Source organism: Castanea sativa, chromosome 1, assembly GCF_040712315.1.
Source record: "Castanea sativa cultivar Marrone di Chiusa Pesio chromosome 1, ASM4071231v1".
Lineage (NCBI taxonomy): Eukaryota > Viridiplantae > Streptophyta > Magnoliopsida > Fagales > Fagaceae > Castanea > Castanea sativa.
The window spans coordinates 21,541,920-21,613,210 of record NC_134013.1 but is presented as its reverse complement, the minus strand read 5'-3'; the positions used below and the strand labels follow the sequence as shown (position 1 = coordinate 21,613,210).

Sequence of the window (71,291 nt, the reverse complement as noted above, 5' to 3'; positions counted from 1 at the left end):
GGGGTTGTATGTATAATAAAGTCTTGAAATATAATTTATTAATAAGGCCTAGAGTACAATTATATTTATATAGTGATATAAAATATAATTAATAGTAACTTTGGATTTGTCAAGAATTTACAAAAAAAACTCAAGGCCCATTGGAACTAGAGTCTTATTTGTTCTCTTTTGGTCCTACTCCAAGCCATATACAAAAGCCTAATTGGAATGACCCATAAGGCTAGCCCAATTAGATAATCAGTTAGATATAAGGAGAGAAACATGCATAATTTAATATGCACTAGTGTGTTGAATAAAACGGTGTGTATGTGAGTGCAAGCCACTCTATTATTCTCCCTTGAAAAATGATTGAGAGACCACACTTCTTGGGCATTAAGTGGAATTAGAGTGAAGATTAAAAGTGTTCCCAAGTACTTCTAATCTTTGGTTTTGAATTTCACCGCACCAAAGTACACTCTCTTGTTCTTGAATTCTGAAATTTACATAGTGCATGTTAATAATTGCGAATGAAGTAAATCCGTTAATTTTCCGCTGCATATGTTTTGTATGCGATACAAACTATGTTTTTTCAACACTTGCAATTCTACCTACGAGATCTTAGGTAATAGCTGATTTTTCTTGAAATTTGATAAGATTAAATCCAATTAATATAATGAATCGTTAGGTTCACTCCTAATAGTTTATTCAGCTTGGCATACCCATTACTACGCCAAAATTCGGCATAATTTAATGAGGCATAACCTAAAGAATATAAGGTAGGAAACTAACAGGGGATCAAGTGGGATCATAAGCCCTCCTTCCTTAAAGACAACTAAGGGGGTGATATCCTCATCTCCCTATGTCTGCAAAAGATCAGCATTGATCAAAAGTTGAAGGTGGACATCATTGGAAACACCAAAATTAGCCAAACTCCCCTGTGTTTACTAATTCGAAGAACCTACCAATCCTAAAGCAGTCTTAAGAATAAAATAGAAAGAAGAATTATGGAATTTGACAAATAACAATAAAATCTCAAGGATACAAAAGACCTTGGTTGGGTGCAATAATGAGCCTTAATGGCCTGTTTGGGAGTTTAGAGAGGGAAGAGAGTAGAGGAGAGTAGAGGGGAGGGGAGTAGTGGGGAGGAGAGTAGAGGAGAATGATTACCCTCCACCTTGTTTGGATGTTTTTATAATTAGTAAGGGGGAAGGGAGTAATTAGCCCTTCCCCTTGTTTTTAACATTGTAATTTTATAAATATAATAAGGGTAAATTAGGTAATTTACTTTATCAATAATTTTATGTGCTCTACTCTCCCTCCAAATCTCTCCAATTTGGGGGAATTGAAAATGAGGGGGTTGGAGGTAGTTGAAACCCCTTCAAACCCCTCCCCCTCCTTCCTTAAAAAACTCCCAAACAAGGTAATTGAATTACTCCCCTTCCCTCTACTCTACTTCCCCTCCTTTTTTAAACATCCAAACAGGCCATAAAAGTAGAATACGGGAAGTAGGTCGCTGAAAGTGAGGGGGACTTTATTGGAAATATCATCTCAAACTAACAATTGGGAGATCAACTAGCTGAAAGGGAGCCACCATGGTAGCACATGTATTGAAGAAATTTGACTAGTTCGACCTCTTATCTCGCTAAATGACATCTAGACGGGATGTGAGACTAACAATTGCTACTCCTATGAATCACAAAGTATCATGATCTTAAATAAGTGGATAACATCAAAGCCTAAACCATGGAGCATGAAAGGCCTTCCTTTTCGAACAAGTGCCACTCCTCATTATGGAAGACAGAGACTTGGGGGTTAGTTGCAAAATGTAGGCCCATTTTCATCACCTCTCCAAGAGGGCCCATTTGGGCAAGCTCATAGGCCTCTCATCGTTTTGAAAAATCAAGGAGTTGTAATGTCTGACCATATTATTGGGCAAAATTGACACATCAAGTGATCATCTAAGCTTCATGTTAATGAGGCATTATTGGATCAATCGGCAAGGAAGGTTGGTTCCTACCTAAAGAAGTATTGCAAGTATTCGTGATCTTCACTCTGTTTAGTCCTTAGTCAACATCCCTAAGAAGCTAATGGTAACCTCCACATTAATTGCTACCATCTACCAACAACTTCATGTAATAAATGTTGAATGACCACTCTATATAGTAAGAGCACTTGCAGCAGTGGAGCTAAATAGTTATATAACTATTTTAGCTCCACCAAAACACCAAAAAGAAACATGCAACAGTGGAGCTAAATCTATATTTTTTTAGCTCATTGCTACAGTACACATCTATAGATAGATGTGCACTATTCATGAGAGCTAAATAAAAAATTAATTTTTTATTTTGTGTTCACATTACTTTTTTATTGTGGTGTTTTTATTGTAGTGAGATGTATTATTTTATTGTAGTAGATATATTATTTTATTGTGATATTTATATTATTATATTGTGTTGAAAGCTAAAATAGATCCACTGCTGCAACATGTGTATAGGTAAAATAGATAAAGTAATTTTTGGTGAAGCTAAATTGCTAAATTTTTAACTCCACTGCTGTAGATGCTCTAAGGGAAATAGGGTTAGCCCTTACTAACCCCTTTAGCCTGACAAAGGAAGGCAAGAAGGATTAGAGCAAAGCCTCCATTCTGTCCCTTATTTATGGGGAGTAGGGCTCCAAGGATCCCTATAAATACGTCTAGCTATCACAAATGGATTGGGGATCAGACCGAGAAAAAAAAACAAAAAGAAAAAAGAAAAAGAGAAGCAGTTTATAATAGAGAGAACAGAGAATAGAAGGAGAATAACCCATCTCATTGGGTATTGAGCATTGTCAATGTATTCAATCTATTACTTTGATTCAGTAAGATTAGAGTATCGCGAGCACTTCATTCGATTTTGACCTCGGACAATTGGGAATCTTGATATTCCTTCTCTTGTAAATACTTCTATAGGCTACATTTTGGAGAAATTATTCACTCCTAAGAGGGAGGACTCCTCTTGTAAGGGTGTATAATTTTTCCCAGTATTGGGCTCTATATGCAGTTCCTATCAATAAAGAAATTTATTTTGTTGAACTAAATTTTACCCACCACACCTCATACTCACTCTAATTCTTTTTTAGATTATAAAATATAGTTGAAACTTAAGAATAAAATTTAAAAAAAAAAAATCCATATCACTTGGTTTTCTTTCTATTACTTGAAATACAAACAATACAATTGGCTAGTAATTAAACAATTGTTCTTCTCTTGGCTTTACTTCTTTGGATAGCCTAAGCTCTACTAAACACTTAATAATTGTTTTTACATTTACTTATCACAGGAACTCCATTTGCTTTTGCTAAGCCAATACATAATGAAAATCAAGCTCATGATAGAAACATTGTTATTATCTAGCTCATCCGCCATTCCTTACTATCCCCAAACGCTGCACGGACTCAATGAAGGTTCTGCAAAACCATCATTTTCACATCTAGTGTTAATACGGTGGGTATTTATTTATCTATTAATTCAGTTGAACCTTGTCAATTTTTTTAATAAATAAATGAAAAAAAAAAAAACACAAAATTAGTGGTAGCATTGGTTCTTTAAAAGTAATACGAGCAAACTAATAATTTCAAGTTTGGATGATTTTTAAAAAAAATTATTAGTTAATTTGCTTATTTATAGTTTTAAAATATTTTTTTAATATAACTATACTTTTATGATTTATCCACCTTAGCAAATCAACAAAAAGTTAATCCAAAAGCATTCTAAAAAACTAAACTTGAATTTTTTAAACATAACTATATTTATACCTATTTTAAGTAAATGAACAAAAAAATATTTTTTATTTTCGTAATTAGATAGTTACCATAGGAATAGGAAGATGAATTTAAATCCTGAATGAAAACAATAGGAGTGGAAAAATACGTACTGCCAAGGAACGTCTCCTGCAAGCAGCCAATCCCCTTCTTTGTCTTGATAGGTGAGTGTGTAGCTTACGCCATTTTTGTCAAATTTTTGTTCTGCACCATGGTCAAATCCCAAATCAGAACGACACTAATCCAGCGCCCACTATACCTTGTTTTGAGACTTTTAAAGTGCTCTCACTTACCTCTATCAAACATGCTGATCAAGGTGTTGGTAAGTGCCTGATAAGAGTGAAAGAGCCTTAGATCAATCTTTCTTGCTATTGCTACCCCCTCCATCTTGACCTTGACATACAAAGAGTTTCGTCCACCACTTCTCTCAGCCACCCCATCATTCTTGACCCGCCCACCTTGCTGCTGCTGCTGCTGATGGAGCTGTTTCTTCATCCATGATTTAATCGGTGGCCACCCCACAGCATGATTTTCTTCCACTTCATTCCTGTTATTTGAAACAGATGTCAATTGATATTGTAGATTTGGACCTTTCTAAATCTAAATCATCTGGTAGATGAAACAAACTAATTAGGCTATAGGTTATATTTATTGGGTGCCATTAAGTAGCTAGGCTAGGTTATTTATTCATTCATTTGTAATTCAATAGTTCCGGTAATGGGAGAGGAGAATTCAAATCTTGATTCGACTAATAAATAAGAGCATGTTATGCCATTGAACTATTTAAATTGAATATATCTCTTATCTTTCAAATTTTCACCCATGAAGAATGTATTTCAAAAATTTTGCAGGCTTAGAGTTTCACGTGTGCGTGTATAATTCTAATGCAATAAACTTCAACTTACTTGTTAACAATGGAAGAAGTTTTCCTGTTTTGTCCTTTCCGATCATCTTCCTCATTGGGCTGGCCACTCCAAACCATTAGGGGGAATGTTTGTGGCACTCCTCCACCCATCTTTCCAAAGGCCTCCTCAGAACTACGTTTGTTTTTAAGGCATTTTTTGCTTTCCAAAGAACCACCATAGCTCCATAGTTGCGAGGCCACGGGTTCTTTTGATTCAATATCACCATCATTTAGGTCGAACCCTTTTACTGAATTGTGAACTGGAAGTGCGAGGGCAAGTTGGAGCTCCATTTGATATAGCAGCAGAGAAAACAATGTCAAACTCAAAGCCAAAATATATAAAGGAAAGCTATAAGATGAATGCAGATCCTGATTGTGATTGTGAAGTATTTATATGTGCGCGTGTAAGAGAAAGAGAGAGGGATGAATATGACCATTGTCTTCTCGAAGATAGGAAGTTGGTGACAGCAAGGAAGTTGGGTCGGCTAAAAGACTAGCAATGATATAGACATGGGGTGAAGGGTGCACCAATGTGCCAAGACCACCTAGCCCAGGTTCTCTCTTTTAGTTTTTAACTTTTAACCTTCTCTGCCCCCTCACTCACCAACCTATATAAGCCTTCTCTTTTTTTCCTTTATTTTTTTTTTTTTTGCTGAGAAACCTAAGCCTGCTTCTCTTTGTTATTGGTTATTGGTGATTCTAGAATATTCATTTCTTTAGAAGTAGAATGTATCATTCTTAGTAAAATGTCACCATTAGGGAGTGTTATATCTTTCACATTGTTTTGTTAAAAGTAAATTGGAATAAGGAGTAAGATAAAGAGTAAGTTTCAAGTCTACCTGAAAAGAGACTCATTCTTATATATGATAATTTAAACAAGAGCCAATTTTACACTTCTATAAAATTACTTATGTTTGATTAGTGAATTGATGATGAAATTAAAATGATGGGTATTTTCATTCTTATAAAAAGAGAAAACCCTGACTTAATCATATTTGGAGTTAGCATTGCCGGCATTGCAGCTCTTGCAACATGACTTTGTTCTTTGATTCATGTCTCAACAACATGTTAAAAGTATCAATCGGAGGTGGACAATCACTATTAACATTATCACCTGAACTTTTTAGTTCAATATAAGATGAAAAATATTCATTTTTTGTCCTTAAAAGCCAATGATTTGAAATCTCTTGGACCTATTCAAATCACAATTTACTATTATTCTTTCAATCTCTCAATGCCCAAGTCGTCTTGAGTGTGCTTAAGTCGTTTCCTAATGTAAAAGCACCCAATAAAAAGTTTAACATATAAGTGGGCCAAATTGAGATAAAGGGGAAAAAGTTTAACTAAGTGCATAACACGTTTATTAATATTTTTCCTGATTAATGATAACACGTTTCATTATTATTACTTATTAGGATACATTTAACAAAATCCCCTAGTCCAACAATGTGGCCTTCGTATCAATAGTAACATGAGCTCAACTATAGAACATGTCCAATTTGTCGGCAGAACCCCGTCAACCACATCATGATGCAAAAATTCTTATCATTGAAAGAAAGAAACTCCATGATATTGGGTACTAAGACATTCCTTTGATCTTGTTTATTTTTATAATAAATTTGATACTTCAAAGCACTCTTTGTTTTTAGATAATATTAGTAATAAGAAATCCTTTTCATGTCGGGGTTTAGTTCTAGAATAATGGGTGAGAGAGAAAGTGGGGAATATCATGTCGTAGACAAAGAAGCCAACAACAGATTATACGTTAGGTTTGTGTTTGTGTTAGCTCCATATGGAAGTGTAGGCCTAGCTATACACTGCTCCAGCTATACGGTTCGAGTTAATTAGTACAATTGTTTGGAGCAAGGAAACGATGGCTCTTGTCAATTGCACGTGATGGTCGGGACATAGCATGCTAAACCCAGAACCCACATATCACAGTTATGCACTGATCTGTAACATCATCAAGTGCAGATTGGCTCAACCCCTTGTGTAGTGTGGAACCCACCTAGCTATAACTGAGAGAGAAGAACATACTAAATCTGAAATTATTGTCCCCCTTAGCTGGCAGTGGCATCCAGTTTATTCAAATGCTTGATAATAGCTAGCTCACTCATATTCGTATTCGGTGTTGAGTGCCAAGAATTTGATGTCAAAAGTTAAGTTCATGAATCATTGAAATGAAATCTTAGAGATATATAAAAATCTTCAATCTCATTTTGTGTTTATTTTATACTTCAACAGTCATGTTATGCCACCTGTTCGATTTTTTATTTTATTTTAAAACTTTAGTAATTCTATAAGAAATGTCAAACGAATACAAGTTATAATTGGAACATAAAGTGAGATACAAGATTTGTGTTCGGAAGGTTTTCTCAGTTTTTGAGTAGCAACTGCCAAGCAAGAATTTGATGTCAGAAAACCTTTAAAATAAGGTAACTACAGCGTGGATGGAAATGTCCTCATCGAAGTCCAGTCACAACGGTGAATGTGTCACAAGAACCAAATATATATATGGTATCAACTTATGAAAAGAAGCAGCAGTTGCTGGAGTCATGTTCCAAGTAACTTCGTAGTACTTGGACAATATCTTACAGATTTCAATAAAGTTTTTCTACCCGTTCACATTAAAAAAACTTATGAAAAGAAGCTTGCCTTTGAGGATAAGAAACTCTTAAAGTACGGCGCAATTGATTGCTAGCCGATGTTTTCTGGCACCGTGATGGCGGACCATTGAAGTATGTCTCTTTAATTAGTCTTTCGGTTAAATATAAAAACAGAGGTTAAATATTCCAAATTTTACATAGATGGGAAGTTATTACCATTTTAAGTATATATGTGTTATTCCAAATTTTGTATAGACAGTAAGTATCTGGGGGCTTTCTTCTGTTCAACCTTTCTAAATTAAGGAACTTGTCGTATAATACTAATAATAATCACATCCTTTCTAAATTGAAGAACTTTATAAATTTCTTGGCAATCAATGTCACATCCTCGTCATCCAAAGATTCCTTATGAAAGGAGTCCCTAGCTTCTTCTATATATTATATATTTTCATAGGTTTGGAGTGTGAACCTACTGGTTCTTTTATCTTCATTGAGTCAAGATCCTTACTTTACTCCATGACTATGACTTTAAGGATGGAACCACTCAAGGAGATCTCACAATTCTTTGCTTAGGGATTTTCTCTCCTGAACGGAAACTAGAGTAGTTTATTATGTCATTCAGCATAAATTAAATTCATAAAAAGTTTCGTATTTCCTTCATTCTAATTTCCATCAAACTTAGAGGTCAGCATCTGAAGATCTTTTTTTTTTTTTTTTTTTTTTAAATTTTAATAGTTTATCTCCTCATGAGTAATTATCTCTAAGATGTTCCAAGCTTCCTTGACATTCTAACACGTAAGATTCAATGCTATGGTATTCCAATTACACTCATTTAATTGATCCTCAGACCATTCCTTTGTGGTTTGGTCCACCGCTTTCTCTATTGACATACTGTCTCATCTATAGACATAAGGAACACTCTCATCCAAAGATTCCAAACCTCTCAGTAGGTATAATTGTTCTATCAAATTGAGGGGGGGGGGGGGGGGGGGGTACTCTAAGGGACTGGACTTTATTTATGACAAAAGGGTCGGCTATCACACTTAGCATAATTTTCCTTAAGTGTACGTAAGCTCTTATAGCAATTGAGAATTCTGATTTTGAACCCAAATAACTAAGCAATAAATTAATTGATTAATTTTTATTGATTCCAAATAAATAGCACAAACAAACAGCTAATTAACCACAATTATAAATCACCAAATCTAAGAGTAATAACAATAATGGAAGAGCACGTAAAGATTTGGTGACAAAGTACAAAGCCTTTGCAAAACTCCTTAAAGGAAAAAAAAAAAAACTGTTGAAATACATACCCAATCCCATAGGAAATTCTCTATAGAAGAAAATGTTACAACTTACAACAATCTACACTTGTAGTCCTAGACTTCTATGCAACCTCAGAAATGACATGTTTGCTCCTATTGCAGTAGCCCCATAACTCTGACATCCACCTATATAACTTCCTTTGTGAATGAACTATTCTATATATGATTGAGATCTGGTGCGCAATTACACCGTGCAATTAACCCCTTCACTTCTACAATAATTTTTTTACTAATCTTACTTTTTCTCATTTTTTATATTCAATGGATTAGATTTAAAGTTGTTTTACAACTTTAAAAACAACTTTAAATCTCAGTCATTTATAACAATTGCATTAGGTGCAAAACCCTAGATATTACACATGATATCAATCCTTAACCTCAGAAAATGGCATGTTTGCCTCCCATCGCAATGGTCCCAGAATTCTAGAATCCTCCTATGTTTAAAATTCTGACACTCCAAAGAATTCTTGAAAGATATCACCAATGAACTAATTGGTAAGTAACTATTGAATGCAATTTGGCTATCAATTTTGCTCTTAAGGGTCAAAAAAAAAAAATACAAGTATGATCTTTTTGCTTAGGCTCAAGTAGGAAGGCACTCTAGATCTTCTTTATTACAACAACCTTCATGTATTGAAAATTGTGCCTAGAGAGTATATATAGGTAGATTAAAGTTTTGACTTGAATCATAATTCAAGTAAAATTAAGAATAATAATTCGGTCATCTTACTTGAGTGACGGTCAAACGAGTGTTTTACGAATATTTTATCTTACTTTATTCATTACTTAAGTGAATCTTGATTTCGCTTAACCACACACCTTTAGTTTTTCACACTTTTTGTCTTGCTTTATTGATTGCTCAAGCGAATCCTGTTTTCGCTCAACTGCAAACTTAAATTTTTCCAATGTCTATCTAGCTCTTTTAACAGACTTTTACCTAACTTTTATAGCATGTAGGCTGCGTTTGGTTTAACGGTAAACCAATTTTAGAAATTATTTTCCCCATTTGCGTGTGTTTGGTGAGCACAAAAAATTTGGTCAACTAAAATTATTTTACAGTTTGACCGTAAAACAGCCCTTATACAATGGAAAATCAATTCCGTTCCTATTTTACCTTCAAATCACATTTTCCACGGAAAACAGAGAGAGAGAGAGAGCACGAAGAGAGGGAGACAGAGAACGAAGAGAGGAGAAAGAGAGAGAAGTGCCGACGAGCCGACGAGCTCGCTCCGGCGAGATCGAGCCCCAAGCCCAGACTCGCCGACAAGCCCAGACTCGCTCACGCCGGTGAGATAGAGCCGCGAGATTGCTACCACACTGGCGAGCTCGCGTTGGCGAGATCGAGCCGCGAGACCACCATCCCAAGCCCAAACCCACCTCCGTCATTACCAATCTGGCTGCCGTTACCGATCATTTTTCCCTCAATCTGGCCGCCGTTACCGATCTTTTTCCCTCAATCTCTCAATCTTTCTCTCTTTGATCTCTGATTTTTTTGTTGCTGTTGTGGTGGCATGGGTAGTGGTGTTTTGGTGGCTTTTGATCTCTGATTTTTTTGGTGTTTTGGTGGCTTTTGATCTCTGATTTTGATGTTGTTGTTGTTGCGGTGGTGTGGGTGGTGGTGTTTTGGTGGTTTTTGTGTTGTGTGGTGCTGGTGTGTGCGTGGTGGTGGATTTTTTTGTGGTTGCTGTGTGGGTGTTGGTAGATTTTTTTGATATAAAATTTGTTTGAAAGTTGAGAAAATGTGAGAAATTAGTGGAAAATTTGCATTTTTTGAATGTTACCAAACACTTTAAATTATTTTTCAATATAATTTTAAAATTGCAACCAAACACTAGAAATTATTTTCCTTTCTCGAAAATATTTTCACCTGAAAATATTTTACACTCGGAAAATATTTTACACCCAACCAAACGCAGTCGTAATTACAATCTCTTTTACCAAAATCTAAATCTTAACCTTTAAATATTTAAATCCCTTACTTTAATTGCATTAGCCAAAGATAAATGTTCATTTATAAGAAGAAGAAGAAGAAAAAGTGCATACATGAGCAAGGCGCACGTGGAATTTGTGGTCAGCTGAAGCTAGGGTGGTTTATTGTCAATAGGTCTAGTGGGTAGTGCGACCATAGATACCAGGGTTGCACCCAAGCTATTCCCCTTTAGCAAGAACAAGGGAACACAAGTGCCTCCCTATAAGGACTGAAAGACCCACCAATGTTTATAAATCATATGCCGTGAACAAAGTAAAATCGTGATTCACATTTTTCAAAGTCCGAGATTAATTATTCAAGTTGAATTTTTAGACCATAGTACAAGATTCTTTTGATCTTTTCATCAATAGCCTTGTTTAATTTCCTCGCTAGCAGCCGCAAAAGGGTCCTTTCGTAGCGTGGGTGTTGGGACACCAATTGTAAACAACTAAACATAATTATCTTTTTTTTTTTTCTTGTTTTACACATAATGTTGGTAAATCAAGTGTCATCTTTGCGCGTTTGAGGCAAAGTTAAAAATAATTTTTTATCTTTATTTTCTTTCGATTTTTAACTTTCTTTGGCTAAGTCTTCAATCTTTTTTCAATGTTCCGTATTATCTACGACGCTTTATTGTTTTGTTTGTTCAACGATCATAATTGAGCTTTTTGAACTTTAGCCCATCCTTTATATCAATCTTTTGCTACAATAATTTCAATCGTTTATTTGTAACATAAAGAAATCAAAGTAATAATCATAAGTGCCTTATCACATAGGTTTTACGTGGTTAAATAAATGCTCAAACAAGTTGAACGACTTTTATGGCACTGAAGAATTGTTCAGTGTTAAATGAAAAGAATGGTAAGTGAGAAGAGAATATTAGTTGAGAAATGGTTTTAATTAGACTAGGGAAAGTGGATATAAAGTTACCAACTTTCAAAGATTCTCTCTAAATTTAGAACTAACCACGAGTTAATAATTAAGCAGGAGGACTCATGGGCTGTTCATTATGGTCTCCAAACAACTTGAAACATGGGAGAGAGAAATGTGTTAGTAATATCTATGAATTTTTTCTTCTAGTGGCTTAACTGCTTAAGTCAACTTGTGTTGTCTAGTACTCTAATAATGGATTTTAGGGTATTGATGAATAAGCAGTGGAGGATACAATGAATCGGACCAATGTACAGACTTTTAGCCAACATGGAGAGGAGCCAATAGATGAACTTTCACAATGTCCTGCATTTTTGAATCATATTTTTTATTGGGACTTAAGGGGGCATGTGCTTAAGTAGATCCTATAATTTAACCGCCCATGTTTTTTAACATTTATACTGTTATTTTTTTGTTTTTAAATTGAAACAATAGCTTAGACTGTTAGTCAAAATAACTATGTTTGCACCTTAGTTTTAAAAAAGAAAAAGATGATACTAAAATAGGAATAAAAATCTATTCTCTCGTGTTAAACAAGGTTTTACAAATAAGGTTATATTGCCGTAGCCATGATTCATTGCTAAGGCATAAACTTATTACTTATTGTTGAGATACAAATTTTCGGGCATTAATCTCATTAGCTCACTCACTAAAATACCCATACAAGTCCATAAATTACTTTGAGCCCACACAAATATTTCTTAAATACTTCTCACATATTACCCAAATATTTTCCCATATTATTACCCAACTTGGGCTTCCACAAATATTTTTCATATAAGCCCCATAAATTTTTTTGGGCCATCTCATAAATATTTCCTATATTACCCAACTTGGGCCTACATAAATACTTATCATGCCATTACCAAAATTAGGCCACAAAATTATACCATCTTTATAAAAAGCCCAAATTCATTTACCTTGTGGGCAAAATCCAAAAAGCCGAACAAACTCTCTTTACTAAGCCCGTTGCTACACAACACCTCTAAAACCTGTTGCTACATGGCACTTATAAAGCCCGTTACTACACGGCAATATTTTTACAAAATCTCAAACTATTTACAAAAGCCCAATATTATTTTGGCAACTATTTACAAAAGCAAAGCCCAAAAACAAGCTCACTTAAGTAACTAAGGTGGTTAGACTAATCATTAGTCAACTTTCAGCACAACTAAGCTGACAGCTAGGGCCCACTACCATCATTTTCAACTTATCAAATCAGATCAGAAGGGGACACATGTTGGCAAGTTGATTTTCATAATTATTGAGGTGACATAAAGCTGTGCTGACAAGACATAAAGCTGTGAAGCTGAAGCCAGCTATGCTCTCTCTCTTCTCCAACACAATTGGTCAAGTAACAAAGGGTAGCCATGAACAGACCATGAAAGCTTCTAGAATCACTTATAAACAGTTCATTACCATGCCAAAAATGTATATTTTCTAGTTCATGAACCAAGCACATGAACCCTAATGGAGAAACTTAAGGAACTATGGTTTGGAAGGCACCAAAGAGATCTTCAGCAGAGTTTCCAGCAGAGGGTTACAAGATTGACACTTGGCTTGGGGTGACATAATTTGCCTTAGGAAGCTCTGATACTAGTAACAGACAACCAAGATCATTAGCCTAATACATGCTCTAATCTCATTGGTCGAGGACAATCATCATATAATGCTAAATTAAAACCTCCAACTGTTATTACCCAAACAATAAGAACACTTTAAAGCTGAACTTACCATTCTTGGCCAAATTCTATGAACAATTTTCTAAGGATTTTCTGAAGATTGAAACTGATTTTGACAGAGATTATTTGCTAAACCCCCCTCCTTAAAGTCAACTATAAATAGAGCTCTTCACCAACACCTCAACACACATCAATAGAGAAGAGTAACTCTCTCATAAGCTTCTCTATTTTCCTCTCTCTAATTTTCTTAAGCTCTTAGTGAGGTACTGAGCTTCTGATTTCTTATTCTACGTTTGTTTTGGCTGAAAATGATTTCAGGAAATTATTTTACACCAGACTGTGTGTTTGGTACATACAAAAAATTGGGTTAAATGGAAATTATTTTACCCGTTGATTGTAAAATAACTCTTCTCAACCATAAAACCATTTCCGTTCCTATTTTACCTTCAATTGATTTCCACTTCTCACACACTCTCTCGAAGGTTCTCACAGACATCACTCTCCAAGCTCAATTGTGACCGAGCTCCACCCTCTCTCGCACGCCAAACGCAATTCCACCCTCTCCCTCACGCCAGTCCGAGCTCCACCCACAGTCCGACGAGCGCCGCTGATCCACCCACGGTAAGTTTCCTCCACTGTTTGAGTTCATTTCAGTCCCACAACCTCATCTCACCTCACGTTCGATCCACACACCTCTAACCCACCCTCTACAAAAGCCGATCCACATCCCTTCAAACCCATCTAGCCAAAATCCACCCTCAAACCCATAAACAACCCAAATGCTACTCTCACTATCTCGAATCCGATCTATATATATATATATATATATATATATATATATATATATATATATATATATATATATATAATTATTTATTTAAATACATATTTATTTATTTACTTTTTTTAATTATCCATTCTTTATTTAATTATTGATTTAAGAAATTAACTTTTGTTGGTGTTACAATTATACAGAAATAGAATGCAATGTGATTTGTTGGTGTAATTATTGATTGTGATGGTATTATGTTGTGTACGTTGTTGATGTTACAATTATACAAAAATATATGTGCATAAATTTTGGGACTCGTTATCAATGTGATTTGGATGTTTTGGCAAATATATATGACACCTTGTGAATACTGTGGACACACTACCACAGTGGTTGTTTTTTTCCCTTAATCTTGAACTGGGTTTGTTATAACATTTATGTGAATTTGGATGGTTTAACAAACTTTGAGTTTGACTGTATATACTGATTGTGTTAGAGATCACGGGTCTTGTGTTGGCTAACAGGGTGTGCTCTGTTGTTTTCTGTTTGTGGCTGTTTTTATATACTGTGTAATCAATAGCATGCTTGTTTACGTACCTCTTAGACCATAATGTTTGTGATTGTTTAGATGAAGAAAAAAACCAAAGCAGCCGTTCTTGCCTCAGTTGCATCTATCCTCCTTGTGGGGGTTGCATTGGTAAGGAAATTGCGGCGTAGACAAATACCTAGGGCGCCTTATGTTAATCATGCAACCGAAAGAGAGCATTACATAAATAGTATTCTGCATGGAAGTGAGAGACTTTGTGTGAGTCAAATTAGGATGAAGCCTATAGCTTTCCACCACTTATGTTACATCCTCACCGAGGGGGAGCACATACGCCCTACTTTTCACATGTTCGTTACGAAGTAAGCGCTAATTTTCTTACACATTATTGGTCATAATGTGAGGTCTCGTGTAATTGGTAGTCGGTTCCATAGATCGACTGAGACTATTCATAGATACTTCAAGGTCGTCCTTAGGAGGGTCCTGAAATTATATACAGCTCTAATAAGACTGCCTAGTGAAGATACACCCACAAAGATAAGAGATAGTAGAAGGTTCTACCCATATTTTGAGGTAAATATTGCGACTTGTATATTTGTGTAAATTGTGAAGATTTGTGTAATTTTAAACCATTGTGTCTGTCAAAAATTAGGATTGCGTTGGAGCAATAGATGGTACGCATGTTCGTACATCTGTGCCATCTGAAATACATGGAAGGTTTCGTGGTCGCAAAGATGGAACCACGCAAAATGTGTTAGCTGCCATTAGTTTTGACTTAAAGTTCACTTATGTATTGGCTGGATGGGAAGGAAGTGCACATGATTCACATGTGTTAAATGATGCATTTACTAGGCGAGGGGCATTTTCAATTCTCGAAGGTATTATAGGATTACTTCACATTTTGGGTTTATTAGTTTAATAAATTTTGTGCGTTTTCCTAAGCATAGTAGTGATTTGGTTTTATTTTTGAATATATGTAGGTAAATATTATCTTGGTGATGTTAGGTATGGTAATAAAAATGGAATTTTGTTACCTTATCAGAGTGTGCGATATCACTTGAAAGAGTTTAGTAATCGTCCTCCTGAGAATGAATGGGAATTGTTCAACCTCCGACACTCTTCATTGAGAACTATTATTGAGCGAGGGTTTGGAGTGTTGAAGAAACGTTTTCGAGTATGGGATGCAGAACCATTTTGGTCTTTTGAAACCTAAGTGAAAGTAGTGTTAGCATGTTGTGTGATTCATAATCACATTATGAGGGTTGATCCTGCTGACTATATTATGGAAGTTGCAATGAACCAAGTAGAATCTAGTGGCTCCCAACAAGAAACACAGTCATGTCGGGACTCCATTGAAGACATTAGAGTGTGGAATGCTAAGAGAGATGAGATATGCCAAACTATGTGGTCTGATTATTTAGATTTCTATGATATTAATATGTATTGTATTTTTGTTTTTTGTATGAACAATGTATTTACTATAGATTTCTAGTGGTGTAAGGATAATTATTTTCAACATTACATTGTTATTTCCAACATTACATTGTTATTTCCAGTAGTTGTTTCGTTCTGCTGTGCACATCTATAAGCGTGGTTATATGTGTGTTTGATTTGTTGTTCATATGCACAGTTATTACTAAATGCTACTCCCATTATTAAATGCTAGTCTCACTATACAATTTTCAAAAGAGAAAGAGAAGGTGGGTAGTAAGCAGTTCAGGTGGTTGCCCCCAATGCACACGATCATGCTAACTCTACTTACCGAAAAGACCGCGAAGGGCAACAAGCCCTCGAACACTTTCAAGGCCGGCTCCTTTGCTACTATAGTCAAGGCGATATCTACTCAGTTTGGGGTCGAGTGCCACCCCTCATATGTGGAGAATTGGATGCGTACTCTTAGGACCATGTGGAGTACCATTCAAACTCTTCGAAAGAATAGTGGGTTTGGCTGGGACGATAACTTGAAAATGATCACATGCGATGCGAAAACTTATCAAGAGGAAGTTATGGTGTGACTTCCAACTATACTTTCTTAATATAAATGATAATATATTTTTTTGGCTTTTATAATCTATGAACTAAGAACAAGACAAGGCTGCTCAAGTACCCTCTTTATATGAAATTTATAGTGTCATTCTTTTTAGGATTCCATTGCTTTTACGAATTTTCAAATATAACTTTCATGTGAGGATCTATTATAAAATCTAGTGTTAGCATTTGTGCATTGTATTTTTTGTTGTTCTTTGTTGAGGACAAATTTTTCACACCACATGGCTTCATTTCACTGGCTATCCGTACCACATCAACATTATCATTGATTTTGAGAAAAACCTTTTTTAAAGCCCAAAAGAGCCCATATTTACACAAAAATGCGTCAAAGCCCATGGTTCAAGCTCATAGCACATCATCTCATTTTTGGCTCATGATCCAAGCTCATGAGTCTCATTGGGGAAATTTTGGGAGTCGTGGTTTGGATAGCCAAGAAGTATGTTCAGTAAAACTCCAGTGGTTCAAAGTTGATAAAGGAAAGCATGTTACTTGGTATGTCTTCCCCAATTCCCTGAACTTTGACGGGTCAGTGTGCAAATAGGTAACATTTGGTAATCCTCTCATATCACATAACACTCAAAATGATAAAACTCCTCATGCTTTTTACATAAAAAATTAATGTTCATCATATAATATAAGTTTAAAAATATAATTATAGTATTTCATATAAATTATATTATTATCATCTAAATCAATTCCAAACACATGACTAAATATATATTAATATCTCATATCTAGCATTAAATGCTCTCCTTACTCTCCAAGATTTGGTTAAAATACAAAAAGATCATAATTACATCTCTAAAACTTCATCAAATATCAACCAACTAGCCTATTACTTACCAAAATTATATATGGACTAAACATATAATTTTTCCAAAAGAAAAAACTTAGCCAAAAATACTAACAACAGCTTCGGTAGAAGCTAAAACAGTTCCGGCAGAAGCTAAAACAGCTCTAGCACATTCTGCAGTAGCTTCAACTGTAATACTAGAAATAAAAGGATCTCATAAAAAATAATCTTAACCATCTTTAGCCAAACCATGAATTTAATGCCAAAGATGTCATTCAAATGACATCATCCAACTGTGACAGCAACATTAAAGTCTCAAACTTTCTTCTTTCGGCTAAAAAACAAAAAACCACTTACTTTGTCAAAACATTTTCCTTATTTGCTAAATTTCCCTTCAACTAGTTCTAATATATTTACATGCTTGGCTCTATATAAAGATGACCAAGCCACACACCATGGGACACGATCCATCCCTCTCTCACCCCTTATTTTGAAACTTCATTTGGCTGCCACATACACATTTTCACACTTCACAATCTCTCTTACAAAATTCCTCTTCATAAAACAACACAACACACATATTACAACACCATTATCCATTACCCATCTTTCCCACACTCCATTATCTTAAAATATCATCATTTTACTGCTCATAAACACATCTCTATCTCTTTCTCTACTTCCCTTGTAATACCTCACTTCTTAGAAAACAATATAACCAATGTCATAACACAAAAAACAACTACAGCTACAGCTTTTACTACATTTAACCTTCATATTATCTATCTCATACTTCTATATATTTTACAAGTACATTCCTCACAAACTACCCATACATACTTCCCACATATATGTTTCTAATCTATCTTACAAATATCATATCTCACAAAACATATATAAATATATTTATTTCTTACTATCTCCATACATCTTAAAAGATACCCAACACTTTTCAAAGAAATATATTACAAAGGCATTTCTCATGAAAGACATATGGACATCAATACTAAGGCTTTTTTCTCAAAAGGCACAAAGACTTCATATTAGAGTCATTCTCATTGAAGACATACATTTCTAACACTTAAAGCTATTCTTATGAAAGACACAAACTTATAAAATTAAAAGCCCTTTCATATGGAAGGCAATATCGCTCATACTTAACTGAAAACTAAAAAGTATTACACAGGGAAAGTCATTTAAGTTCATGATGAAAGGGGATAAACTTAACCAACCTATGCACATAGCTGGAAATATTTTCTCTCCCTCTAGTTGTACCTATTTTTTCCCTTCAATCATGAAGTCACCATGGAAGGACTCATAATATCATATTGTACTGCCAAACTCATTTTATTATGCTGCTGAAATGTTCTAAGTCTATTGTTGTTCTACGGCTGGAGCCACAAACTATGAAGATAAGTCATTATATTTTACCTTCAAACTTATGTTATTAAGTATATTTTATTCATTATCATTATACCACTCAACTAATGTCATTATACTCCACTCAACTAATGTCATTATACTGCTGGAATGTTATTAGCTCATTAACGCTATAAGGCTAGAGCCACAAACTATGAAGCTCACTAGCATTATATGGCTAGAGCCACAAATCATATAAAGAACAAAGTGATGTTGTACAGCTGAAGTTAGAAACATAAAAGATAAGTCAATGTTTTCCCCATCTTTGAAATTACATTATTAAGTATATGTTAACTCATTATCATTTTACCATTATCTCACAATTTAATAAACATGATCTTACTAATACTTCATTAATGAACATACATATTAATAAATTGATCTACCACCATTGCACATATATTATTTGGACATATACCACCGATTGACATGTATTATTTGGACATAAAACATTGTTGGACATACCTTATTTGGACATGGACCATTGTTGGATATATCTTATTATATTAGACATGAATTATATCAAAGTTAGAGATGAATTATTGGACTCATTCCATTACTGGACATATGACAATTAATTACATTCTAATGAACATCACTTAACACACATAATAATAACGTTCAACCCACCATTTAATCAAAGCTATTATGGTAAGCATATTATTTATATATTTCAATCATTATCATGATTCTAATACTCTAGGCTTTATCTATTTTGTAGGCTTAAAAATACACCGGAAGCCATTGGTCTATGCAGACCAATGTCGAGTTCCGAGTTGAACTCCCTAAAACAAATCTAAGCTTAACAAAGTCACACCCCCAGCGAAAGGCACGTGGCTATGCGCAAAAACCGCCCCTACATTCTTATCTCATAAATTATGGGTTATGTCTCCTATTTCCTAACAACTTTTTTTGTTTATCATTGACATAAATCATCTAATGGCAACTATATTGAATTGAATATTGAATTTATGAGCGAAGTGATTATTGCATTGTTATTATACGTTCCTTTCCTCCTTATAGGCACATCGTAAGCATGCTGAATATTTGAACAAGAGGATAGAGATGTACAATGAGTTGTCCATTGTAGTGGGTAAGGATATGGTCACGGGTAGCTTTGCTAAGTCATACGTTGATATTGACACAAAGCAAGACAATAGGGAGAGCACTGAGATAGTGGCTGACAATGGGGAGGAAGGTGTGGTGGATAAGGGGAATAATGTGGTAGAATCATCTACCAGTGGGTCTGCAATTTCGAAGTCCCACAAAAGAGGCCGTTCACCTCCCTCCGATGATAGTGTTCTAACTGAGCTATTTGATCAGCTTGAGGAAATTGATGTGGCCTTGAAAGAAATCAACTGGGGGCCCTATTGATTAACACCAGTCATTACTCTGAGGTGATGGCTATGGCGGCGGAGGGGTATAGTGAAGATATGCTCGCAACTGCCTTTGACCATCTGTGTGAAAATAAGAAGGCAGTTAGGGGATTTCTGGCCAAGAATGCTAAGTTGAGGAAGCTTTAAATGAATAGTTATCTGTTCACTCGACTCTGACTTGTCTGTTTGGGATTGACTGTGATGGTAGCTTTAGGGATTGTCATCTGTTGTAATACTAGTATTCACCTATCATTGTATTATATATGTGACACAATTGTATTATCGATAAACAGACTATGTATGTATTTCTAACCTTGGACATATGTTGATGGTACATATATTTTGCGAACTGTTATGCTCTAAGGGATAACAGTTACGTACCTTGACTGTAGGATGTGTAATCTTTTGTATTATTGGGACGATACAATTGCCCAAGTTATGTATGTTCACTGTAAGCATGTAGGGCACATGTGTACTGTTCAGATACCACGTGTAGGTATCATTTTTGTACACCATGGACGTGTAATGCCAATGGTGAAAGTACATTATGTGCCTTTTGATATAAAATTATGGGTATATTCGGATGCTCTTTGTTGATGTTGAAGTGGGTGATTATTTTTGTGCTGTTACAGGTTTGTCTAGGCAATGCAAGTGTTTCTTTGTAAGGCATTTCATATTTTTCGTAAAATGTTTGAACAAACCAAACATGGGAAAATGAATACCGTAAAATGAATTCCGAGGCAGCCAAACATTGGAGTTCTTTTTCTGCCCTATTTTCCATGGTGCAACCAAATAGCCTGAATACATTTTCCTTACGGGAAAATATTTTCCCTTGAAATTATTTTCCGCTTGGAATTGACTTTCCGTTGAACCAAACGTAGCCTTAGTTTCAAAATTAGAAACCAAGCTCTTTAGCCCCTAGCTCACAAATACCCCTCTCACCTGTACTCATAAGCTCTCATCCATTTCCCAACAGAAAGTCCCAACAGCTTTAATAAATACTCTCTCTCTCTCTCTCTCTCTCTCTCTCTCTCTCTCTTACTACTCATACTACCAAAATGGCCTTTACTATTCATTACATATACTATATCCATGAGCATACCTAGGAATAATAATGATTTTGCTGTGCTCGTTGGAATCTCTCTTTCTCTCTCTCCCCTCATCTCACACTAAGTTTTCTCCATTACTTGTTATAATGGACCCCATAGTGTTTGTTTACTCCCTTACTATTTAAGGCTATAATGTAATTGTTACTATAGAGTTTTTCCCTCATGTTCTTGTATTAGAGGACTTCATCTCACTATAACCTATGGATGATGATTTTGGAAATTTAGACACTCTCCTTAATATATGAAATAGTTAACGGTTAGAGGTTTATTTTGTCCTGTCTTATTTTACTGTTGGAATATTTTACCATTGGAATACTTTATTGCTGGAATATTTTACTGCTGGATTATTTCATTATTGCATTAGGCTTTTCTATTGTGCTGACGTGTCTACTGAAGGAAAAGTTTTGGGTCATCCCATAATTCTTGCTTAACCTAACCTAGGCCAAAGGCATAAAATAAGGCGAATTCCTCAAAAGCTTCACTGATAGCCTTTGAGTCGTGCTTCAAGCCCATTGTCGAGTTTCGATTTAGGCCTCTCACCCAACACAAATCTCATTTGTCGGAGGGAAAACTTTTCTGCCCCCGACACTTATTAGTAAGGGTAAAAAGCCATCAGATTATCAAAAAAAAAAAAAACCCATCAAAGTTTATCGGAAAAGATCTTGTGTCATTTAATCATGTGAGAATAATCTTTTAGGATTGTAGATTGTTGGGGTTGCTTTTGATACTTTGTCAATAGTGGGGGTTGCTTTTGATACTTTGTCAATAGTGGGGGTGTGTGCATGGATGAGCCTAAACCTTTGGAACCAAATTCGAAATGAGAACAGAATACGCTACTCACATCAACACTTGTGGGTGGTGATGGCTAAACAACTACAAATAACAATCAACACTAAACTTGCTTGACAACTAAGTTATTTTTATGGAAAAAATTTAGCTATAAAATTGGTTGTAGTCTAAGGCTATAGTCTTACTCAATATCTTTTTATAGGAGATGACTTCATGCTTGCAAATTTTCTAATAAATTAAAGATCAATAGTTATGTCATCAATAAATTGTTTAAATTGCAAGTTTTTATAGTTTAAAATTATGCATAAAATGTAAGCTTATAGATTGTATAGTAAATAATATCCAATTGATACAAAATTTGATAAGTGTATTAAGAGCGTAAAGAACATGAAATTCAATGTTTAAAATTTCAAAATATGTAGTAATATTTATTTTATTGAGTAAGGTTGTAACCTTAGTATAACTAATTTTATAACTAAATTTTTTCCTATTTTTTTTTACTCAGAAGACCCAAGTGAATTCATTAAGAGTGTTTTTTTTTTAGATAGTTACAATATGCTGCTAACCTCACAGTTCGAATATTTTCCCCCCCTAAACCCCCAAACACTTTATGCACAAGAATGTGTGAATTAAGTTACAAGAATCTTAGCAAGAGAGCCTCCACATATGTTGCCAAAATACAGAGCAAACCATATCTTAAATCTACTATTTATAAAAAGATTATCCGGAAACAAATATGGCTAGTTGAAGGAAGGTAGGAACTTAATTAAATCTTTCCCTGGATCCGGCCCTTATACTCTAGGCTTAAGGCCCCCAACTTTTAACGGTTCTACCTCCTTTATAAAAAGGGCCCATCCCATTATAAAAATGCCCAAACTTGTGGAGTGATGTTAAAAATGTTTTAAATTTTACTAAAAAAAAAGTATGATAATCACTGGTTTAAAAAATAAAAACGAATTGTGCACTATTTTTCTCACCTTTAAAAAGACCTTCAAAATATTAAACCAATAAAAACTCAACCTAATCGAAAACGATAAACTGATTGGTAGAAGAATATTTTGAGGCTTTAATTTTTGTAAATCAATATCTTACACAGTATATTATCAACATTAGCCATTTAATCTCTCATATAAATGTACAACATACCATCTATATCTCTTTCTTAACACCAAAATCAAAATTTATAATGATATATTAAGATAAAGTGAACCTCCTTTCCAAAAGAATAATAAGTTTGCATTTCTTTTGGTTAAATTTTATGAACCACTATTACAATTAAGTCATGTGACCAAATATTCACATAATAATTTATTTAAGTTGCCATGTAGTAGGGGTGAAGGAACTCCAAACTTTGTCCATTTAAAATCTATTATACTCAGATCTAGCAAAATTGAACTTAGACCAATTAACTTGCCTGATCTCAAAGGGGAAAAAAAAATGGTTTTGAATCCGAGATTTATGGACTTGTATGAAAAAATTTGATGGAAAGAGAATTACAATTGATTTTCTAAGTTCTTATTAATGGCACACAACTCTTTGTCATTTCTACAACTATGGTTACTTCTAAATCGACTAATTATATGGATTTAAATATAATATTTATTTATTTATAGAATAGTCGTAGTTATAAAATTTAAATTATTTATTGACTCATTTTCATTGTATACTAATGTTGTATTAAAAATTTTCATTGTAAGATTAACATAATGATGAAATTATTCACCAACTTCCTTTTATATATATAAAGAAGAATATTCACCAACTTGAAATGCAATTCTCAAATATGAATATTTCTACCAATGGATCCTTATTTATATATTTATTTATTTTTGTGAATTTCTACAACTGAATCCTACTACCAAAAGTAGATTAACCTTAGTTTTTTGTTAAATATTTACTTATTTTTCTTGCTTATTCTAAAAATTTTATTTATTTAGTTATCTACTTAGGCAATTTAAAATTATTATTCTTTTATATGCAATAGGTTTGCATAAGATAAAAAGATTGAAAACTTGATATGGGTCACAATATCTTTTTTTTTTTTTGGTGGTGATGATAAAGATTTGTCAACTTTGGATTATGTAAACTTAAGAATCCGTTTGGTTGGAGGGGTGGATAAGTGGGATAATAGAAAATGGGGAATGGATAGAAAAGTGGGATGATAAAAGAGATTTAGGCTATGTTTGGTTGGATGGAATTTTGGTAGGATGGAAAAAAGAAAGAGTGGAAAATATGAGAGAAAATTAGTAGGAGGATGGAAAAGTAGAGAGATAGAACACATTTGTTAGGTTGAGAAGAAGAATGAGATGATAGTAAAGGTAGATTGTATAAATTTACTCTCATGCCCTTATTAGATAAAAAAAAAAGTAAAAATTATAATATTATTGAAAATTTGTGTATGTATGTGAACTTCATTATAAAAAATAATTTAAAAAGTACAAATTTTTTTTAAAAAAACAAATGAGAAAAAGAGAAAAAATACAAATGAGGAAAGAAAAAATTGGATGAGCTCGAAAAAGAAAAAAAGAAAAAAAGAGAGCGAGAGAGAAAAGAAAAAGACAAATGAATTAAAAGTAATAGAAAAGGACAAAATAGAAAAAATGTGTGGTTATGAATATTTTGGTCTTTTTCAAGTGTGTTTCATTTCTCTCTGGTTTTCTCCTCAAATTGGGGAATAGCATTTTGGTGGACGCAGGGAAAAACATCTAAACCCTACCAGTTCTTCACTTTATTTTCTTCTCCAACCAAACTCCAATTTCTCATTTTTCTCTCCTTTTTTTTTTTCTTTTTGTTTTCCAACTCATTTTCTGCTTGGCACCAATGTGATCTAGTTTTTCTTTTGCTCAAATCCTTTTATTATCTTACAAAACCAATGGTCACCTTATCACCCGCTAGAAACCATTCATTTCCTTTTTCAAACCCAACCACAACTCCAAATCTCCATAATCCACCAAAACCCAACCACAACTCTAGAAACAAACCAAAACCAAAACCAAAACCCACCAAAACAACCATTGTAAGCTAATACCCAACTCAGATCTTCACGTCGCAAATTGTAATCCACAAAAAAACAAAAACAAAACCCAGCCCATATCTCCACTAGAAAACCCATCAATTCAAATAAATTTCATCAAATCCCATCATCAAATATATATATATAGAGAGAGAGAGAGAGTTTTTGATGAGACAATTCACTATTAGTGGGACTCACAAAGTTAGTTTTTTTTTTTTAACAAAAATGTCACTACATCCATTTCCATTAAAAAAGAATACAAGAAAAAGACTTTTTTTTTTTAGTATTTAAACCCACTTTTTTAGATATTGAAAATGAAAACTGAGAACAAGGAGCCGTTTGGTAATGTTGTTCTAGTAACATTGTTTGTATTTTTTTTTTGATAAAAAACTGAAATTTCATTAACATTAACAAGAAGAACTACATCAGCTGAGAGAGCATGTTCTAAGAAACAAGGGCTCCCTCAATCCAAGTAACAAATTGCTCAACACCCTGAGCATGTTTTGCTAACAAATGAGCTACTTGATTACCTTTCCTACCAACATGTGAAATAGAAAAACTACGAAAAGTACTTAAAAGAGAACCAATTCCACACACAACTGATGCTATCGAAGATGGAGGAGGAGAAATGCCAGCAATTGCATTTGAAACCATGACAGAATCTCCCTTAAGAGCAATCTCATGAAAGCCCATATCTCTAGCAAACAAAATGCCCAATTCATAAGCTTTTGCTTCAGCCTACAAGGAACCCAGCTGCTGATTTTGACTTCATTGACAGAGCTCCCATAAGCAATCCTTCACAATTACGAATTACAACTCCAACCCCTGACGTCCTTTGTTGCGCAAAGATAACCCCATCAACATTTACTTTAAAAGCTGAACCCGCTGGAGGTGACCAAACCTGTCTGCAATGTGATGCCGAAGCTAGTGCAGAAGGTGCTGCACTTGGGGAACTTGCTGAATCTGCAGGATTAGGTACTGCACTTGGAGAACTTGCTGAATCTGCAAAAGTTGTTGCTTTAAATGAAGCAATGTATCTTCCACACCAGTTGACCAACTCCAATCCTATCATAAACTTCCTGCCATGTCTTTTCTCATTCCGCCTAGTCCACAAAGCCCAAGCAATGGTTATAGCCAATGAGAGCACATCATTATCACTTCTTTGAACAAACACCAAAAACCAAAACAATTCCATAAAGTCATTAAAATATAGATCTTCCTGCCTGCAGAAAATTGATGTAAGGGCCCAAGTATTAAAAGCACAGAAACAGCTCCAAAAAACATGTCCTGATGATTCACAACCCATCCTACATTCTTCACATAAGTCATCTCCAACAATCCTTCTCCTTTTAAGGTTAGACAATGTTGGTAGAATGTTTTTACACACTCTCCACACAAAATGTTTCACCTTATTTGGAATCTGTAAACCCCACAACGCCTTCCAAAGTGACTTCATATTGCTATTGTCTGAACTTGAGCCCGAATCAGCTTGCTCTCTAATCTCCATTGCAATTTTGTAGGCACTCCTCACTGAGAATTTCCCATTTAGGGTTGCGCTCCATATCAAAACATCACCAGGCAGAGTTGAACTTAGTGGCAAACTAAGAATAATCTTAGCTTCATGTGGTAAGAAGATCTGATGAATTAAATCAGCCCTCCACTCCCCATTCTCACTGTTAATCAAATCAGAAACAAGAGCTTCACAACCTAACAATTTTGGTGGTGATATTACTTTAAAAGTTGATGGGATTGGCAGCCATTTATCAGACCAAGTCTGAATCTTCTGTCCATTTCCAATCCCACCATCTTGCTCCACTCCCAACAATATGTTGTACAGCCATAATACTCCTCCACAAATAAGATGGACGCCCTTCCAACAGTAGCTTCCACAAACTCACAATTAGAAAAATATTTAGCTTTAAGAACTTTATATGCAAGGGAATTAGTTTCTGTCTGAAGCTTCCAACCTTGTTTAGCTAGTAGAGCTAAATTAAACTCCTTATGTAGTTTAAAACCCATACCGCCCTGATTTTTTGGAACACACAGATTCTCCCACCACATCCAACTCATCTTTCTTTCATCACCCTTCTGCCCCCATCAAAAATTTCTTACCATACTTGTCAGCTCCTCACAGATAGAATCAGGAAGTTTAAAACAACTCATAATGTATGTAGGCACTACTTGGGCAACAACCTTTATCAAAATTTCCTTGCCAGCTCTAGATAATAGCTTTTTCTTCCACCTTGTCAATTTTCTAGCTAACTTCTCTTTAAGTTCCAGGTATTGCGTTTAGAGCAACCCACCAAAGATGGAAGTCCAAGATACTTTTCATGTTGGCGAATGACTTGGGCATCAAATCTCCTTTTGAATTCTTCCTTGATATCAGTAGGAGTATTTTTGCTAAAAAATTGAGAAGTTTTTGCTCGATTTAAAAGTTGACCCGAGGCTTCCTCATAAATCCCAATTATTCTCTGCAAAGATTCACTCTCTTCCATAGAAGCCCTACAAAATATTAAACTATCATCTGCAAAAAATAAATGAGAAATACTTGGACCTCGTTTGCAAGCAGCCACCCCATGTAACACCCCATTCTCCACTGATTTTTAATTAATGCAGAAAGCCCTTTAGCACAAACCAAAAATAAATATGGAGATAAAGGATCACCTTGACGTAAGCCTCTAGTTTGAATTATAGAACCACTTGGTACACCATTGATCTTCAAAGAATAAGTGACCTTGGTTATGCATTGCTTCATCAAACTCCTCCACCTAAAATTGAAACCCATTCTTTCTATTATCTTCTCCAACCAAATTCATTCAACTCGGTCATGTGCTTTACTCATATCCAACTTGAGAGAAACCTCACCCACTTTGCCTTTCTTCTTTTGCCTAATGTGATGCATAATTTCAAAAGCAACTAAAACATTGTCAGTTATTAATCTTCCATGGACAAAAGCACTTTGTGTATCACTAATAAGAGAAGGCAATATTTTCTGAAGACTATTAGCAAGAGTTTTTGAAGCTAATTTATACACCACATTACAAAGACTAATAGGACGATATTCAGTGACCTTGGTGGGATTTTTTGTTTTTGGAATAAGAACAATATGAGTCTCATTAAATTTTGGTGGAACTTTCCCATGATTAAGAAAATCCAAAACCGTTTTAATCACACAACCACCAACTAATTGCCAAAAATGTTGATAAAACAAAAGGGACATACCATCGGGACTTGAAACTTTAGTTGGGTACATCTACTTTATGGCTTGGGAGACTTCAATTCCTGGGAAATCTAATGTAAGCATACTGTTCGTCTTCCCTGAAACATTTGGCTGAACAACATCTAAGATCTCAGTAAAATCTGTAGGATGAGTTGATGTAAACAGATCCGTGTAGTACTTCATGAAAACTTCCTCAATTTTTGATTCATCTTCCTGCCAAATCTGATTGTCATCAAGAATGCCATTAATATGATTCCTTTGAAATCTGCTTGAAGCTCTTGCATGAAAGAATGTTGAATTCCTATCCCCCAATTGTAACCAAGTTAGATGAGATCTCAGACTCCACATAGCTTCTTCCCTATCCAACCACTCATTTAATTCAGTCCTTATTCTACACGTCTCCTAGACAAGCTCTAAATTGGATTGTTGCTTCTCAAGCCATTGGAGACGTTGTTGCAGGCTATTAATTTTTGTTTGCACATGGCCAAACTCATTTTTATTCCAGCTCACCAATCTGTCTCGGCATAAATCCATACATTTTAAGAATGGAAATTCCCCTCCAGAAAACAACCCTTCCTCCCAAGCTTCTGACACTACTTTCCCACAGCTTTCATCTTTCAACCACATAGCTTCAAAGCGGAATAATTTACGCCTTCTTCTTCATTGCATCAGTCTCATATCCAAGTGAATAGGTAATTGTGAATGATCTGAGGTTGAACTAGATAAATGGAAAACTTTAGCACTTGGAAATAAATTAGACCAAGTTGTAGAGGCTAAAGCCAGGTCAATTCTTTCTCTAATTTGAGTGCCATCTCTTTTGATGTACCTCCAAGTAAATTTTGAACCCACATATCCCAAATCTCTCAAACCACATACATCAATAGCATCCCGAAAAATCTCCATCTATTTAGCCTGCCTAATCCTTCCTCCTTCTTTCTCACTCATCCCCATAATTTCATAAAAATCCCCCACAACCAACCATGGTAGATTATCCCTTCGGTGCAAGTATTTGAGAAGTTTCCAAGATTCTTCTAGATTACCATAGAATCCTGTGATGCACCACCAGCCAATATTCTGACCACCATCCACATGGGCATCTATATACCACTTAGAATAGTGTTGAATATGAACTAAGGACTCAATCTTCCACAACAGTGTAGTACCGCCACTTCTACCTTCACTCGAAATAATCAAACCATGCTTGAACCCAATTCTATTCTGGACATTCTTCATAGTATCTAAATTAGCTTTAGTCTCCATTAAGAAGATCAAAGCGGGAGCTTCCTTTTGAATAACCTTCTGTAAGGTTTTGATTGTCCGAGGGTTCCAAAGCCCGGCAGTTCCAACTTAGAATACTCATTGTTCCTGGCGGGGTTGCCTAGCAATCTCCGTCGCTTCAAATCGGCTGACCTGATCCAGAGTATGTGAACCTTCATCTAGTTTCTGTTTCTTCTCAAGGTCCATATTGATAGCCTCCACACTGTCAGAGAGTCTACGTTTACCCTCCACCCCCACAACCAAGTCTCCTTTTGAATTAGCATTCTTTTCTCTTGTCATTCTTTTCCAAGTAGCTTTTTTGGGTACAGAGTCCGTACTACTTTTATAATTGTGAGGATTAGGCAGAATGAACTCACCACTTGTATTGCCACTAGGCTTGATAGGTTCTACAGGACTTCCTCCCATCTTAGGAGACTTCCCAACCTTTCGGAGTTTGTAGCCAGATTTTTTAGGACCACTGGAAATACTACCCATGCAGAAAATATCTCCATCAGGTAGGGAAGGGTTAAGGGCACAACTATCCTTAGTTTTAGCGCTCAGAGCAACAGATTTACTTGAATTCAAATTTGAATCCAAATAGTCCACTGATAAAGCACTATCAATAGCAAGCAGTTTTTCATCAACATTGGTAACCGACCCCTTATTTTTAGCATCCAGACTAACCGTTGTATTTTGGAGCAATAACTCACCCAAAGTTTCCAACCGTCCACTCGATTATCCAACTTCCACCGGAGACAGTTCCATCATCTTCCCAGAATCAGCAAAGGCAGAACGTCCTACACCAACACTCTCAGATATAGGTTTAACACTATAACTCGACTCTCCTGGTGAAACATTTGAGAAGAACTTGGATTACCCTGATGACGACTCGGAGCATTACTCCCGAAGCCTTTGGCATCCACCACAGTTTTCCGCAAAGGATTAAATTGTGTTGAACGAAGCCATTGGCCAAATTGTTGGTCATCAACTTTTAAAGAACCCTTACTTCGTAGCCAAAAAGAACAATCTTTATCATCATGAGAAAACATTCCATACCAGTAGCAAAAGTTTGGCAACCGCTCATACTTGAATGGAACAAATCCCTCAGTATTGTCATCAAAACAAATTGTTCTTCCACGACACAAAGGCTATGAAGTATCAATGGCAACCCGAATTCTAATAAAATTTCCACCAATCATCTCTGAAACATTATCAAACTTAATAACCTCGCACAGAGTATCATCGATTTCCATAGCAACATCTGAAGCTAACCAACTAAATGGCAGATTGTGAACTTGTACCCAAAATTGCGTCTTTGAAAAAGTCCACTTCTGCCATGGGAGTAATACCATCATATCTTTTCAATACAACTAAGTGTCGATCAAAAGACCAGGGTTCTCCTATAAGGACTTTGATTAAAAGACCACCGTTGTTTGTATTTTTTGAAAATACACGTGGGTGAAAAAGTGTGTGGCAATCCCTGTAATATTGTTTAAAAATTGAAACACATGTGCCAAACAGGCCCCAAATTTTTAAAACAAACCTAGGTCTTAACAAAAAAAAAAAATGAATACAAAAAATACCTCCTTTTTTCTCAAACCAAATATCCTCTAAGAATTTTCGTATCATTCAACTTTTATTATATGAGAAATGATATGTCCATAATATTTTTACAACAAATTTTAAGTGACAAGTTGTTACTAGTTGTTATTGTTGAGGCAAAAAAGTAATCGTAGTGGCAAAAAAGTAATCATAGTGTTCTTCCACGACACAAAGGCTATGAAGTATCAATGGCAACCCGAATTCTAATAAAATTTCCACCAATCATCTCTGAAACATTATCAAACTTAATAACCTCGCCCAGAGTATCATCGATTTCCATAGCAACATCTGAAGCTAACCAACTAAATGGCAGATTGTGAACTTGTACCCAAAATTGCGTCTTTGAAAAAGTCCACTTCTGCCATGGGAGTAATACCATCATATCTTTTCAGTACAACTAAGTGTCAATCAAAAGACCAAGGTTCTCCTGTAAGGACTTTGATTAAAAAACTTTTTTAGAAATACGTACGGTGAAAAAGTGTGTGGTAGTTCCTGTAATATTGTTTAAAAATTGAAAACATGTGTTGAAATACATCTGCCAAACGAGCCTCAAATTTTTAAAACAAACCTAGGTCTTAACAAAAAATAAAAATGAATACAAAAAATACCTCCTTTTTTCTCAAACCTAATATCCTCTAAGAATTTTCGTATCATTCAACTTTTATTATATGATAAATGATATGTCCATAATATTTTTACAACAAATCTTAAGTGATAAGTTGTTACTGGTTGTTATTGTTGAGGCAAAAAAGTAATCGTAGTGGCAAAAAAGTAATCGTAGTGTTAAGTTTAAATTTAAACTAATAACAACCAATCACCTATGATTTGTTATGAAATTGCTGAAAAAAATATCGTAGACGTAGCACCTCTCTTATTATACTGTATTTGAAAAAATACTAGTCCACACTAACCTGATTGGGTCGCCCAGCCGGATTGACCCGATCTGTATTTATACAATACGTGTGGGATTACCGTTTCTGACCTGAACCCAATTGCATCCGACCCGCTTGCCTGCCAGGACTGATTCATAGGACCACTAAACGCACCGCATTGGGAAACCATTGACCTTGACGAATGTTCCGAGCCAGAGCTTTGAAATAAGGTGGAAATTTCGCAGGCAAAGACGAACACCTCCATTTCGCGAAGAACATTGAGAATTTGAGAGAGAGAGAGAGAGAGATGTCGTTGAAGGGGTCGAGCTCATCGAATCTGATGTTGCCGATATCCGATCCTCCAGGAGACGAAGACAGAGACAAACTTCTCAGAGGCGAGGAGAAGCTTTTCAAAGGTTCTGCCATGACCAAACGAGGAGCCTATGCGGCAATCTCCTACATGTCTTGCGCAGGTAAAAATTATCAGTACGATCTTGATAATTATTACAACATTTGTATGTCTTTTCAATTTTGTCAATTTATTGCATTACGGTTCATCAAAATTTGATTAAGATTTTGTTTGTTTACGATATTTCTATGTTGGCTTATAACAGCATTTAATGTTGTCTCGAATTTGGATGTGCGAAATTCTGTGAGAAATTGGACTTCCACATGTCATGTTGAGTATCCATGATTGGGCACTTGGGTTTAGTTTATGCTATATTTTCATATGCTTGAATTCACCTGCCTTTGTCAAGTATCATTAGGAATACAACAACAACAATGTCACAACGAGTATTTGTAGTGGATCCATTCATATTAGAGTGTCTAAATTTTATGCTAGCCGTCAACTTACGACAACCCACCTCCTTTTCCCGGGCTTGGGACCAGTTGTGAACAAAATATATGACAATAAGCACAAACATAGGCAGAATCATTTGGAATGGGAGAAAATAAAATTTTCTAAAATAGTGTTCGAGATTCTCGTTTCCATTTGGTACTCACATTGTGGGTATTACTTGGTTGTTCTCTAACTGCTATTAATCTATGAGTAGTACTGGCAGCCCATATCTTCTCGTTCAATCAACATCCGTGGGTCAATGGCATAATCAACATCACATTAGTTTTTGTGTTCTTGATGCCGATTTTTCACACTCAAGTCACAAATAACGATCCTTTTCATTCTTCCCTTTCTTGTGTTGGAAGCTACATGTGCTTGTGTTGCTCAATTGACATACTGCCATTGCGAGATAAGCTGATGCAAGCTAAGTAGGGTGGTTTTTAGGCTTTTTTGATGAATAAGAATGTGAGTTTCTTAGAGGAACTTATAGGTGGATAGCACCTCTGCAAAGAACACTCAGTTCTCTAAAATGGCACTCAAGGTTAAGTATTTTCATTAACTAACAAAACTGGTTACAAAGTATCTACAATGTGGTACTTATACTGGCTGTTTTGTATTGGCAGCCTTCTAGATGGTTAACAAGTTTCTAAATCCTATTGGCCAATGCTTAAGCAGTCATCTAACTAAATAATTAGTTACAAGAGGTTTAGGATGTAGCTACTTGAAATTCCCTGCATCATAAGCCCAGCTTATTTGTCCTCAGCTGGGATTCTGCTGCATATTTCCTTGAATATATTTGCCCACAAGCATCACACACTCTTTGTGTTTCGTTGTTGTGCACATGAAACTCCTTTGAAAGTTTTGTTTTGAGTTTTTAAAAAAACAACTCACTGCACTTGGTGCTTCAAAACCTTTCTTAAAATTTTCTGAAGTATTTAGCACCAGAAATTAACATAGAACGATTCCTGAGAGTATGTCTCATGGAAAATTTATCAATATTCATAATTATAATTGTCTAGAATTTTGTTTCCACTGGCAGCCTGCTACATTTCTAACTAGCTTTGTCCTACCAGTTTAGCCTCAAAATCTGGATTGCACATGATCCATGAGTCTATACGTTATGCTTAGTCAGTCGTCCTTAACACCACGTAATATCATAATCTTTAATACTATACTAATCCAAATACTAAAATGATTGACAACTTACTAAGGAAATGTCAATATATTACAGTGCACCTGTATTGAGAATTTACAGAGAGAATTCTTATGAAGTGGTTTAGGTCAGAAGCCCAAGTTCCACTTGGTGAACTAGATTCAGATGTGTGCACCTATTGAGGATGGGGGTTTAGGTGTCCAAAATTTGAGAAGATTTAATCAAGCTCTATAAGGGAAGTGACTGTGGAGATATGGTACTGAGATAGAGCTACTTTGGAGGAGGGTGATAGGGTCAAGTGTGGGAGTTCATAAGGAGGTTGGTGTACTAAAGTGGTGCTGGGTCCCTTCAGTGTTAGTGTTTCGAATTCTATAAGACAGGAGTGGGTGACTTTTTCTTGGTATCTTCAGTATGAGGTGGGAGATAGAACTAGAGTGAAGTTTTGGCATGATTTGTGGTGTGATGATTGTTCACTAAAGGCCTAGGCCTAACCGGAATTATTTGGAATCAGTTGTGATAGGGACTCCTCTTTTGTGGATCTTACGTAATTCTGTAATGGTGTTCTTCACTAGGATCTACATTTCTCATGTTCAGTGTAGAATGGGGAGTTGGAGCCTTCATCGATTTTTTGTGGATCTCATTTATTCTACTTCTTTGAGGGGGAGCGAGGAAGACAAAGTTTGATGGAAGCTAGCAAGGATAAACTTATCACCAAAAAAGAAAAATAAGGAAGAAGCTAGCGAAGGGTTGGGGCTTTGAAGTTAAAGGGTACTACTACGAGTTTGTATTTTCCTTGGACAACTATTTGGAGATCAGAGGTATTACCTAGAGTCACTCTCTTTTCGTGGACTGCTGCTTTAGGGAGGATTTTGATTATTGATAATTTACAGAAGAGACCAATTATTGTGTTAGATTGATATTATGTGTAAATGTAGTGGGGGGCCTGTGGACAATTTATAGCTGTTGAGTTGTGAAATATGGTATTTGGATTGTTTGGTGTTCAATGGGTTATGCCGCAGTGAGTTCTGGATATGCTAGCTTCTTCGTAGGGTCAGTTTGACCATCATCAGAACATCACCATTTGAAAAGTAGTGCCACATTGTTTAATGTAGTATATTTGGCAGGAACAAAATGTTAGAAGTTTTGAGGGCTGTGAGCAGACTACTCATGATTTTAAGTTGTTTTTCTTTAAATCTTTGTTTGTTTGTATTCTAGCTTTGGGCTCATTTTCTTTTACTTCTGTTTTAGATCTGATTGATCATTGTAACTTAAGAGCTTGATTGTGTTCAATGTGTTGTACCCACAGTATACCCTGTGTACTTGGGTTATTTTTTTCATTATTAAAGTTAAGTTACTTATCTCAAGAAATTTTTTTTTTTGATAGGTAAGAAAAAATTTTATTAACAGCGAAAAAGCATGTAAAAAATAGAAGATTCATGATAGTGAACAAGTAGAAAAGAGGGATAAGAACAGCAAATAGGCATTAAGTTATACTAAGAGACAAAAGAAAATCCGTGATAGTAGGATAATCCGAGAGGCCCCAACACCGAGACCAATCAAAGAAGGTCCGTCTGCATAAATCTAGCAACTAATCTAATGATTTCGCCATATCCTCAAAAGAACGCCGATTCCGTTCAGCCCAAATATTCCACATAAAACAACCCGGAACCAGATTCCAAATATCAGAATTATGTTTCCCAAGCCATTGGTACCAACAAAAAAATAAGCCTATAATGGAACCAGTCATGACCCAATCAATCCCAAACAGCTGAAGCATATGCATCCATAGAGAATGAGCAACCGGACAAGAAATTAGCAGGTGATCCACAAATTCCTTATTACAGCAATACATACAACAACGATTTACCCAAATTCAGCCTCAGAGCATAAGATTATCCAAATAAGGATCTGACCATAAGTTGCTGTCCGCATAAAGAACGCTACCCTTTTAAGAACCTTTACTTTCCAAATGCCTTTCCAAGGGAAAGAAGTAAGAGTTGCATTTCAAATATTATGATAAAAAGACCGAACATCAAACTTCCTACTTCCATTAAGACACCAAGAAAGTTTGTCACTACCCCCACCCCTAGGAATTCGAGATTGGATGAAGTGAAGAAGGGAATAGGAAGCCGCCAACTCCCAATCATTAAATTCCCTATAAAATCTTAGACTCCATACTCTATCATTATCACCAACTAGAGGACTTAACGCTTCAGAAATATAAGCTACCTTATTGGTTGAAAACACAAATAGTTGAGGATAAAGAGATTTGAGAGAATTATCCCCAGTCCACTTATCATGCCAAAAAAGAATACGAGAACCATCCCCCACCACAAAAGACACATGCCTAGAAATACTTTCCCATCCGTCACTAATACTTCTCCATAAACCACAACCATGAGCCCTTCTACAAATTCTAGTGCTCCACCCCCTTTCTCCTCCCCATATTTCGTGGCTATAACCTTCCCCCATAGACGATTAGTTTCATGTCCATATCTCCAAAGCCATTTTCCCAATAGAGCTTGATTAAACGACACCAAATTTCGAATTCCCAACCCACCCAGTTCACGAGATAAGCAAACTTTTTCCCAAGCCACCAAAAGGGTATTTGGAAGGCCAAGGTCTGTTGTGGGGCTTTTGGCTTGCTGGCAAGGTCGTTTTGGTCGCCATCGTAATGGAGATATTTGGAAGGCCGTTCCTCATTGCTTGTTGTGGTGTATTTGGAAGGAGAGAAATAGTAGATGTTTTGAAGACATCGAGAGTTCCATGCCTGTCCTTAAGTCTCTTTTTTTCCGAACCTTACTAGATTGGTTCTCCGTGTGGAGAAGCCTTCCTTTTCTTTCTATTTTGGATTTTCTTGATTTTTGTAATGTTCGTCTTTGATTTGTTTTCCCTTGTATACTTCCTGTGTACTTGGGTGACTCTCTTTTTTCAATAAATTTTTTTATTACTTATCAAAAAAAAAAAGGGTATTTGAAACACTCAGCTGAAGAACCCCACAAAAAATTTCTCTGAATACGTTCCAATCTCATTGCCACAGCTTTAGGAACAGTAAAAAGGGAAAGATAATAATTTGGGAGGCTTGACAATGTAGTTTTCAACATGGTGAGTCTACCGCCCTTTGACAAATAAAGCCGCTTCCAGCTTGCCAACTTCTTCTCCATCTTCTCTAGAATCGGATTCCAAATAGAGGCTGTCTTATACGAGGTACCCAAAGGCATTCCCAAATAAAACATGGGCAAACTGCCCAACCTCCAATGAAGAATGTTAGCCAAATTGTGAATGTTGCTCACCTCCCCAATAGGGACAATTTCACTTTTCCCTACATTCACCTTCAAGCTAATAAAAGATTGAAAACAAGTCAAAACCAGCCTAATGGATAGCAACTGCTCCCTAGAAGCATCATAGAAAAGAATGGTGTCATCCGCAAATAAAAGATGAAAAATACGAATACCAGTAGAGCTAATAGGTCCCACATGAAAACCATGAATAAGACCACCATCCTCAGTTTTCTTCAAAATCCAACTTAAAACCTCCATGATCAAAAGAAAAAGAAGGGGAGACAACGGATCTCCTTGTCTAAGGCCTCTAGAACTACCAAAAAAACCAGCAGGAGAACCATTAACCAAGACTGAGAAACGAACAGTAGTTACACAAGCCTTTACCCAACTTCTCTATCGACCCCCAAAGCCCATCCTCTCTAGCAAATAGAACAAAGTATCCCAACTTACATGATCATAGGCTTTCTCAATGTCTAACTTACACACCACCCCTGGAATTTGACATTTCAGTCTACTATCTAGGCATTCATTAGCTATAAGCACTGAGTCTAAAATCTGTCTACCACGAACAAAAGAATTTTGAGACTCCGAAATGAGTTTGGCATCAAAGGAGCATAGATTGGATGCATTCATCCACTCAAATAAAGATTTGAGTAGAATAAGCTTAAGCTCGTGCGCTGATGCTTGATTCTTGTTCATTTACTGTTTAGATTTGTATACTGCGTACACATCCTGAGTATGTGATCTATTTTTTTATTTCAATAAAAGTGTTACTCTTATAAAAATAAAAATAAAAATTATAGTGCACTCATATATGTTGGATTCCCACTCATGTAAGAAGAGTCTTGAGTCCGTTTCAATTATATTTGATGAGAGAGAGAGAGAGAGAGAGCTTTTAGTTTGGAGTAAGAAGAGCCTGGAGTCCCTGTTCAGTTATACTTGATGAAGGAAATTTGGATGTATGGAAAAGCCATTTGGTGTAATCCTCTAGTAATAGATTTTGCTTATTTTAATAATATGATATCATGAATATATCCGGCATTGAAAAGTTTCTGAGACCCATCTAATGTTACACTTGACTTTTAATTATCTTCCCATATGCTCTGCAGTCCTCTTGATATTGTTCAACAAAGCTGCTCTTTCATCCTATAGCTTCCCATCTGCAAATGTCATCACACTCTTTCAGGTATATTCATTTTCTTGCAATCATTAGTCTTTCTTTATATATTGCATGGGTATGAGTAATGAAAAGGAACATTGTTTCTGAAGTTTCCTAAGTCTTACAAGCCGTTTTTTCTTTTGGAATAAATTTTTAATTTTATTTCTTTATGGACTTCATACTTAATAAACTCTGTCATGTACTCTGAGTGTTTAGGCTGCTAGTTTGTTTAGACATCCCACTAGTTTGCTTATCTTGACTCATTAAGCCACTATTTGAAATCTTGCCATAAAGAATGATGCAGACCTCAAAATTTTTCATGGTTCGTCATCTTCTCTGCCAACTTTGATTCCCTCCGTTCCCTCCAAAATTTTATGCAAATCTTTTATGCTCACCTGACTAATTAATGCACTGATTTGCACTGCCAATGCTACAAGTCTGGGCTATAATAAAAACTTTGAAGCTCTTGAGTATTGATACATTTTTACTCCATTTTTTCTGTTTCTGGTTGTTATCAGTATGCTTTTTTTCCTCTCCCCCCCACCCCCCAAAAAAAATGTTAATCTGTTTTATGCTTCTGTGCTTTCATATTTACTGGCTTGGCCTTGCAGTTGAATGCCAAAGGAAGAATTGTTTATTCATGATATGTTGATGTTGTTTTCACTGCAGATGATATGTTCATGTTGTTTTCTCTATGTAATGAGACGCTTGAAGATGATTTCTTTTACGGTAGGTGACTCTTTGACTGTATCTGATAGTGCCACAACACTAGTACCTTTGAAGACATTGAGGCACACTCTTCCTCTTGCAGGAGCCTATTTGCTTTACATGGTAAGTATTTTGCAATGTTGAAGACATTCCTCTTGGGTACATTAGAAGTACAGCATTTGTCAATTGTTATTAATGTCTATTATTCCTCAATTTCTACTTGAAAGCTAGCCACTATGGAGTCTGTCCGTGGAGTAAATGTTCCCATGTACACCACCCTCAGGCGGACTACTGTGGTATTTACAATGGTTGTGGAGTATATTCTAGCTGGGCAGAAGTACACATCTTCTATTGTTGGAAGGTAAATAGCTGTTTTGTACAGCTGTTTTCAATTATTGTTGGTAATTAAAAGATGAGTTGTAGCTGCTGTTTTTAGTACAAATCATGTGTTAATGTCTTTGTGAAGGCTACGCCACAATTATTTAACTGCATAACCCACTTTACTTGATTATCAAGGGTAGCCCAGCATAATCTGTAAATATTCTGTTGGAATTATTGCTATTAAAATATTTAATTAAAGATCAGATAAAATGCTAAATTTGAAGATGATTAAAGAAAGACATATGATCAGGAGATGAGGTGACTGGTTCCACATTCGATTTATTAACATCCTCTTATTAAATGATGGTTAAAAGTTAGTGGGGCATAAAATAAACAAAAAATATATAGCAAAACCAATAAAATTGTGAAATGTTAGATAAAAAAGAAAGTATTTGGGCAAGCAAATATTAATGGGACTACATTTATCAGAGAGAGAGAAAGATGTTAGTTGCATTCCCATATCATGAGTGGTACCTGCACATTTCATGATGCCAGAATTGGATCAGTCTTGTGCAGAGTGCAGACAAATTCTGTATGACCCCCCCCCCCCCAAACCTCTCTTCCACTTTCCCTTTCTATCTGCTGTTATTTGTATTCCAACTTTTCAGGCCTCTGGCTAGACAGGTGTCAAATTTTGTGACCATGGCAGCATGGTGTTATACAAAATCTTTGGTCACCTTGTGTTAGTAGACATTTACTAGAATTCCCAAGTTCCTAATTCCCTCATTTAACTGAAAAAATTTAAGGGTGTTATCAGTGTTGCATTGATCGTTCTTGGTGCTTTTATTGCGGGAGCTCGGGACTTATCATTTGATGCCTATGGCTATGCTGTTGTTTTCTTGTCCAACATCACTACAGCAATATATCTGGCAACCATAGCCCGTATTGGTAGTACTATAACCTTTCTCTCTCTCTCTCTCTCTCTCTCTCTCTTGGAAATCTTCAAATGGCATTTCTCTTCACAAGTGTAGCATCTTTCTTGAGTATTCACTATTATTTTCATTTTTTGCAGGGAAATCCAGTGGCCTGAATAGCTTTGGCCTTATGTGGTGCAATGGTAAGCTAATAGTTCCTAACCTGAATTTGCCATTTGTTTCAATTCTATCAGTGACACAAAATTATATTGCTTTTCAATAACAGGAATCTTATGTGGACCGATTCTGCTGTTTTGGACATTTATTCGGGGTGACTTAGAGATGACAATTAATTTCCCATATCTGTTTTCTCCTGGGTTTTCGGTAATTTTTTTCTCATCAGCAGAAGGTCTTCAATGTTATATATATAAGCTTCATGCTAGGAAAACTATCTTAAGTCTCAATGTTTAATGTCATAAGTGTTTTAAGATTTTACTGTGGTTATTGTATATTCAATGTTTACACCAACATTAATCACTATGATACTTATTTGTGCTGTTACCTTTTTGGTAGATTTTGACAATTTTGATGCATTATGTTTTCTTTTTCTTTGGGCAGGCTGTATTGTTTTGTTCATGTGTACTGGCGTTCTTCTTGAACTACAGTATATTTTTGAACACGACTCTCAATTCAGCACTTACCCAAACAATTTGTGGTAATCTGAAGGTTTGTTTTACCAGCTTCCCTCTGCTTCTTGCAAATAAACTGTTTTGCAGCTTAATGTATTATAAGTTCTTTATGGTACTGTTACCTTCAGTGGTGTATTAGTAATTTTTAAACTGTTTGTACTTCCCAAGGCTGTCTTGGGAGGGTCCAATGTATCAAATGTGTCAAAAGAGATGTATCTGATGATCCGGCTTATCCATGGCAATTTCACTTATGTACAGCTTTTTTAATGTTTTGCTGTTAATATATATTACTTGACATACTTGTGGACGTTATTTCTATTTATGTACAGCTTGTATTGTTTGCTTTTCTGAAATTTGCTGGTTTTTGGGTTCTCATAGGATCTTTTTACCATTGGGTTTGGCTGGATTCTATTTGGTGGGCTTCCATTTGATATTGTGAGTGTCAATTATTCTCCTAATTAAAATGCTCTCATTCATATGCACATTATGATAAATATTTCATTGTTTCTCATTATTGCTTTTCTGATAGAATCTGATGTTCCGATGCGTTCTGTTTGCAGTTCAATGTTATTGGGCAACTTCTCGGTTTTATTGGCTCTGGTTTGTATGCCTACTATAAGCTCATTGGGAAGTAAATTCTTAACTGTTTCATGACTATTTTTCTTCATTGGAGAAAATGAGTTGTTGCTTTTTTGTGTTCCTCCAATTCTGGTTTAATGATCAAGGGGTTCTTGGAAAGTGAGATATACTGGTATCAAGTCAGATTTTGCTGATGGGTGGGTGTTGGAAAAGAAAAGGGCAATTTAGCGTATAGTGGCAACCCCTTTTGCTAATTTGATGTGTCTGAGTTTACACATTGTATATGATGATTCTCAATTAATCCCGCTTCCTGGGTCTGTTATTTTGATACCCGTAACATCAAATTGGCAGAAAATTTTGAAGATTTAGGTGGTTAATATATGAGTCTGACTATAAATTGTACTAAATTCAATTAATTAGATGATACTTACAGTATAATCAAATTTAATATTGTCTACCATCCAAGCTGGATTCGTTGTAGTTAAAGCATTAATGTTCTTAACTTCTTATAACTTCCTATAACAGCATGCGTGGAATACAATACTTGGTCTAAGAACAATGAGAATATCAATTCTCTTATTGCCAAACTCAGAGATCAGCTTTCTATTTTGTTACAGGTTGGAGTTAATGTTTTCTTATCTCTGTTCGAGTCTTTGTCTAGCTGCCAAAATGCAGTATGGTAATAAAAGAACAACACCAGTCCATATGGCTCACACTCAAAATTGTGGTTGAACTAATTCAGCTTCTATACTCGACTAATCAACAACTATGACAAAAAAAAAAAATTGATAATAACAATGCCAAATTTGGCAACGGTTATCAACCTGGTGTTCTATTATTGAAGAAGAAAATTGTTCTGGCATGTTTTTTTGCTTAATAATGTACTGGCTCAAAGCTTACATGCAAATTCCTTCCATTAACGATTAACCCCTTGATGAAGGAATGGCGCATGGAGAATCAAGCTAAATTGATTTGATTGAACCCAATCGGTTTGTTGGAAGTTGGAACGAACAATACAAATGGCAAATCATGAATATTTTAAATATAGGGCAAGGCTTAGGTATGTGTTTGAGTTGTATCCACGTGACAATTGTTTAACATGTGTCTAAATTTCAATAAATTCAATGCATAAGAGCACTGGACCCAAACTAGTTCTTTTATATTTAATAGTTTATTTGCTAGTATTTATTAAAAGATATAGTTTTTAATAACTATTAACTATATGTTAAAATGTGTGGGAAAAAAAAAACTAAAAAGTAACTTATTTCCAAAAACCTAAAGTTAGATATTTGCAACAAAAAAAAAAAAAGTGTTGAGACAAAAATAAAAAAGCAAATAAGCAGGTATAGTATGTATAACTGATTAATTTTATTTATTTAATTCTTTTTTTTTTCGATTTCTTTTATTATCAAAAGTCCAAAGATAACAGAATACTTAATAAAATATTAAAATTTATCTAAAACAACAAAATCAACTTTTGCTACAACTATACTAAGTGTGAAATTGTGAACGTCTGTTACTTTTAATCTTTTACATAGACTTACTACTCACAGTAGTTGAAAAGTTGTAGCTTAATTTATGGTCAAAGATTTTATTTTTTGATATTTTTATGGATTTATTCTATGTAAAAATAGTAAAGAAAGATCGTATAACCTAGTTGACTAGAAGTTAAGTTGAATAAGGTATGACACTGGAAAACTTAGAAAAAAAAAAAACAGATTTTTTGGTGAAAATTCCTCAAATAACCTTATTTTTATAACCATAGTCCATATGTGCACCGCATTTCCTAAATTATCTCCTGTACCGAAAACAGAATTTGGAGAATTTGCGCGCGAAACGGTTACCCCTCCAAATTCTGATATTCTAACTGTTTTCCCCGCCAAACCCCACAAAAGAAAATTCTTTCTTTCTCTCTCTAAAAAAAAAAAAAAGAATCTCTCCGACACAAGCTCCGTTACAGTGAGTCTCAAATCAATAAAGCGAAAAATCCTAACCCTAACTCCTTCTCTTACCAACTTCAATGCGTGTTCTTCTCTCCTAAGAATCTCTCTCTCTCTCTCTATCTCTATAAGACTATGGATTGTTGAGAGAGGTTTGGTGTGAATGGAAGCGATGGTTGATAACAGGTTGTTAATCGAGGCTGAGGACGAAGAAGAAGGCGGCGGCGACGGCGGTTTTAGCTCGAAGCGTAGGGTTTCGGTGGAGAGGAATCGGCGGTCGCTGAAATTGTCCTCCTCGTTCATAGCCGATGGACTTTCTCCCAAGTCTAAATCTCTGTATACGAAGCTTCCCTCTCAGCCTCTCAACCTCTCTGTCCTCAAATTGGACGGCTCTTCCTTCGGTAATTTTCTCTTTTTCTTCTATGAGGTTGTTTGGTTACCGAGAAAATCGATGATTGTGGAAAATGTGCTCTTTTTTTTTTTGTTTTGGTTTCTAAATTTGGAATAAACTCACAACAACTACATATCAAGTTAATGGATTGTGAAGTTTTCTGATTCAGGATTTGAACTTATTTTTCCAATTCTTTTCCTACAATTTTCTCGGAAACCAAAACGGGGGGTTAGGGTTTATTTATGCTGGACTTGAAGTTGAAATCCAAAACACATTTCAAGTTTTCTCTCATGGATTTTGAAGTAATTGAGGTTTTTGGTTACAGATATTGAAGTTACAAAGACAGCCACTATTGCTGAACTCAAGGAGGCAGTGGAGGCGGTGTTTGATCACATGCCTCAGAAGGGACCAGGAAAAATTTCATGGTATTTTCCTTTTTACACTTTTTCATTTTGTAAAAGTAGAGTAATCAGATTTTCAATTTAGCCTAGAGTTTGGGTATGAGATTCAAAATCTATTTATTCCATGAAAAGTTAGATGGTTTCTTTTTTTCTTTTTTTTTTTTTTTTTTTAAATGCCACATTGGTTCTTAACAAATCTAAGGTTTATAAGGATATGAGAGTTTATTACTCAAAAAGGATTTTTAGTTTGGCTCACTTTACCAGTGTATTAGAAGTTTTGAAGGGAGAGGAGAGGAGAGGGTAAAGGGTGGAAGGAGAGGACGGAGGAGGGGAATGATTACTCCTTCCCCTTATTTGGTTGTTCTAAAAATTAAGTAGGAGGAAGTGGAATAGATTTGAGATATCCCTCCGCTTTGTTTGGATACATTAAAATTTAATTAGGGGAAGGAGAGAGGGGAATCGTCATATAAATTGATAGTTATGGCCCTTTTTTGCTTTTTTATATTTTATTATTATTTTTTTTTTTTAAAGATATGATAGGATTTGAATCTATGATATCCGCTTCATAATGATTGTTCTTTATCATTAGGCCAAGACACCAATTGATTTTTGGTATAGGTGGGATTCAAACCCATGTCCTTTATTTGATGACAAAAAATTTTACAAGTTAAGTTAACTGTAACTCACTTTTTCTAATTTTAATGAATTGGATATAAATTGACAATTTAAAATTTTAATACAAGTGAACCCCTTCCCCTCCAAATTCCTCAGTTTGGGGGAAACAAAAATGAGGGGTTTGGATTGGTAAGATACCCTCCAAATCCCCTCAAATCCTTCACAGAAACATCCAATCAAGGTTCATTTAACTGTCCCCATCCCCTTCCCTCTCCTCCCCCTCCAACCAAACATGCTCTAGGCTTTTGCTTCACCCAAGAGTCAAATCTTACATATGTCAAGATTTTTTTTTTTTTTTTTTTCATTTCCCACAGTTTCTCAGTCACCAAACTCAGCACATGGTGATAATTATTCTGCATTGTTTACATTGAATTACTTGTTTGAATCTGGTTCATGAAGGCCACATCTTTGGGGGCATTTCTGCTTATGCTATGATGGTCAGAAGCTAGTCACTGAAGCTGACCCTATCAGAAATTATGGCATCAAGGATGGTGATCAGGTTTGTGGCAGCCTTCCTTTAGTTGTTAGAAGGTATTTTGTTGCGTAGTTTGCTATTTGGATCTTTATGCAGGACCTTTAGGCTAAAATTGTATTAGACCACCATATGGGAATCCATTAACCAGTTGAAATTTACTTTGTTCTTGGGTTTGCCGTGAATTGGTTGATTTGGTAAAACTGGGAAGTGCAAAATGGATTTTCTGAGATCTTCCTCTACCCTTAGTATGGTTGAGAAGAAAAATGAATGGAAACAAATTTGAAAGTCCGTTCTTTTCTTTTCCTTTTTTTTTAATTTATTATTAATGGTGCTTTTATTTCAAAGGATGCAGTTAAATAAATTAGACTTTGCTTGGTAGGATTTCTTTTTTCTTAGGCTTTATGCTGGGAGAAAAAAATACAAAGACTTTCAATGAATATATTTTCTTAACATCTGTACTGTGACAATAGAGCAAGGGTAAGGTTAAATGGTGTGCAAATGAATTGAATGAAAAGAGAAGGCTGTCCCTAAATGAAATTAACAAATTCAGTATGACAGAATTCTTTTCACATAATATACTTTTTTAGTAAGAGAAATCAATTCGTTGATGCACTTCAGTTCTTATTTATGTCTATGTTATAAAGATTTGATTAATCATCATTTGATTGTTCCTAGATGCAAGTTACTAATGCTAAATATGATGCCAAATAATTAAAAAAAGATTGCTTGAAAATGAATTAAGGACACAGATTAATGGCTAGAATATGTGCGTATGTGTGTCTTCACCTCATGGCAGCACTCTTTAGGTATAAAAAGGAACTCAGTGCAATACACTAACACACCCATTGAGTTATAATTGGATGCAGTGTTTGCCAGATTTATGGAAAAAGTGCTTATCATAATCTGCTAAAGAGAACTATTGGTCATAACTTTTTGATCATGTTGTTATAGTTAATACCTTCTTATTGTGGTATAATGAGATGGGTTGGAATAAAGAGTGTATTAATAAGCTTGCTTTAAGATGTTTCATTACCTTATTGGGAATCCAGGTGCAATTTACATTGGCATAGAGCTCCAAGATAGATAATAGCCTGATTTTGTAGCTGAGGATATTCTGTTGTCTTCATATTATGAAAACTTAAGCACAGACAGGAAATTAAGCATAGACAGGAAAACTATAAAAAAAAAACCAAGCGGAATGCTTGTGAAACTTTGAAAACCAGTTTATAAACTCTATCGATGCAAACACTAGAACTTGCATGAGCGGTTAAGAAGATTCAAACACACACAAAGAGAGGATGCAGGACCCAATCTGAACTAGTTTAGAATAGCCCTATAATGATTATTTGTGTTTCAATTGTTCATAGTATAGGTACAGTTGCTGACCACCAATGCAATTGAAATTCTCAATTAGGGCAATAACGCTATTTGTTTAGAGATGGAGAATTTCATTCCTAGTGTAGATGGTTATGATCAGTCTGATGTTCCTAGTCCTAGGGCCTGTCTGTTGCTTCTCTTGTCCATCAAGAAGCTAAGTCAGTTAATAAGCGACTTTGAGTGAATTTCATTTCTGGTGTAGATGGTTATGATCGGCCTGATGTTCTTGGTGATATGGCATGTCCATTGCTTCTCTTGTTTATCAAAAATCAATGTCAATTAACAGGTGACTTAGTACCGTGTCTGCATGTCCCACTCTTCTTTAGATAACTCAACTAATAGAGTCACCCTCACTGATCTTTTAATTGTGTTCCTCTTACTTCAGCTCATTGTGCGTTGTTTGACATTTACATTAGATTAAATTTTTTTCTTCTGTTGTTTTTTCTTATTTTTGATTGTGTATCATAATCACTGGTAACTTTTATTTTTTGTTGTCCATGAAATTAAATAGTGTTTTATTTGAAGTTAATTGCTTTCGACTTCTTTCTTAATGTTTATTGTCCTTGTTTTGATAAGTACAGCTTCATTTTATTCGGCACATCTCAATCAGCTACAACTTGAGAAAGAAACGACCAAAGAAACGGGATGTTGGTTCAAAGCAAAGAAAAATGTAAAGCTCTCTCTATGGCCATTTATCTTCTAATAATTGTCTCTTAAAATCAACATCAAAAACAAAACTTGCACAAGCTGCACTTGTCTAGACAGATGAGGACTGACATTGTTACCAACCAATGCTGCACTAGAATGGCCATCTTGCTTGTGTTTAATATTACCCAGGTATCAAGTGTAGCAACAGACAAAGCTTCTGGGTTTACATACTGCAGTATAGTTCAACAATATGATTACATAATTACTAAAAAAATTAGCTAAACAGGATTTTATTTCCTTGAATTTAAGAAGCTTGGGTATAATGAGATTGATATTACTGATGTGCAAGTATGGCGAGATATCTAATAGTTGATCATGTATAATACTTGTTAAAAAAAACTAAATTAAATTGATTAGTGCAAGGATCAAGGTTGGTATTTGCCACAGGTATGTTACCCACTAGGTGGTTTCATTTGTGATAGCCAGCAAGAGAATGTTTCACAATCCACTGTAATTAAGCAATGGCTTCATTTTATTGTTATGCAAAAAGATGTTTCCTTCTGGTTGTAAGATAATCTTTGTTCTGAGTGGACAAGTTCCACATTTTCCTGCCCTACTGTTTTTAAACATAGTGCATTTCTGCAAGATTAAAGTTCACCCTTGCTTCACTAAGAGTTTGGAATATCCTTGCTTTATTGAAAGCAACAAAGTTTGTCCCCCTGTTCAGCGAGTGACTTTAGAACCTGTAAAATATGGGTTGGTGACTCTATGCTGATTGGAAATATATTGGAAGTTCCTTGCAGTGCAGGCTCTTGTGTCTATAAAATCACGGGAGGCACTGCTCTAAAAAGCCCTGGTCTTTCTCCTTTCTTGTTGTTTTTATTTTTAGGGCTCTTGGCTTAGAAAGCCCCTTACCCCATTTACTGGTCAACTAATCACATGGTTGGCAGAACTGGAAGGCAGAGGTCTTTATGCAGCAATCAATAGGGGATCAAAAGTGATTTGCAACCTCTCTAAGCGAATATTTTCTATACAATATAGGTTGAAAAAAAAAAAGATGTTAGTGTTTGTTAAGTAAAATCATCATTAGAAGGTTGGACTTTGGAGGCATGTGTATAAGCTAATGTGGATAACATTATAGATGAATTTTGCTCTGTAATTGAGTTCATATGCTTAAACCGTGCATGTCCACTAAATCTAGTGCTTTCTGTACTTTTGTTGATAATGTACATTTAATTGGAAATCTGCAGGTCATTATCGCAATCAAATAGCTGTGACGAAGGAGAACAAAAAGACAAGGAAGATGACGATTGTAGTGATATAGAGAAGGGGAAGCTCCAGCATTACGACAAAAAAGATCGTTGTTTGACTAAACCCCACAAGGCCAGGATTGCACACCTATTGGGAGGGTGGTTCTTATGCACCAGACAAGCAACTGTTAAGAGGAAGAAAGTTGTAGGCTTGGCTTGTCCTTCAGGAATGGGCACTGGTTTAGTGGGTGGTTTTAGAAAGATCATATGGCTTTGCAGGAAGAAACGCAATTCTCGGAGGGATAAATGGAGAGAGGATTGATGCTACTGCTTGTATAGGTTAGAGAGGATTCTTATTTTCAAATCCATAATGTTCTTCTGTTCTTCACAAGCTGAGATTTGCGTTCTTTTTAAAATTTTGAAACGCAGATGTGTACATAGGCAATAAAGATCATGCAATGCTTGATTGCACCAATGAAAAGTTCAAACACCAGACGGGTTACCAGGTACACCAGACGGGTTGAAATTGGTTTATATATTGGTTCAATTAACCAACACCTTAGGATCACCTTTAAATGATTTCTCCTTGTTATTACATAGCATGTGTGTGATAGGACCACGATTACACAACGAAATTAGTAGTGGAAAAAAAAAAATATGAAAATCCTCCCACCCATTTTGTGGCAATTGGTAAAACCATTGGCTTGTATTTTTAAACAAGATACATAATTAATTAAATTGGTAATGTGACTAAAAATATACTTAAGATAATTTTAACCATATGAGTTCCTATTAGCTCAATTGGTAAAGTGTCTAATGATTATATAAAAGATCTGAAATTTAATTCTCATTTACACAAAAAAAAAAACTAATTAAGATAATTTTAGCCATGAATTTTCCTCATTGGGTGTGTCCAAGAATTTTCCTCCATAATAGTTTCTGATTTTATAAGGCCAACTGCAGATACGAAGAATTTGAGATGTCACGCACCCCACAGCACGTGAGAAACACTTCCTCGACCACAAATTTTATCAATATGTGTGGCAAAGAATGAGATAGCCCTTGAGAAAATCCACTCCCTTCTCACTCTCACCCCAAACATCCTTCTCAGAAACCAGCCATATCACGCAATACACAAACACACAGACTCTCCCTCCCAGAAGAACAAACAAGCTCGTATCAGTGACAGTTAAGCAGTAAGCAGGCATGGCCAACATGATCATGGCCTCTACCAGAACCTTAGCCCCAGCGGCTCCCTCACTCTCCACCACTCCCAAACCCAAACTCTCCATGTCCCAAATCACACTCCCCAAACTCCCAACCCCAAAAATCACAAAACACCAACTGCTCAAACTCTCAACCTCCACACTCAAATCCCTGTCCTTAGTAGCCGCCACCTCACTCACCCTGGCCCCACCTTCCCTATCTGTAGAGATGGAAAAAGCAGCGCTCTTCGACTTCAACCTCACCCTCCCAATCATCGTGGCAGAATTCTTGTTCCTCATGGTCGCTCTAGACAAGATCTACTACACCCCAGTTGGCAAATTCATGGACGAAAGAGATGCTGCCATAAGGGCCAAGCTCAGCGACGTGAAGGACACTTCTGGAGAGGTTAAGCAGTTGGAAGAGCAAGCCGCAGCGGTGATGAAGGCTGCCAGGGCCGAGATAGCGGCAGCGCTAAGCAAGATGAAGAAGGAAACACAGGAAGAGGTGGAGCAGAAGCTGGCGGAGGGAAGGAAGAAAGTGGAGGCAGAGTTGCAAGAAGCCTTGGCCAGTTTGGAGCTGCAGAAGGAAGAAACTCTTAAGGCACTTGATTCTCAAATTGCTGCTCTCAGCCAGGAAATTGTCAAGAAGGTCCTTCCTACTGTCTAATTAAATTTTGTGTTTGTATTTTATTGACCTCATCATTAATGAAACAATGTTCTTAGTTTTGTAAACTGTAAACTCTCTGTGTACTTAATTCATCCCCTCTGTCTTTTTTTCTTTATTGTGCCTATGAAGTTTGCAATTTTTGCTTATAGATTTCAATTCATATCAGCAGCTTCTGTTGGCAATTGGGAAAAAATTAGTTTTGAGTTTGAGGAGTGGCAATCACTTCAAATTTGCACCCTTTATCTAGAAATTTGAGTTGATGTTTGATGATGTCTTATGAAATAAACATAGTCAAAAGAAAGTGTTTTTTGAGCTGTCTGATCAAAACGGTAAATATGAAATTAAATGAATACTTCGAGTTTCTTGTCATCTCCACGCTTGGGTCCATTACTTCATATTTTTCATTAGTTAGAAGAGACAGACGAAATGGAAAACACAGTGTATATGAAATTCTGAAATTCAATGATCAATGAAAACCTTTAGAACATATACAAAGCTTTGTTTGATATAACATATACAATTGGGATTCCTTTAAAATGGTTTGTATATATTTATCAGTTTTTGAAAACATGATTAAATGTCCTTAAAAAGGTGTTGGGCTGGGCCGCCTCCTGCTGCACTTGGCTCCAAAGTTTTTTGGATCAGGGAGTTGGGACCGGTCCAATAGCAAATCTCCTTGGTCCGGCTTATGTGCAAACGATGTCTCCGTTTGCCAAGATTGTTTATCACTTGCCCATGGCAGGTAGAGTTGTTATAATAGTTACGGCAGACAGATATAATAAAGACAATAATAGAAATTCTTTCGCTATCCAGACAAAGGCAAATAATGGGCTTTGATAATGAATACTCGTTTTATGGAAAAAGCAACAAAGGATAAGTATTGAATGAATAGCAATAAGCTTATTAAAAGGAAAAAAAAATGTCAATCTGTCATATCAAGTTACGTTGTTGGGTCTAAGTCAAGAAGGAGAACCATCTCTTCAACGCGACTAATCTCTCTGAAAGAGAAATTAACTGCTTTGAAGGGGCAGGCCTGAATGACTTGTATTTAGAGAGATCCTTTGCCATTATCAGAGAACATGGGTCGGAGAGGGAGAGGGGGATTAACCTATTTGGTGCATGTCTGACACTCCGTTCTCTCTATTTTTACTTTTCTTTCTATTCTCTCTAATTTTTTCCTTTTTTTTTCTTCATTTTATCTTTCGATAATTTTTCTTAGTTATGGTGATTCTCTCCCCCAAGGTCGCTCTACCCCTGCCATGCATAGCGAGGGCTCCTTATATAATGCCAGTCGCGGTTGGCTTTTACCATGTTAGCCCTTAACTGTTTTTGTCTGGTGTGGGTGTCCTTGCCGACTATTACTGATTGGTCAGTCACCCAACCAAAGCCACTCACTTGTGTTGGTTGCGCCACTCCACCTCACCAGACAAAGAAGACTATTTTGTTTGTTTGTTTGCTTGTCGTGGCATTCTTACCTGCCACAATGTAAATACTCTCTTCCTCTCCGTTCCTCATGGCATGCACCTAGTGGTTCCAACTCAGTTTTGCTTATTTTGGGTGGTATGTCATCCCAACAAGACATTGCCTCCAAAAGAGCCTGAGCAGGAAACACGAAAATAGGTTTTCCCCCTTCTCACCGCCAGACCATGCTCTCTTACCTCTGATTCATGATCCACCACTTCCTGTATTGGTTGGATACAGGCTGGTGGCGTCTGGGCCTTGAGCGTGTCTCACTTCCATGCTCATCCAAAATCTGTATGCTGCTCATGCGCTTGCCATGGCCTGAAGGTCCGTCTGCCTGTTCTTCCGCTTGTTTTTGACTTCTTACGGCGTGGGCTGCTTTATTAATTTATGATTCTTTATGACTTGTTGGGCTTTACTTGATTGTAGGCTTCCCTTCCTTCGCGCCTTCCTCTGTGTTTTATTGCTAGCCTTGCTGTTACTTCCTACCGCATTATTCGGTCATGCCTGCTGTGATGTTTACTTAACCCAGGACTATTGGGCCTTTTTAGGCTTGCTGTTCATCCCTTTTATGATGGCCCAATAGACTCATTGGGCCTTTTACTACACTACTTGCAGGCTCCTGCGTCCCGTTTACTTCCTTTTGGGCCTCCTTGGCCCGTTTACTTTCTTGAAGCATCCTTAGCCCTTTCCAATTCAGCCCTTTCCAATTCAGTGCTTCCCATGGGCTGTTGCTAACTCATTGGGCTTCCTTGGCCCAAGTACTAAGTACTTCATACTTCATACTTCATCTTTGGGGCTTATGGATTCTCCATTGCCCCTTACTCTCTTTACTTACATTGCTTTGGGCCTACTGTGATAGTTGTGGCCCATTCTCACTTTTCTACATCTATATAGCCCATGAGTTTGCTATTTCTTTCTGTCCGGGCCTTCTTAGGCCTATTTACTTCTTCAGAGTCTATTTGTTTACTTTATGGACCCATGATCCATTATTCCTGCCACTTAAGCTTAATGGTATTTCCATCCCACTTTCTTCTGCCCACGTTGTTGGGTTTCCTCCTCCTACTGGACTTCTAAAAAATGAGCATCTACATTTAGCCCCCTAAGCATATGAAATGCTCCTGCAGTTCATATGTGAATAAAGACTTCCCTATCCCTTCTGTTTTCTTCTTCTCCTTTTCCTTCGCGGGCTTTTTCGAAAAGTGGACCCCAACTCATACATTTTTTTCTTTTCCTGCCGTGAATAGTGTTGTCTCTTCGAATTTTCCAGTTTAGCAGTTATTCTGAAACACAACCCCCGCTTCATTAACTCCTTCCCTTATCTGCTGATTGACCCATCGCATCCCTTCGTACCATTCTCCATGGCACTGGTATTTAAGACCGAGCCCCTTTATATTTCAGACACAAACACCCTTTCTCCTCTCTTTTCTTCTGTGTCCTTCCCAATCACCACAAACTATCTTCCCCGATCAACCGATATTCCATGACACTAGCGAAAGGTCAAACCTCTTCCCGCCGTAAGGGGAAGGAGGTTGTTGATGATCCTGCTGCACGTGAGGCGGGCAAAGAGGTCGCTTATTCTGAATCAGACCATTTCGATGAAGTAGAAAGGTGCGATCCCAACAGTGAGTGTGCCCCCTTTATAGATCCTTGGTATGATGTTCACGTCCACTTCCCTAAGGTTCTCGGTGATTATGCGCCGCCGCTGCCGGGCTGTGTGTGGCTCGCCCTTTGCTGACGTAACCCTGAAGTTTCTTGGGCTCCATTAGCCTCTTCGATTTTCGATCTTGCCATCTGCCAAGGCACTGCACTCCCTGTACCCATCCATTTTGAATTTGGGTCCGACGCCGCCTCGAGTTGGAAGGAGTGGGTAGATAGAGAGCTGTCTGATACGGGTTTCATGGGATTACTACAGCGGGCCGGTGTATTGAAGGCCATCGTTCTACCTTGTTGTTTGGCTAATTTTAGGGACTTATTCAACCTCCGCCATTTAGTCCGTCGATGGTGCACCACTACCCACACCTTCTTTCTCTCTTGCGGTGAGATCATCGTGACCTTGGAGGACATGGCAAATCAATTGCTTCTGCCCATCCTTGGCGATGTTGATCCTGCCACTCTAGAGCTTTCTCTGGAAAAAGAGGTCGTAGAGGCCGAGTTGAAGAAAATGATGAATGGCAATGCCAAGTTATCATTTTGGATTGGTTCTCCTTCAAAGCTCTCCGTCGCTGTTAGCCGTGCGGCCTTTATCACATTCTGGCTATGTAAGTTTGTTTTTGGTTCCCATCCCCACTACGCTGTAAAGCCTCTATACTTTCGGTTGTCTATTAAGATTTCTGCTGGGGTGAGTCTGCCGCTGGCACCCATGTTCTTGGGGCATTTGTATGTCCAGTTAGACATCCTACAGAGCGATGAGAGTCAAGTAGGTTCTTGTTATATAATCACCACTTCTGTTCATTGTATCATCTTGCAGCATGTGTTGTATAAGTGTTGCGCTAGGCATCTAGCAAAGTGTAGGCCCGTCCAATTTGCCAAAGAAAAGTACAGTTCGTATCTGAAGGTCATCACAACAAGTTTGATTCCAATTTTCCTTTGGCTTTTCGTTGGGCTGGTTTAAAACCGATTGATCATCCTGTTGTTGAATTCTTTGATAAAGGAGTTGGGTTTTCCTGGAGGGCGTATAGGAATTTAGGAACAGGTTATACGTGTATGGATTCTGTAATGGGTACATTTGTTGATGTGGTTGGCACCACTACCTCGCTGACTAGCTTTGAGGAGAGGGGTATAACATACTTGGCAACCACCAACGCGGGGTGATTGCCTTATTTGGCTGATGAAGGCGTCAGGTTTGTACATTATCCTGCTAACCAGGTGAGGAGGCAATTTGGACTGGATTAGGACATTCCTGATGACATCTCTTTTCTCGCGGAGTCTCCCACTTCCGTCCGACCGTTCTTGCAGCATACCGCTTTTGAGTTTTGGAGCTAGCACTTTACTGCAGTTACTATTCCAGGCTCTCAAAGGGAAGGCATTTGTACCGCTACTATGCATGGATACTGGCAAATAGTGATGATTTCTTTCGAGAAGGAGTTGTTTGGTAGTCGTGGATTTTCCCTCATCCCTCCTGATAGGCTTGGCGCAGTCGTCTCTGCCAATCCTCGCTTGCTTTTGCCTTCTGCGTCTGTGCTGGCTTATGCTAGGAAACAAAGCCGATCTGCCATATTCGAGTGAGTCGAGGAGGAGAGAGGGTGACACTAGCACGTTGGTAATTACCCCGCGGGCTGGGAGAAGAAAGTGAAGGTGACTAATGTCCCCGTGCCCACGAAGAAGGGTTCCATCAAGTTCAAGTTTGCGAAGAAGAAGGCAGGTGATGATTCCTCTGAGACTTGCTCAGATATTGTACCTTTTGAAAGTAACCTTCCTCCTATGAGTATCATTGTATTAGAGAGTACTATTCCTCTTTTCGTTCGCACCCGCTCCAGCAAGCGTTCCGCCTCAGGCAAGATTAGGCCTACCATTCCTCGGCCATCCATTGATGCTCCTCCTTCCAGCAGGACCCGGGGCAGTAAAAGGAAGATTTCTTCTCCTCAAGCACCCACCACTACTGAGCGGAGAGTATGTCATCTCTAACTTTCCCTATTCTTTATCATTCTTGTATAGGATTCTTCTTGTGGCTAACCCTGTGCTCTTGCTGGCTTGTCCCCTTCTTCTCATTTCGTTTTTTTTTTACAGTCGAAGTACAAGGAGGACTCGTCTGCTACCCATCCTATTTCGCTCGATGAGCCCGAGTTTGAAGTATGCCTCCTTCTTCCCTTTTCTTTTAAAAAATTTTATACATGTCATTAACCTTCGTCTTTTGTTTTCTTAGGCCGAGCCTGAAACCATCTCTGTGTATCGCCCCACGGCTGAAGAGATTTCTGCCTCCATAGGTACTCTCATGGGTGGTTTCTTTGACGAGTCGGATATGGTGTTCCCTACTGCGACTTCTGCCACTCCTACTGCTCCACAGGGAGTTCTTGCTGAAGAGGTTAGTGAGACCATTCTCATTCCTGCCTCGACACCCACTTCCCAAGAAGGGGCCATCCCTGGTGTTGCTGTTCAGGTTGAGGCTGTTTGTCAGGTCACGCCCCTTATTATCTCCACCAGTGACCCTTTCGCATCTCTATCCCAGGCTGTAAAGGATGGCTCCTCCTTAATGGTTACCCCTTCCTCCGTTTCTTCTTCTACCACTCGCGGTCTTGATGTGGACTTGTCCTCTAAAGAATCTGAGGATATTCTTGAGGATCCTGATGATGAACCTGCCAAGAAAAATAAGGTTTCCAAATTTGAAGGAGAAGAAGAAGAAGACTCTGAGCACGAGGTTGAATTCATGGGTATGTTTATCTATGTATTGCCAAACTTCTTTTCCCCTTTTTTTTTTTTTTTTGCTACCTCCCCTTTATATATGTCAGTGTTACTCCCCTTGTTGTGGTCTCCCTTTATTTTGCATGTCCATTTTTTTTATTGCAGAGACCTCTGAAGAGCCAAAGGTTGCAGCAAACAAAGATATGCCTACAGCTACTTCCCCTGCCGCACTTGTAGCACCTGTTTCTACCGTTCCTGCAGCCTTCATTCTCACAGGCCCTAGTAAGTTCCTCTTATCCTCTTCTCTTCATCACCCATTCACTGTGTGTTTCAATTTGCTTGCCTCGTGTATTCTTATTGCACTCCTTACACCTTCTGCCAGGTCCGCTTCCCACCGTTCTTTCTCAGTTTGAGGTGGGTAGCAGTTCTGCCACAGTGCCAGATCCAGCGAGTGAGGCCACAGCTTTCTTTACCCGCTTCGACCAACACGAGGTCAATGACCTCGATCCTGCAGACTTCTGGGGTTTCGGGCCTCCCTATGTCGACTTCCATGGTTTTAGGATACCTAAGGATTGCGCTTCTCACCTCGTGGCGATTTACAGCAGTCGCGGCGACTTTATGCAAGGATTCCAATACGGTCGTTCTACCAGGGAGCACTTTCTGAAGCTGTTAGGGAGTGTGATGAATGATATTGAGCATAATTTTATTGACACCGTTTCAACCGAGAGGATCTTGCAGTGGAAGGCCGCAATTCAGGAGCTTGTAAGTGTGGGGTTCGCTGTAGAGTTCATCTTGGATCACCTTCGTGAGATTGCTCGTGCCTTTTTTATGAGGAAGGTTCAACCTGCTATTGATGTCATTGACACACGCCTTGAGGTCCTGAAGAAAGAGGTGGCAGACTTGGAGGGTCGTCGTGAGCGCCTCCTTTCCAGTATTGGTGGTTTCAGCATTTTTGGAGACCAAACTCTTATCTCCGGACTTCGTTGATGATGATATGGTTCATTTCCTTTTCTATCTAGTACCTCTTATATTTCCCCTCTTTTTTTTTTAGCACTTATTTGGCGGGTTTGCCACATTTGGGTTTTGTAACTATAAAATGCTACACTTGGTTACTGCTTCTTTTCTTACTACTGCTAAGACATAGAATGCTTTATAATGCTTCGTAACTTTTCATTGCATATTTCATGAAAGCATGTTACAGTTCTTTGTTTTGTGACATAGTCACTTGAAAAGAAAAAAAAAAACAAAACAAAAGGGAAACATAAGACTCTTCCAAAAAAAAAAGAAAAGGAAAGGGTGATTTTGTGACCTCTCGTTCTTCCTCATTCTACGCATAATAACACTTCAACCACTTTCCGTTGACGGGATCCATCAGGTTTTTGCCATCCATTTGGGTCACGCAGTAATACCCAGTGGGATGCGCCTCTCTTATCACAAAGGGTCCTTCCCATGTTGGTGCAAACTTAGATGGTCCTACCATGCCTCGCCTGACGTAGTCTGCCACTTTTAACACGAGTTGTCCTTCTGAGAATACCCTTTCTTTAGTCATCCTGCCATAGGCTTCTGTCATTCTTCGTCTAAATCTATGGCTGCGCTTCTGAGCTTCTTCTCTCTTCTCGTTGAGCCATTCTAAATCCATTTACCTTTTTGCCGCAAAGACCTCCTTCTCCTTTTCTTTTTCCTTCATTTGCATAACCCGTAGGGAATGGGTCATTATTTCTACTGGGCTCATCACTTCTGTTCCGTATACCAGAGAGAAGGGTGAGAATCCTGTGGCTGACTTCGACGAGTTTCTGTAGGCCCAAAGGGCATCCGGTAGATGCATTGCCCATCCTCCCGTATACTCTTGGCTCATTTTACTGATGATCTTTATTAGGGTTTTGTTTGTCGCCTCCGTTTGCCCATTTCCTTGCGGGTAGTAAGGTGATGATCAATGGTGTTTGACCTGGTAAAATTCCAACATCCTTCTCACGTCACTGTTGACAAATGGCGTGCCATTGTCGCTGATGATTCTGTGGGGCACCCCGAACCTTACAATTATATTTTCCTTAATGAAGTTTGCCACTGCTCCTTCCGTGGCTTTGCGAAGTGGCATTGCCTCTGCCCATTTAGTGAAATACTCTGTAGCCACCAGGATCCATATGTATCCGCGCGATGGTGGGTTAACTGGCCCCACCAAATCAAGCCCCCAAGTATGGAATGGCCATGGGCTAACCATACTATGCAAGTGCTGTGGGTGGGTGTGAATCAAGTTGACTTGCACCTGGGAGCTGTGACATCTTTTTACAAATTCTGTCGTGTCCCTTTTCATGGTAGGCCAGTAGTAGCCCATTTGTAGTAGGCATCTGTATAGCTTCTTCTTCCGTTGATGCTCACCAAATTCTCCCGCGTGTACATCCTTTATCATATCTTTTGCTTCCTCGGGGCCCAAACAGCGTAGTGGGTCTCCATCATACCCTTTTTTGAAGAGGACCCCATTGTGCAAAAAGTAACGTGCTGCCAGCCTTTTAAGTTTGTATCGCTCATTGTGCTTTTGTGGCAGGATACCTTCTACTAAGTACTGGGTGAATGGTTTTCTCCAGTCTTCGCTGACGAACATAGCGTAGCTTTCTTCTCTGTCAGCCGCAAGATGGCAGGTCTCGCATTGGACTTGGACTTGGTCTGCATCTCTTCCCATACTTAGCCAATAAAAGCCAACCCTTTAGAGTCTACGGTAAAGGTTGATTTCTCCGCAGGATCCGCAAGTCTTGTCGTGCACTTCCTTCAACTTTCTTTAAGCCTCTTCTTGCCCCACACATCTAGACAAGACCCCACCTAGCATCCTGTGGTATAGTTCTCCTCTTACCAGGGCATAATCTTTTAGTACCTTTAATTCCGCAGGCTCTCCTTCCTTCATCAAGATCTCCCTTATGGGATTCCACCAATCCTCTTTACACTGTTCCTCCTAGAACTTTTCTTTCAATATTTCGATAATAGATTCTTTCTTCTTGCTGACTTCTATCCTGGTGTTATCCCCTTCGAAGACTATTTATGAGCCTAATGCGGCCAGCGCATCTGTGAACCAATTTTCGCTTCTCGGAGTGTGCTCTATTTCAAAGGTCAAAAATCTTTCCTCCATCTTCTGGGCCATTGCTCTGTAACGGACTAGGCTGGATTCCTTTAAAGAGAAGCTTCCTTTAGTCTAGCAGACCACTAGGTTTGAGTCCCCTATTACTCTCAAGTGTTTGACCCTCATTTCAAGGGCCGTGGCTAACCCAGTTAGATAGGCTTCATATTCTGCCGTGTTGTTTGAATAAGGGAATTCCAATTTGAATGATAGTGCTACAGCCTCTTTTTTTTCATGATACAGAACTACTTCTACTCCCCCCGATTGGGTAGTAGAAGACCCATCAAATTTCATCACCCACCATTCTCCGACCCCTTCTGCCACAGCTACTTCTCCTGGGACTTCATCATCGAGTGGGAATTCTTCTTCTCCTAGGAACTGTGCCAACAGATCCGCTATAGCTTGGCCCTTTACCGCCTTGGGCGTTCCCTCCTTCAGGTCATACTGTGACAATTGTAGCAACCACTGGGATATTCTGCCAGAGAGAATTGACTGTTGTAATAAGGCTTTGATGGCGTGAGACTTAGTCATCAGTCATACCTCATAGGCCAGGAAATAATGACGTAACCTTTGTGAGGCATACACGATAGCCAAGCATGCCCTCTCTGCCCTTGGATAGCGAGTTTCTGCGTCTTTTAGAGCTCGGCTGATGTAATAAACTGACTGTTTCACACTATCTCCATCCTCCTGGGCAATTGATGTGCCTATGGCGTACTGGTTGGCGGCTAAGTATAACAACAGTGGCTTCCTGCGGATTGGAGCTTGCATAGTAGGGAGATTCATCATAATCTATTGTAGCCTTTTAAAGGCTGCCTACTGTGCCTCCCCCCATTAAAATTTTTGCCCCTTTTTTAGCAGTTTCTAGAAAGTAGAGGTGATGGATGCCAGTCCGGGGATGAATCTTCGGATATATGGGACCTTCCCCAAAAAGCTTTTCAACTCCTTCACTGTGGCTGGAGGCTTCATAGTTGCTATGGCTGTAGCTTTGGCCGGGTCTACGTCTATTCTTCTGCTGTGGACCAGAAAACCCAAGAATTTTCCTAAAGACACCCCGAATGCGCATTTGAGAGGGTTCATTCTTAGCTTGAAAGTTCTACACCTTTCAAATACCCTCCTCAACACTTGAACATGTTCTTCCCGCTTCTTTGATTTTATCACTATGTCATCCACATAGTCTTCTAATTCTCTATGCATCATGTCATGGAATATAGTCGTCATTGTCCTTTGATAAGTTGCACATGCGTTCTTTGACCCAAATGGCATTACTGTATAGTAAAAGTTGCCTATAAGTGTTCTGAAAGCAGTCTTTTTCGCGTCCTTCGGCGCCATTCTGATCTGATTGTATCTACTGAACCCGTCTATGAAGGAAAACATGGCACTTCCTGCCGTAGAATCTATTAGTAAGTCCATGTTTGGCAGTGGGAATTCGTCTTTCGGGCAAACCCTGTTAAGATTTCTGAAATCTACGCAACACCTTATCTACCCGTTCTTCTTCTTCTTCACTGGCACTATGTTGGATAACCAACGTGGATGTTGAATGGGTTTGATGAATCTTGCGGCCAACAGCTTCTGTACCTCCTTCACTATCTGCTCTTCTATTTCAGTATGAAATATTCTGGTAGGCTGGGTAACTGGCTTGGCCTCTAGATCCACATTCAGCGTATGCACTACTAGCCTGGGATCCAATCCTGACATTTCACTATAATCTCACGCAAAGACATCTTTGTATTCCTTCAACAGCAGTATTAACTCTGACTTTTCCTTTTCTGACAACTTTAAACTAATTGAGATGGGCCTTGGTTCCTATGAGTCAGACCCCAAGTTGACTTCCTCTAACTTCTCTTCTGCCATAACCTGTACATCTTTATCTGTCGTAACCTCCTCGTCTTTTTCTCCATGATTTTCTTCTTCTGAGCCTTCTTGAGCTATGCAACACACCAGACTTTTGTGCTACCACTCTTGTCGAGGGCCCGCTTGTGTTTCACTCATAAGCCCCATGCACCTTCATAGTTTATACACAATCTTGCCGTCGAGTTCTTAGATCCTGACGCATTGTGGCGTGTCATCTGGCTCTGCAGCAAGTGCTTCTTTTCTCTTCTTTTTCTGAGAGAGTAATTCTCTCAAATCAGACTCTAAGTCACCTCAAATGTTCTCCCACCTAAGGACAAAGGTGTCTCTTGGTTTCGATACTGAGCTTTTCCCGGATGGTGCCCACTGGTTATAAAATATAGTTTCCTTTAAATGAGCCTCTACCTACTCAAACGGTGATGGGTTTGCCACTATACATATCATCCTACCATTCAACCTCCCTTTCATGCACAGATGATAGGTAGGCGGCACCAGTCGGTGTTTGTGCAGCCACGGCTTCCCTAAGAGCACAAGGTATGAAACTTCTATCTTTACCACATGGAACCAAGCTAAAGAGGCTATAGGGCCCAATTTTAACCATAGTTGAATGTGGCCTGCGATATATTCACTACTTCCTCCGAACCCAGTTACTTCCATTGGGCACCCTTGGATCTTTTTTTCTGAAATTCCTACCGCCTGCAGGGTGCTTAACGGAACAAGGTTTACTGAGGCACCCATATCCACCAAGGCTCTCTTGATGGGATCTGATTTATGGATGCGACTAAGTAGAGGGGCCTCCTGTGGTTAGGGCACCCCACTTCCATATCCTCATTACTGAAGCTGATTTCAGTTGATTCTTATAAGACAGCTCTATCATCTGCAACTTCTACTGACAAACATTCTACTCCTGCCCTGGAAGCAATGCTTACTAGGGCCTCTGTAGCTGTCTTCTGCTCTTTCGCTGTAAGGCCTAGTTGGCCAAACAGATTTTTGAACTTAGAGCTCTTCTGTAGGGTGGTGATAGCTGCAGCAAGCAAGGCTGGATTCTCCTCCTCGTCTTCCCCTGGATCTGCACAGATTACTACCGTTGCTACGCCCTTCCCTTTGTGGTTTGGGAGTGGATTCCTTTGAACTTCTTGCTGCGACAGCTCTAGGGTCTCTTCTTAATCCTACAGTGCACCAATCTACGGAGCGCCCAACATTCTGCGGTAGGATATTGCACATAATTGTGCAAGCAACAGAAGCATGGGTCCCTCCGCCCTTATTCTGTGGGCTCCTTAGAGACTTGATTGGGCTTAAAAACTCTGTCTGCTATCCACCTGTCTAAGAGCACATCTAGATCCTTTGGGGTGCACAGTATCGGCGGAGGGGTATTGTACTCCCTCCCATTAGTTTTCCTCTTCCTTTCGCCGGTGGATGCGGCCATGGCCTGTGGGGCGTTTCTTTTGTCAGAACTTGGCCTCACCGATTGAGTGGTCTTTCTGGCCTTTTGTAATAGCTACGCAAACTGGGAGATTTCCAAGTTTTCTAGGACAGCTCAGTATTCCCTGATCATATTCGTTATACACATCTCCACCAATGTTTTTTCCTCACAATGGTCATAGCAATCAAGTGCTATGTCTCTGAATCTCTTGATGTACTCCATTTAATCTTCTCCATTTCTTTGCTTGGTAGCTTGCAAAGTAACAAGCGTCACTATTTCTTCTCCGTGGAAGTACTTAGTGCAAAATACATCCACCATGTCATCCCAGGTTGGGATTGATCCTGGTTTTAGACCGATGTACCAAGTGTAGGCATGGTCACATAGTGATTTAGAAAACTCCCGAAAACATAAGTCCTCGTTTGCTGCATAAGGGCCAAGAGTATCAATGAACTTGCTCACATGCTCAACAGCACTACCCTTCATGCCGTCATACTACGCGAAAGCACGTGGTTTATACCTTTCGGGATATGGCTTGCTAAGCACTCTTAATGGATAAGAAGGTCTTCGTGCGTAGAATTTCTCTTTGGGTGCTATTGTCCTTCATTTTGCGGGGCACCTTCAATTGGCGTCTCCTCTTTGTCTGCCGCATGCTCTGGGACATGCTGGCTTCCTTTCTCTTTGGTATTTTCTGTTTTCAGCTGACGGATTTCCTCCATCATTTGCTGTTGCGAGTGTTGCAATGCTTGTAGGACCTAAACAAAAGCATTGGCATTGTCAGCGGGATTCCTTGCCTGCGGTTGGGGTCCAGCCCCCAATCCGTTGATGTCTTCTGCCTGGTTGGGATGATGAAGCGTTATTGGCCTCGACTCGGCTTGAGAGGGGACAGCGCTCATGTTTCGTGTCGTCCTGGATTTTGGCAGCATTTTTTTGCGAGGATCTCTGTCCTTGTTTGCTTCCCAACTCCCCAGCAAAGTCGCCAATTTAAATGTGGGGGCCTTTTGCAAATGTTGGGCTGGGCCGCCTCCTGCTGCACTTGGCCCCAAAGTTTTCTGGATCAGGGAGTTGGGACCAGTCCAATAGCAACCCTCCTTGGTCCGGCTTGTGTGCAAACGATGCCCCGTTTGCCAAGATTGTTTATCACTTGCCTATGGCAGGCAGAGCTATTATAATAGTTATGGCAGACAGATATAATAAAGACAACAATAGAAATTCTTTCGCTATCCAGACAAAGGCAAATAATGGGCTTTGATAATGAATACTTGTTTTGTGGAAAAAGCAACAAAGGGTAAGTATTGAATGAATAGCAATAAGCTTATTAAAAGAAAAAAAAAATGTCAATTTGCCGTATCAAGTTACGTTGCTCAGTCTAAGTCAAGAAGGGGAGCCATCTCTTCAACGCGACTAATCTCTCCGAAAGAGAAATTAACTGCTTTGAAGGGGCGAGCCTAAATGACTTGTATTTAGAGAGATCCTTTGTCGTTATTAGAGAACATGGGTTGGAGAGGGAGAAGGGGATCAACCTATTTGGTGCATGCCTATCACTCTGTTCTCTTCGTTTTTACTTTTCTTTCTATTCTTTCTAATTATTTCCTTTCTTTTTCTTTGTTTTATCTTTCGATGTTTTTTCTTAATTATGGTGATTCTCTCCCCCAAGGTCGCTCTACCCCCGCCATGCACAACGAGGGCCCCTTATATAATGCCAATCACGGCTGGCTTTTACCATGTTAGCCCTTAACCGTTTTTGTCTGGTGTGGGTGTCCTTGCCGACCATTACTGATTGGTCAGTCGCCCAACCAACGCCACTCACCTATGTTGGCCGCGCCACTCCACCTCACCAGACAAAGAAGACTATTTTGTTTGTCTGCTTGCCATGGCATTCTTACCTGCCACGGTGTAAATACTCTCTTCCTCTCCGTCTCTCATGGCATGCACCTAGTGGTTCCAACTCAGCTTTGCTTCTTTTGGGTGGTATGTCATCCTAGCAGGACACTACCTCCGAAAGAGCCTAAGCAGGATACACGAAAATAGGTTTTCCCCCTCCCCACCACCAGACCATGCCCTCTTACCTCTGACCCATGACCCACCACTTCCTGTATTGGCTGGGTATAGGCTGGTGGTGTTTGGGCCTTGCGCGTGCCTCACTTTCATGCTCGTCCAAAATCTGCCTGCTGCTCATACGCTTGTCGTGGTCTGAAGGTCCGTTTACCTGTTCTTTTGCTTGTTTTTGACTTCTTACAGCATGGGCTGCTTTATTGATTTTTGATTCTTTATGGCTTGTAGGGCTTTGCCTGATTGTGGGCTTCCCTTCCTTCGCGCCTTCCTTCGCGCCTTCCTTTATGTTCTATTGCTAGCCTTGTTGTTACTTCCTGCCACATTATTCGGTCATGCCTGCTGTGATGTTTACTTAACTCGGGACTGTTGGGCCTCTTTAGGCTTGTTGTTCATCCCTTTTCTGATGGCCTAATAGACTCATTGGGCCTTTTACTACACTACTTGCGGGCTCCTGTGTCCCGTTTACTTCCTTTTGGGCCTCCTTGGCCCGTTTATTTCTTGGGGCATCCTTAGCCCTTTCCAATTTTGTGCTTCCCATGGGCTATTACTAACTCCTTAAGCTTCCTTGGCCCAAGTACTCTATACTTCATCTTTGGGGCTTATGGATTCTCCATTGCCCCTTACTCTCTTTACTTACATTGCTTTGGGCCTGCTGTGACAGTTGTGGCCCATTCTCACTTTTCTACATCCATACTACCCATGGGTTTGCTATTTCTTTCTTTTCGGGCCTTCTTAGGCCCATTTACTTCTTCAAGATCCATTTGTTTGCTTTATGGACCCATGATCCATTATTTCTGCCACTTGGGCTTAATGGTATTTCCATCCCACTTTCTTCTGCCCACATTGTTGGGCTTCCTCCTCCTACTGGGCTTCTAAAAAATGAGCATCTTCAAAAGGAAAATGATTTAATAGTAGCCTCTTATGGGCACCTATCTGCAATCTCTGATGATCGAAGCTGTGCAGTATTACAACACTTTAAAAATGAGTGATTACTGATTACCCATTATAAGCAATGATTTTTGAATTTTACATGTCACTTTTTTTTTAAGTTTATTAGACTCCCATAAAAATTAAAATATATATATAAAAAAAAAGTTTATTTGACTTATTTAATTAGGTTTAGTGTTTTAAAACATCATTAGTTAAGTATAATTGGGCCACTAATGCCGATGGTAATCACTATTAACGTTTTTATTCAGCAAAAAAAATCACTATTAATGTTTTTGGGCTTGACGATCTTCACCCTAAAATATGTTCTTCTAGCGGGGTAATTTGCCTTTTAGCATTAGTTTTAGCAATTATTTTTTTAGCTGGCATGTTTTGGAAACAATCTAACAAACTAGCATCTCAAGCGTGAGAGGATTGACATCAAAAACGAAAATCAAGTCCTTAAGACTCGAGTTCCAATCTAATATGGGAGAAAAAAGCCACGTGGAACTCGAGTCTGTAAGACGTGAGTTTCAAAGAAAGGACAAGAAGAACGAAGAAGGAGAAGAAACCTAGCAGAACAAAGAAGAAGAAACCCAGCAGAAGAAAACCAGTAGAAACCTAGAACATCACAAACCCACATGAAATTTTTGTCGAAAACCAAAAAAAAAAAAACAAGAAAAGCATTAGGGGAAAAAAACAACCTTAACAATGAAGTTATGGACTGATTTGGTCTGGGATTGGCTAGCCTTTGCTTGAACCAATTGAAAATCAAATAACGAGGGCCTCAAAGAAATGGGTCCCAAAACAAAGAAGAAACCCAGTTGAATGTAAGTTGTCAATGAAGAAACTGAAGTCTCTAAGACTCAAGTTCCATGTGGATTTTTTCTACCACATTAGATTGCTAACACCTTGCAACTCGAGTTTTATAAACTCGAATTTAATATTGAACTCAAGTTTTAGAGACTCGAGATGCTAGTTTTTTTTTTTTGGCGAAAATGATGGTAGATTTTATTAATGTAAATCACTTTGTACAATGGGGAAGAGAAAAGATAGGCATTCTTCTAACCAAACAATGACCTCGTCTTTCTCTTTTGCAGCATTAGCTAAAGCTAGTGCAACATAATTACGTCATAAAGAAATACTAGCAAAAGAAATAAAAACAAAACTATTTCTAATAATTGAAATATCTTCAAGGATCCAAGCAACCTCTAGTGAGCATATTCTGTCAAAATTTAACAAATCCACCAATTTTGCAAAGTTGCATTCCACCTCTACTTTGGAAAAATTGGTGCTTTGACAAACGAGTAGTGCTTTCCTCATCACACAAGTTGTTTTGCACAGGGGATTCAGCTTCTTCTCAACTTTGACATAGGAAGCAGCTAGCATTTCACCCAAATTGTTGCGGATAATGAGGCCAAAACCCACTGATGCCGACTTCTTTGATTGAGAAATAGCCACATTGAGTTTGTGAACACAATCTGACTAAGGAGGATTCCACTTTGCTGCTGTCAATCTGCTTTCCAGCGTGTGTTTCTGTTGCACTTCCATAAAATCCATTATGTACAAATCTGCCCGAGACCATAAGTCATTATGAGAAGGAGCAATGTTGTTAAAACCCACTTTATTCCTGCACTTCCAAATCATTTAGCAAGCAATGCATAATGTATCAAAAACTGGTGCAGATAAATTCTTAAGGGCAGCATTCATTGCATCAATGAATTTCATGTTTGAATGGAACCTGTAATCACTCAACAAAGGAGATTGCAGCCAAACGGCTTGGGCAAAGGAGCATTCCAAAAAGAGGTAATCACAAGTTTCATCTTCCTCATTATAAAGAACATAAGAGAAAGAATTCAAAACCTTCCTTTCATAGAGCTTAGTGCGTGTTGGTAAGCTATCATTGCATGCTCTCCAAACAAAAGTTTTCATCTTAGGTGGAACCTCGGCAGACCAAATACCATTCCAAAATGAGTGAAGCTGAGATGGATTAAAGGATGAAGCTTCATTTCCTTTTGAATTTCTTTCAATCTCAGTTTGTAAGAAATATGCAATTCTAACAGAGAAAGCACCAGATCTATTCCTAGCCCAGACTAGAGAATCTTCAGGTCTTTAAGGACTCAAAGGAATGGCTTTTATGATTGAAGCTTCAAAAGGGTAAAAGATTGTTTCAATGAGCATGGTTTTCCATCTAAGCTGAAATGAGGAGAACTCCATGAGATTTGCTACTCTTGCTTCATGTGGTAAGATTGTATGGGGAGAGAGAGGACTTTTTGATAGGCTTTAGAGGGGAGCCATTTGTCTACCCAGCTATTGATCAAAGAACCATTGCCTACCCTCCATCAGCTGCCTTGAATGATGTTCGGGGGCTTTTTTTGGTGCTCGGCCACGTGTAGTCCGTTGGATGGGTAACCTTGATAAACCCGGGTTTGTTTAGGAAGTTGCGTTCGGAACTCAACATTGGGCCACGTGGTCCAATGGCTATCGGTGTAATTTTAAGCCTAAAATCATTAAAGCCAAAGTCTAAGAATCGCGATAATGGTTGAATAAATATGTAACATGTGTTTGATATAATAGCTTTGATTAATAGTTGTAATAATAGTTGAAATAAAGTAATATGTATTTAAAGGTGAAGTAATTATGTATTTAATGGTGTAAATTTAAAGATATGTAAGCAAAGTCACTTATCTTTGTATAGTTTGTAGTTCCAGCTGTATAGCATCTGTGAGTTGATAGGATTCCAGTAGAATGATTCCAATGGTAGAGAGGCAATTTGCCATGATAACTTCAAGATTGAAGGGAAAAAATTGGTGCAACTGGAGGGAGAGAGACTATGTCCAGCTGTGTATAGAGGCTGGTTAATCCTGCCCTTCTTATCATGCACTTAAATGAGTTTCACTTATGACAATACTCTTTTAGTTGTTGTGAAGTTATGAATAGTGTTGCCTTCCATGAGAAGGGCTTTTGTATGGAGTATTTGCGCCTTCTAAAAGAAAGGCTTTACGTAAGATAGATTTGTGCCTTCCATGAGAAGGGCCTTGACATGAGATCTTGGTGCCTTCTAGAAGAAGGGCTTTAGTAATAGAAATTCATGCCTTCCATGAGAAAGGCTTTAAGGGTCCGTTTGGTTAGGAGGATGGAAAATTGAGAGGATAGAAAATAGATGAAGGATGGAAAAGTGGAAGGATAGAAAGGTTTTTAGTTTTCCTCATTTGTGTTTGGTTGTATTACTTTTTTAAAAAATTGTGTATAGATGAAAGTAGACAATTTCAAAAATAACATATAAAAAATCATCCAAAAGTGTTTTCTTAAAAAAATAATAAAAATAAAAATTAAGAAAAAAAAGAAGGAAAAAAATAAGAACCCACCCCCTGACAAAACCAAAAAAGAAAAAAAACAAAAACAAAAAGCCAACGTTACCAAAAAAAAAACGCATAAACGTTAATTAGAGGTGGGGCAATTTTGTCCAAATATTTTTCCTACTTTTCACTCCAATTTTCTCTTCAATTTGGAGAGATTGTATTTTGAAGGAGGAGGAGAGAAAACTGGTGGGCCCCACCACTCTTCTCTTCCCCTCCCCCTCTCAACCAAACAGTAGAAAATGTCATTTTTCACCCTATTTTCCTCCCTCTATTTTCTATCCTCCCTATTTTCACTCCGACCAAACATACCCTTAGTATGAGTGTTTGATAACTCTTGAGAAGTGTGGAGACGGTAAAAGATATAGAGGTTTTGTGGGATGTAGTATTTGTAATATGTATGATATATGGAAGTATGAGAGATATGAAGATTAAAAATGGTAAGAATATGAGATTATAACTGTTGGAGAAGTTGTAGAGATTGCTTTCCAAGAGGAAATATTTTGTAAGAGAAGAGTATGGAGATGTATTTAAGTATTTGAAGATAGGAGCAATAAGATAGATGTATTCTCTGAATATGGAGAGTGAGAGAATGAGTATAAAAAAGTAATGGTGTTGCAATGTGTTTAGCAATTCTGCTGGAATTTTCTGCTGGAGGATATATGAAGGCTTATAGAGGGCATTTATGAGCTAAGGGTTGAAGAGTTTAGTTCCTAATTTAGAAACTAAAAACTCAGAAGCTCAAAATTTCATTAAGAGCTTAAAAAGATTATGAGAGGGATAGAGAATAAAGAAGTTTATGAGAGAGTTGTTCTTCTCTATTGGTTGTCCCCTTTGAGGTGTTGATGAGGGGTTCCATTTAGAGCTAAGTTTAAGGGGGTATTTTAGCAAATAATATCAGCCAAAATTTATCCCAATCAGCAATGAATCTTCAGAAAATCCATCCTAGGATTTGGTAAAAAATGGTATGTTTAGCTTTAAGGTATTCTTGTCGTTTTGGGTAATAGCTGCTGGGGAAAGAGAAGTAGAAAATGAAAATATTTTAGCAAGAAAGACATAGTTACTTTAGTTGGTTTTAGTTTTTAGCCAAATAAAGAAAAATTTGTAATGTTAAGGTTGTTGGCTCAGCTGTCACAGCTGTTTTGAAAAGGCTATCCTAGCTGTCACAACTGTCATAAGACAGTTGTCACAGCTGTCATAAGACAACTGTTGCTTGGGGCAGAGCAAATGAGGTCAGATGTCAGGCTGTTGGGATTTCAGGATTTATTTCATGGATTTGGCTGAAAATGGTAAGATCTCTTTTAAGGGTATCTTGCTATTTTGGGTATAGCAGCTAGCTGTTGGGATTTCAGCATTAAATGGTTGGTGATATCACTTCCAGTTAGGTGTCAAGTGCTAAGTACACTGCTGGTTTTTATTGGAAACGCTTCCTTTTTTTGGGTGTTTGTATTTTTGGTCCAAGATTCTATTACAACACATTTTTAGTAAGTAATAGAATGATTGGTTAAAAGTTAATGAAGCTTTAGAGATTTAGTCAAGGTCTCATTGTGTTGTGACTTAATCTTGGTGAGCAAAAAGAACATTTAATGCTCTGCTCTAACAGCTGGCAGAGGAATATTTGGTCTGATTGTGGTAGACAATAGCTGGATATTAGAGACATCATGAATATTCTATATATTTGGAGCTTAAAGATAGCCAATCAGATTAGGTCATGTGTTTGAGTTGGATTTTAGCTGAAAGTAGTAATGTAGTTTATGTAGAATAATATAATAAAGTTTTTAAATTTGTATAGCAACAGATGGAGATTGAACGAATAGTTATTTGTTCAGCATTTAGATGTGATAGGCCAAAAATATATTGACCCATTGTGATGAATTAATTGATTAATTACCCAAGTTCATTAATTAATCAAATTAACATGCAATGTACGTAGCAGCACAAACAAATCACCAACTAAAATATATTGTAGCAGAAATTAAATTTGACGCGGGTGATTTTTTTACGCATGGGAAAAACTACCAAGGCGAAACCCCACCGGGTGAATTTAAGGTCATCACTCCCGAGAATCTACTATTATCAAAACAAGCAG

General features: G+C 37.6%; 6 protein-coding genes across 6 annotated transcripts; 4 read left to right on the top strand and 2 right to left on the bottom strand.

Annotated features, from left to right (window-relative positions):
* Nucleotides 1-3,138: 3,138 nt before the first annotated feature.
* Nucleotides 3,139-5,128, bottom strand: LOC142622632 (auxin-responsive protein IAA29). Its single transcript, XM_075796148.1, has 4 exons — nt 4,686-5,128; nt 4,074-4,327; nt 3,894-3,984; nt 3,139-3,426 (listed from the first exon to the last, which is right to left on the bottom strand). The coding sequence occupies exons 1-4, from the start codon at nt 4,973-4,975 to the stop codon at nt 3,375-3,377; spliced, it is 687 nt and encodes a 228-aa protein (XP_075652263.1). The 5' UTR covers nt 4,976-5,128; the 3' UTR covers nt 3,139-3,374.
* A 27,076-nt stretch (nt 5,129-32,204) lies between these two features.
* LOC142622605 (UDP-N-acetylglucosamine transporter UGNT1) lies at nt 32,205-42,121 on the top strand. The gene is made up of 10 exons (XM_075796120.1): nt 32,205-32,484; nt 38,396-38,472; nt 39,115-39,276; nt 39,381-39,514; nt 40,292-40,422; nt 40,547-40,591; nt 40,675-40,772; nt 41,007-41,114; nt 41,456-41,512; nt 41,638-42,121. The coding sequence occupies exons 1-10, from the start codon at nt 32,319-32,321 to the stop codon at nt 41,710-41,712; spliced, it is 1,053 nt and encodes a 350-aa protein (XP_075652235.1). The 5' UTR covers nt 32,205-32,318; the 3' UTR covers nt 41,713-42,121.
* A 1,298-nt stretch (nt 42,122-43,419) lies between these two features.
* LOC142609974 (uncharacterized) lies at nt 43,420-49,835 on the top strand. The gene is made up of 7 exons (XM_075781699.1): nt 43,420-43,997; nt 44,313-44,412; nt 45,463-45,562; nt 47,497-47,585; nt 48,814-49,152; nt 49,243-49,319; nt 49,777-49,835. Exons 1-5 carry the CDS (start codon nt 43,760-43,762, stop codon nt 49,133-49,135), a joined length of 849 nt encoding a protein of 282 aa, XP_075637814.1. The 5' UTR covers nt 43,420-43,759; the 3' UTR covers nt 49,136-49,152; nt 49,243-49,319; nt 49,777-49,835.
* A 30-nt stretch (nt 49,836-49,865) lies between these two features.
* LOC142609985 (ATP synthase subunit b', chloroplastic) lies at nt 49,866-50,800 on the top strand. The gene has a single exon (XM_075781710.1). The coding sequence runs from the start codon at nt 50,020-50,022 to the stop codon at nt 50,683-50,685; it is 666 nt and encodes a 221-aa protein (XP_075637825.1). The 5' UTR covers nt 49,866-50,019; the 3' UTR covers nt 50,686-50,800.
* Nucleotides 50,801-56,657: 5,857 nt separating this feature from the next.
* LOC142626859 (uncharacterized) lies at nt 56,658-57,560 on the top strand. Its single transcript, XM_075800569.1, has 2 exons — nt 56,658-56,769; nt 56,870-57,560. Exons 1-2 carry the CDS (start codon nt 56,691-56,693, stop codon nt 57,472-57,474), a joined length of 684 nt encoding a protein of 227 aa, XP_075656684.1. The 5' UTR covers nt 56,658-56,690; the 3' UTR covers nt 57,475-57,560.
* Nucleotides 57,561-59,668: 2,108 nt separating this feature from the next.
* On the bottom strand, nt 59,669-60,376 carry LOC142622552 (uncharacterized). Its single transcript, XM_075796044.1, has 2 exons — nt 60,134-60,376; nt 59,669-60,037 (listed from the first exon to the last, which is right to left on the bottom strand). Exons 1-2 carry the CDS (start codon nt 60,374-60,376, stop codon nt 59,669-59,671), a joined length of 612 nt encoding a protein of 203 aa, XP_075652159.1.
* Between the last annotated feature and the right edge of the window lie 10,915 nt (nt 60,377-71,291).

Excerpts from the sequence above, each read along its gene's own strand:
- LOC142626859 (XM_075800569.1), top strand. The coding sequence starts at position 56,691 with ATGCCTACAGCTACTTCCCCTGCCGCACTTGTAGCACCTGTTTCTACC. Across the intron at positions 56,770-56,869 it reads CTTCATTCTCACAGGCCCTA|GTCCGCTTCCCACCGTTCTT; the intron begins GTAAGTTCCTCT and ends ACCTTCTGCCAG.
- LOC142609974 (XM_075781699.1), top strand. The coding sequence starts at position 43,760 with ATGGAAGCGATGGTTGATAACAGGTTGTTAATCGAGGCTGAGGACGAA. Across the intron at positions 45,563-47,496 it reads GCATCAAGGATGGTGATCAG|CTTCATTTTATTCGGCACAT; the intron begins GTTTGTGGCAGC and ends TGATAAGTACAG. Across the intron at positions 47,586-48,813 it reads GGTTCAAAGCAAAGAAAAAT|GTCATTATCGCAATCAAATA; the intron begins GTAAAGCTCTCT and ends GGAAATCTGCAG.
- LOC142622632 (XM_075796148.1), bottom strand. The coding sequence starts at position 4,975 with ATGGAGCTCCAACTTGCCCTCGCACTTCCAGTTCACAATTCAGTAAAA. Across the intron at positions 4,328-4,685 it reads ACTTCTTCCATTGTTAACAA|GAATGAAGTGGAAGAAAATC; the intron begins GTAAGTTGAAGT and ends TTCAAATAACAG. Across the intron at positions 3,427-3,893 it reads GCAGGAGACGTTCCTTGGCA|AACCTTCATTGAGTCCGTGC; the intron begins GTACGTATTTTT and ends ATGGTTTTGCAG.
- LOC142622552 (XM_075796044.1), bottom strand. The coding sequence starts at position 60,376 with ATGAATCTCCCTACTATGCAAGCTCCAATCCGCAGGAAGCCACTGTTG. Across the intron at positions 60,038-60,133 it reads ATTATTTCCTGGCCTATGAG|TATGACCTGAAGGAGGGAAC; the intron begins GTATGACTGATG and ends CAATTGTCACAG.
- LOC142609985 (XM_075781710.1), top strand. The coding sequence starts at position 50,020 with ATGGCCAACATGATCATGGCCTCTACCAGAACCTTAGCCCCAGCGGCT.
- LOC142622605 (XM_075796120.1), top strand. The coding sequence starts at position 32,319 with ATGTCGTTGAAGGGGTCGAGCTCATCGAATCTGATGTTGCCGATATCC. Across the intron at positions 39,277-39,380 it reads GAGCCTATTTGCTTTACATG|CTAGCCACTATGGAGTCTGT; the intron begins GTAAGTATTTTG and ends TCTACTTGAAAG. Across the intron at positions 39,515-40,291 it reads ACATCTTCTATTGTTGGAAG|TGTTGCATTGATCGTTCTTG; the intron begins GTAAATAGCTGT and ends GGGTGTTATCAG.